This window comes from Phocoena phocoena, chromosome 6 (genome assembly GCF_963924675.1).
Source record: "Phocoena phocoena chromosome 6, mPhoPho1.1, whole genome shotgun sequence".
Classification (NCBI taxonomy): domain Eukaryota; kingdom Metazoa; phylum Chordata; class Mammalia; order Artiodactyla; family Phocoenidae; genus Phocoena; species Phocoena phocoena.
This window is the reverse complement of record NC_089224.1, coordinates 100935653-101007741: the sequence shown is the minus strand read 5'-3', so window position 1 is coordinate 101007741 and position 72089 is coordinate 100935653.

Below are 72089 nucleotides of genomic sequence, written 5' to 3'. Positions count from 1 at the left end.
ACTCTACACAGATAATCCTAAAGATGCTACCAGAAAACTACTAGAGCTAATCAATGAATTTGGCAAAGTAGCAGGATATAAAATTAATGCACAGAAATCTCTGGCATTCCTATACACTAAGGATGAAAAATCTGAAAGTGAAATCAAGAAAACACTCCCATTTACCATTGCAACAAAAAGAATAAAATATCTAGGAATAAACCTACCTAAGGAGAAAAAAGACCTGTCTGCAGAAGATTATAAGACACTGATGAAAGAAATTAAAGATGATACAAATAGATGGAGAGATATACCATGTTCTTGGATTGGAAGAATCAATATTGTGAAAATGACTCTACCACCCAAAGCAATCTACAGATTCAGTGCAATCCCTATCAAACTACCACTGGCACTTTTCACAGAACTAGAACAAAAAATTTCACAATTTGTATGGAAACACAAAAGACCGCGAATAACCAAAGCAATCTTGGGAACGAAAAATGGAGCTGGAGAAATCAGGCTCCTGGACTTCAGCCTATACTACAAAGCTACAGTAATCAAGACAGTATGGTACTGGCACAAAAACAGAAATATAGATCAATGGAACAGGATAGAAAACCCAGAGATAAACCCACGCACATATGGTCACCTTATCTTTGATAAAGGAGTCAAGAATATACAATGGAGAAAAGACAGCCTCTTCAATAAGTGGTGCTGGGAAAACTGGAAAGCTATATGTAAAAGTATGAGATTAGAACACTCCATAGCACCATACACAAAAATAAACTCAAAATGGATTAAAGACCTACCTGTAAGGCCAGACACTATCAAACTCTTAGAGGAAAACATAGGCAGAACACTCTATGACATAAACCACAGCAAGATCCTTTCTGACCCACCTCCTAGAGAAATGGAAATAAAAACAAAAATAAACAAATGGGACATAATGAAACTTCAAAGCTTTTGCACAGCAAAGGAAACCATAAACAAGACCAAAAGACAACACTCAGAATGGGAGAAAATATTTGCAAAGGAAGCAACTGACAAAGGATTAATCTCCAAGATTTACAAGCAGCTCATGCAGCTCAATAATAAAAAAACAAACAAACAAACAACCCAATCCAAAAATGGGCAGAAGACCTAAATAGACATTTCTCCAAAGAAAATATACAGATTGCCAACAAACACATGAAAGAATGCTCAACATCACTGATCATTAGAGAAATGCAAATCAAAACTACATTGAGGTATCACCTCACACCGGTCAGAATGGCCATCATCAGAAAATCTGCAAACAATAAATGTTGGAGAGGGTGTGGAGAAAAGGGAACCCTCTTGCACTGTTGGTGGGAATGTAAATTGATACAGCCACTATGGAGAACAGTATGGAGGTTCCTTAAAAAACTAAAAATAGAACTACCATACGACCCAGCAATCCCACTACTGGACATATACCCTGAGAAAACCATAATTCAAAAAGAGTCATGTACCACAATGTTCATTGCAGCTCTATTTACAATAGCCAGGACATGGAAACAACCTAAGTGTCCATCGACAGATGAATGGATAAACAAGATGTGGCACATATATACGATGGAATATTCCTCAGCCATAAAAAGAAACGTAATTGAGATATTTGTAGTGAGGTGGATGGACCTAGAGTCTGTCATACAGAGTGAAGTAAGTCAGAAAGAGAAAAACAAATACCGTATGCTAACACATATATATGGAATCTAAGGGGGAAAAAATGGTCATGAAGAACCTAGGGGTAAGATGGGAATAAAGACACAGTCCTATTAGAGAATGGACTTGAGGATATGGGGAGGGGGAAGGGTAAGCTGTAACAACGTGAGAGAGTGGCATGGACATATATACACTACCAAACGTAAAATAGATAGCTAGTGGGAAGCAGCCGCACAGCACAGGGAGATCAGCTCCGTGCTTTGTGACCACCTAGAGGGGTGGGATAGGGAGGGTGGGAGGGAGGGAGACGCAAGAGGAAAGAGATATGGGAACATATGTATATGTATAACTGATTCACTTTGTTATAAAGCATAAACTAACACTCCATTATAAAGCAATTATACTCCAATAAAGATGTTAAAAAAAAAAAAATAATAAAAAGCACTTCACACCCTAAAAGATACTCATCATTTATATATGAACCAGCACTTTGGAGTTTCTAGCACTTGGTACCCATTATCCCATTGAGCCACCCAGAAGTCTAGGGAGATGGATTAGGAGAGAGAGACTGAGAGGTTTGGTACCTTCCCCAGCGTCTCTTGGAGTCTGGGAGTTCATTGCTTCATCCGCCAGCCAAGCTGCTACTCTATAATCAAATCACCCTTCAGATTTCTGTTTGCTTGACTTAAAACCCTCATTTCTCATAGGAATATTTTCCCCTGCCTTCAATCATCTCTGATGTGGGGTAGAAATGCAGCTATATTAAAGAATGATTCCATCAAATTCCGGAGCAGAAGCCTAGCGAGACATGAAGTGTTTCTGGTTGAGAGCTCCTCATTCTTCCGAGTTAGTGCCAAGTCCAAGAGGCTTCCTGTACCATCATCGAGGAGAAGAAATCTCCAAAAGAGTCCTCTGAGGTGACCAAGCTCCAGACTGTTCTGATCATTAGAATTACCAGGTAGAACCATTGACTTCTCAGCAAGCAGCTCACGTTCCAGTTAAACAGATGGTGGATATGTTTGGAAATAGATCTTTCCAGGATTTTCCCCGCCACCAGATCCTAAGAGCCAAGCAGACAGCTGAGTCATTATCTCATCAACTTGGCCTGCATAGACTGCCAATCTGGGGAACTCAGAATTAGGATCCAAGTCATGTCTAATAGATCAGAGGGTCAAGAAAAGTCTGGAAGATATAGGGCATCAAAGATAATGAGGTTAGCTATGTCAGGACACTTCAGACTTGGGACAGTGAGAGAGCAAGGATGTGTATTCCTAGTCTGCTATGGGGATTTCACCTTTTGTTCTGTTTTGTTTGCCTGATGGATGGAGAGAAATGGCAGGGTTTGCCTCAGGATCAGCTCATGAGAGCACCATGGAGATTCAGGGAGCTACCCAGTAATATCTCATCCTCTTTTGTTTTTATTTATCTATCATGATCCTGCTTCCCTCTCAAACAGATGCAGCCCAGATTTCTCCCTGACCCACTGCCTTTCATAGAATAGGTTCTTCCGTGGGGTCCCAGCATTTCTAATACCCGATCAGGATCAGTTCTCAGGAGCAGATTTTGTCCAAAAAATCAGAGTAGGAAAAGCTTTTACAAATATTTGGTGTAGGCAGGGCACCCATATCTCAGAGTTACCAGGACAAAGTTTACATCTGTTGTCCTGGTGTGATTATTACTAGCATCCCCTTTCACTCTCAAAAGTGTCCCAGTTAGAATCATAAATTCTGGGTCACTGTATTGATAGGGAAACGTGAGTGCAGAGAAGGTTAAGTGTCTTGCTCAAGTCACAGGGCAGGGTGGTAATGGAGCTGGGGTGGGGACCAGCTCTCCCTCCCAGACCAAGGCTGTCCCCTGCACCCTTCCTTAGGCATTCATTTATTTACGCATCACCTCATTCCAGAGAGGATTTGAGGCAGTCACTCCCCGACAAAGTTTAATACCTTGTCGTTACCATTTACCACCTTCGAATCATAGAAGTTTAGAGCTTCCCCTCATAAAACCAACTTGGAAATGTGGTAAGCTTGTATATCAGCAACATACATTAATTCCGACCTCTCTGGGGATTTAAAAGTTTTTCCGGAGAAGTCATTCTTTATTCTGGAGTTTTACAATGACTTTGGTCAGAAGCAATAATGCTCTTAGCAGGATTCTAGCTGTTGGAAGGTGATTCAGATGGATCTGAAACACCAGTTAGGAGCACAAGATAGGGAATTGGAATTTTCTCAGGTAAATCCCAGCCTTATCATTTATGAGGTGTGTTCCCTGGAGCAAGTTTCATTGCCTTTCTGAGCCTTGACTTTGCTGTCTGCAGAATGGGGTGTCTCATAACAGCTGGGTTCTAGGAGTTAAATATTTTGTAAGATTATCTCTTTTAATCCTTACAACAACCCAGTGAGAGAGACACCATTAGGATCCCAAGTTTATAGACAAGCGAACCAAGGTTCAGACTGGTTAAGTAACTTGCTCAAAGTCACACAGCAAGAAGGTGGCAGAGTCGGGATTAAATCCAGGTAGTTGTGCCTATGGCCATTGATGTTCAGTCTCACCCACAAGGTTATACTGAACTGGTTACTCTGAAATGACACCAGCAACAGTCATGACTAGTGTTTGTTGAACACGTACTATGCACTATGCCTATCACTTTATATGCACTAACCTATGTAATCCTCACACTAAATCTATGAGACATCTGTCTTCTAGGGTATGATAGGTACTCAATACAGAGAAATTCTTTTGATCTTGCCTACATTTTCCATTTATAGGGGGAAACTGAGGCCCAGAGCGGGCAAGTGATCTAATTTCCCCAAATTATACAGTAAGGAATCAAACCGGGGATCAGAAGCCAGTTCTTAGCTCCACCAGGGTGACACTAGGGTGACAGCTGAGAGCTGGTCTCAGTGGGAGATGGGTGGCAGATGGGTCCCAGGAGGTGGCGTGGCCTCCCCTTCCAGCCTTCTTTGGCACCCATCACCCCTCCCAGGGGCCCCCCCTCCCCCTCGTGCCCTCTCTTTTGGCCATTCCTGCCCTTTATAGCTCCCCAGGCAGACCACACACCTCCACATCTCCAGCCTCAGCTCGCTCTGTGCTCTCAGCCTGGAGTGCCGTTTCTGGTTTCGTTCCCATGGGGAACTCTTGTTCTTCCTTCCAGAGTCAACATCTGCAAAACCTTTTCTGACTCATTGCTGCTCCTGCCTTCCCACCCCAGGCAGAATGAATACCTCCTTTGTACAACTCTGCGGTATCAATATCCCACTTAGAGCAAAGTGGTTAAGCCAGGTGTGAGTCTGGTTCTCTCTCACTGGATGAGACATTTAACTGCTCTTTGCCTCAGTTTTCTCATCCATGTAAAGGGGACACTAGCAGTGTCTTCCTTCTTCGGTTTTATGAGGATTTAAGGAAACCCTCTGTTTAAAGTGCCTGGAACATAGTAAATGCACAAGAAGCTGGAGAGGCTGTTGCTAGTTTCCGTGTCCATCTCATCGACCAGACAGTGAACTCATGCTAGGCTAGAGAATAAACCTTTTCCCCCTTTGTCCTCAGTATTTAATATTATGCCAACCTAGCACATGGAAACTCCCTGTGAAGGTGAATATGGATTTGATTTCCACCCAGAAGTGTCTGCCTCTCAGCTGCTAATGGGGCTGGTACAGCATGTCTTTCCCAGGGGAACCGAATAGATAACATTCGTTCATTCATATATTCATCCACTGATTCAGTACCTATTCATTGAGTGTCTACTATTTGCCTGACACTCTTCTAGGCCCTGAGGATACAGTGGTGGCAAACAAGACCACTGAGGTCCTGCTCTTAAGCTTATGGTCTGTTGAGAGAAAGCAGACATAAACATCCTTATATCTGTCAGCCAAACCACCTCCAAAAGTTAATGACTTAAAATGACACCCATTTATTTAGCTCACAGTTCTCTGGGTTGGCTGGGCAGCTCTGGTCTACGCATGCTCAGCTGACCTCTGCCAAGCTTGCTTATACATCTGCGATCAGCTGGCTGGCTGGCTGGCAGCTGGATGAGCCAGTACGGCACCACACGTGTCTGACAATTTGCAGGATGTTCCCTGGGAGTAGAGGTGACTGCTCCAAACGTCTCTCCTCCTCCAGCAGGCTAGCCCGGCTTCTAGGGATCACGTGGTCTCCAAGGCAGCAAGAAAGAGCAAAGCTCCAACGTGCAGACGCTGTTTAAATCTCTGTTGCATCATGTCCGCTGTTGTCCTTTGGCCAAAGAAAGTCTTATGGCCAAACCCAGCATCCATGTGGCAAGGGACTACCAGCGCCTTGGATACAGGGAGGGTACTTTGATCCAGCCTATTCCCTACTCAGTGGCCAGAGTAACTTACAAACCACAAAGCTTATTCGTCACCCTTCCTCTTAAAACCCTTCGGTAGCTCCCTTGTTCTGAGAATAAAAACCAAGAGCCTTACCGTGGCTGCAAGACCCTGCATGACCTTACCCTGCCTGCATCAGCAGGCGTTCTCCCTCCCCAGTCATTCTCTGGCCATCCAGGAACCCTGATGTCCCGCCAGCTCTTAAAACACTGGTTCTCCCTCTGGCCCCCGGGCTTTGCTCATGCTGTTCCGTTAACCTGGAGGACTTTTCCTCCCTCCTCACCTGGCTGACCCCTATTCATCATCCTTCAGGTCCCAGAGCTAATGCCCCCTCTTGGGAAGTCTCCCTGACCCTGACTGGGTCAAGTCCTAGTTCCAGGCTTTCCTAGTCCCATACACTTTTCCTCTGGAACAGATGCTCCAGGTTATCATTATGAATGTGGGTGTTTATTTGGTCATGTCTATCTCCTTCACTAGACTTTAAGCTCCGGGGGTGACATGGTATCTGTTTTGCTTGTCCTGGAATCCCTGGCACCTAGCCCAGGACGCAGCACACAGTAGGTGCTCACTTAATGGCCATTTAATGACGAACACTTAAGCACCTCACACATCGACTCTCTCATCTCTTCTCGCCTCTCCTCCGTGCTTGGGTAGAATTTGTCAGCAAGAGAGCCGAGAATTTGTCCTGAATTTTAAATAACATTTGATTCCAAAACGGGGAGATTTAGCACACAAAGCTCTTTCCTTCATCTTTTTTTTCTCTTTTTTTAAACTAAGGCTGAGATACTGCTCACCCTCTGGGGACACTTCCACCCCCCCGGCGCCCCCCTCCCCCCACCACGCCACCAAATGGGCACTGTGAACTGCGCTCTCGGAAATCTCGTGAAAAGGGCAGGGTATTGGAATTTGAGACAAAGGGAAGAAAAATGAGCTGGCTTGAAAAGTCTGCCGGCATCGTAATGAGCGAGATTATTCTGGGAAATGCAGGAGTCTGCTGTAAAGGCCCTGGTAAGAGGCAGTTTATAACCATCCTCGGGTCAGACACACAGCCCACGCACACACACACACAGACATGGCCACGTGGCCAGCCGGTGGTCAGAGGCCTCACTCCAAGATTGGTAGGAAGTCTCAGCATGGCTGGGGCCTCCTCTGATGGGAGAAGGGGCAAGAGGGCTAATTCTTGAGTTGAGGTTACCTGGAGTCACCTGGTACCACCATATTCAAGAATTGGGCTCTGGTTTTCCTGCAGCTCAAACACTTCCAATCTCTGAGCCTACCTTGTGGGAAACAGCGGGGAGCAGCTCCATGAAACCTGTGTCCACTGGACTCAGCCTGGAGACTTCGGTCTGAGTTTCAGCTCTGCTGCCAACACGCTGTGTGCTCTTGGGCATGCCTTTCTCCCTGCCTCGGTTTCTTCACCTTTAATAATACTTTTATTTTAATCTTCATATTTATTGAATACTAAACTGTATGTCAGTGTTATGGACTGAATGTTTGGGTCCCACCAAATCCACATGTTGAAGCTCTGACCCCCGGTGTAGCTGTATTTGGAGGTGGGGCCTCTAAGGAAGTCATTACAGTTAAGTGAGGTGGGAAGAATGGGGTCCTGATCTGATAGGATAAGTGCTCTTATAAAAAGAGAGGGCAGAGTTCACTCTCTCCCTGTCATGTGAGGATAGAAGGGAGAAGGTGGCCATCTGCAGACCAGGAAGAAAATTCTTACCAGGGCCTGATCCTACTGCTGCCCTGGTATCTGACCTCCAGCTTCCAGAACCATGGGCAATACATTTCTGTTGCTTAAACCCTCTGGTCTGTGGTATCTTGTTCCAGCAGCCTGAGCAGACCCATCCAGCCAGGAGCAAGTGCTTTGAACTTGCTTCATCCTCACGACAACGTTAATGGTAAACATTCTTTTCATTTACAAACACAAACACTGAAGCTCAGAGAGGTTGAAATGGTTGTCCCGGGTGTCATAGCAAGTAAGTGGGAGAGTGCCAAGACTCAAACCCAGGGCTGTATGTCTCCAAAGCCATGGATTGACGGGCAGGCTGTGGGTCCTCTGGTCGGGAGTCCTGACTCATCCTCACGGCTCAGCTTCCTATCCAAACTGAAGCAGAGAAATGGGGACCCTCAGGCACATGCCTGGTTCTCAGTTAGACCCTGGATGGCTGCCTGGATTATTTCCACGGTCTGGAGATCATACTGTCTGTGGATACTTGTCTTATCCCTGTCTTACATATAAGAAAACAGAGGCTCAGAAAAGCAAAGTGAGTTCCTTCAAGGTTTCTTAGGAGAGCCGTGATTCAAACTACGTTGGTCTCATCCCAACACCTGTCCTGTATAATCCACACACTGTGCTGTAGAATTACGTGAGGGTTGAGCTAGGGGTTGTCCAAGGTCCTCCCGGTGACATATATGAGACTGTGAGCACAATGGACTTAACAGTCTAGAACAAGGCTGGACTCTTGGAAATGATGTGGCATCTTCTAGACTCTAGACTAGGGTGAGGCAAGTGAGGCACTCACCCCAGGAGCAAACTTATGGGGACTGCCCACAACTCAGTAATGAAGACAAGTAATGTTTAATTCAATATATTTTTTTAAAAAACCAAAGTTAATGCAAAAACCATCCAGATGGTTGAAGACAGAATCAGACACCATATACTTGTAAAACTCATCTCCCTGCCTCCCTCGGCCCTGCCCTGCACAGGAGGAAGCCTTTTACTTTGAGGTCTGGTTGCTGATCATGGACTCCTATGGTCTGCAGTGGGTGGGGGTTCCCTGCAGCTATGACCAGAGCACGGACAGCCTGGCTGCAGAGGACTGGTCTATGGCTGGGCATTGCATAGACCATCATTAGAGGGCAATGGCAAGGAATGAGAAAACATGGAGCTTGGAGACCAAGTGTCACTCAATTTATACATTTCTTCCTTGGGAAAAATGGATGGATGGGCAAAGATGGCCAGCCTATGGATCTCCTTAGAACATCATGTAAGTGCCCCAGGCCATTAGGGGGAGCCGTACCCCAGTGGTTTTTTTAACTTCTTAGGGATTTCAGTTCACCTGAGAGGGTTGTAAAAATGTTGAATTTGTGACCTAGAAAAAAAAAAACAAAAACCCACGCTTGACACTTGTTCATGCAAACCAAATCTGCATGAAAGTTCCAGAAATTCAAGGATACCCTGGACCCCAGTAATGAAATTCCAATAACCCCCATTGAAGGAGCTTTAGTGACATAGATAAGCACACTGTATTTGGACAGAGAAAATCGGAATTCACCAGTTATAATCCAAGCAAGCCTCTTTACTCCCTGAGCCTGTTTCCTCAGCTGGTAAATGGAGGTGTTAGCAATACACCTAGCTGGTAAAATGTTGTGAGGCTCAAACAAGTGAATGAAAGTGAAAGTGCCTGTAAGCTCTAAAGTGTTTTCTTCCCAGTGGGCTGTCAGTTGGAATGTCATTGTTATCTCTGCTGCTCTTTGAAAACTTGGCTGGCCAGAGAATCTACTGCCCAGGGATGCAGGGGGCAGCTTCTATTCTGATGGGTAAGGGGAGCCGGGCCTTGCTTGGTCCCAGGGCTTGGTCCCCCTTTGCCCGTTCCTGTCCGCCATCACCAAGCACCCAGAGCCCCTTGGTGAGCTCTTTCATGCAGACATGGACCTCTCTCTACAGATTAGTCACAGTAGCGGATAAAGAGGGTTGAGTGACTGAGTGAGGCCACAGATGAGCTCCCATTAGTGTAGGCTGCGAGTCTCTGGTGGAAGGGGCTGGTAAATAGTCGGACTTATCTCTCTCCTCAGCATTTAGCTGATTTCCATAATGAGCTCCATTGAACTGCAAGGCCCCAGAGGTGTCCCCAGGCTTCTGAAACGCACCGTGTTCTGTAAATCTGATTTCTGGAGAGGTGAACACTTGTGTTAACAAAGGGCAAGAACACATCGATGCCAGGCTGTAGCATCTGGGGACACTGAGGCACCTGGAGACTAGGCTGACTCTGGTGGGGACGATGTGGCTGCGGGACTCTGCAGGCCCCCCCCCCGCCCCCACCAGGCACACGGTGAGAGGAGCTGAGCCGAGTGCCTGCAGGTGTTGGTCAGCCAGACGTGGGTCACAGGTCTGACAAGCCTGGACTCTGTCAACTTCTATGATTTTTTTCAAGGGCAATTGACATAAAGAAGACAAAGTGTCCCAATTCCTCCTGCGTCAGAAACTCATGTTATAGCCAACTTAACTACAGTTAAGCAGGATAAGGCTGGCTTACAAACTAAGGGCAAAGACCATTTGTCTTAGTCATTTATCCTTCCTTCCTTCCTTCCTTTCTTCCTTCGTTCCTCCCTTCCTTTCTTCTTTCTATCATTCAACAAATAACTATTTGGGGCCTACAACGTGCCAGACACTGTGATATGTACTAAGGATAGCAGATCTGGGCCCTGGTCTCACGGAATTTACCGTCTGGTGGGAGAGATGGAAATTAATAAAATCATCATATAAACAAAGGTAAAATTGCCACTTTGAGAAGAGCTATAAAGAAGAGATATTTGATAAAATGAGAGCCTCTAATAGGAAAGAAAGGCATAATTAAGGAACACTTCCATGAAGAAGAAATGATTGAGTTTTGAGCTCTGAAGGAGATATTTAAATGGAGAAGGAAGAGGCTTCTGGGAAGAGGCACCAGCTTGAGTAAAGACCCTGTGGCTGGAGGGAGGATGGTTAGTGTATTAGTCAGATAAGGCTAGTGTTTGCTTCAGTAACAAAGAGCCCCCAAATATTACAAGCTGAAAGTAATGAAGATTTATTTCTTACTTGTGCTACATGTCCATCATTAGTTAGCATAGGAGCTCTGTCTCAAATCATGCCCAGGCTGATGGAGCTGCCTTTATTGGGAAGTTTGCAAATTGCTGTGAAGTAGCAGGACCAGAAATACTTGGTAAGTAGCCCTGATGACTCTACAACTGATACAATGAAAGGAAATCAGGTCATTGTGACAGAGTTGCAGGAACAAGGGGAGGTATGATGCGAGCTGATGCTGGAGAGGCAGACAGAGGTGGGATCCTGCAAATTTCACAGGCCATTGTCAGGATTTGGATTATTATACTCAGAGCAATGGGCAGCTGTTGAAATTTTGTGAGCATAGAGATCATAGGAAGAGGAAACTACCATATTCTCATTTTACAGATGATACTGATAGTAACCAATTACTGATATCCACCCCGCACCAGGCACTCATTACTTTCTCTGCAGTATCTGAGATATTTACTATCTTTATCCTTGTTTAACAAGGAGGAGACAGAGACCTAAAGAAGGAAAACAACTTCACTCAAAGTCACAGCTACTAAGGGGTATATGCACTTCCCAATCCATCACCTAGTCTGAGACAAAGTCAGGCAACACTAAGGCTGCTGAGGCTGGAGGTTATTGGAGGAAGAACAGGCCTCCAGACAGAGCACAGTTAGTAGCGGGCGTGGGGGAATGGGAGAGGGAGGTGGCACACAGGGCAGCCATGTGCCCTGCCTGTCTTGGTAACGGCTGTGTCACCAGTTCAAGTACAGTGGATGGTACCGGAAAGACACTTTATACGTATGCAAGGGAAGGATGGAAGGATGCGGGGAGAGAAGAAAGAAAGAATGGATGCTTGGATGGATAAATAGAGGTAGGCAGCATCAGGAAAGCTGAGGAGCAGATGGCACCTCCCCAGTCTCAGGACTGTGTTTCACGGACAGCGTCTCAGTTTTGCAGACAGGACACGGGAGCTGAGAAGAGCAAGAGGCGGTTTGCATGTTAGGGGCAAAAGGGAAACCAGTCTGAACAGGCCTACGATTTGGAGTGTCTCATGTGTGCTAGGTATTTCAAAACATTATCTTGTTTAATCTGTGAGTTAGAGGCCCAGAGGGTAAAAAAAGGCCTGCATTCGCTAGGAATACCAGGATCAGATTTTGTGTCCCCGAGAGTCACTGAATGATCAAATTTTTACACCATTAAAAATCTAAATGCAGGAGAGAGGAAGCTTCAGCTCCATTCTCTGAGGTCATGCTCAGTGCAGCTCATGCAAATGAATCAACAAACAAAGCGCTCATCAAAGAGCCGCCGCTGACGTTTTTGGAAGCCTTGTATCTCTCACATCTTATTTTAGTTGCTATGGGGTTATTGTTCCATAACACCCTTCTGGAATACACACTTTGACATCCTGTGTGATTTCTATCTCTGGCAGAAAAGTAACAACAAAGTGTGTCATAGGCGTGCAGTCTCTTTGTTAATCAACATGTTGCTTTAGGAGAGACGTCCTTCATGCTTCTTGCCCTGGTTTTCACTGCTGCCAGGGAAAAACTCATTCAGATTCCCTGGGCTGTTGTAAAACACAAGAAGGCCGAAAGGGAAAGGAGGAAGGTCTTGGCATTTTCTTTTCTCGTTACCCACTTCACCCAGTGTACTTCTAAGTCTTGCCAAATCTTTCCCAGCAGCACTCAGCCCAGTACTACGGCTCAGCGGATACAACGGCTCGCAGTATCCGGTGGTACCCCAGCTACCAGCATCTCCCTCATCCATAGGTTTATTTGCCTATTTATACATCCAGTCACTCAGTTATACACTTATTAAGTGCCTAGTATGTATCAAGCCCACTGCGAGTGCCAGGTTCCCCTTTACAAATTCCTTCTGTGTTCTGTGTGCAGAGTCATCTTTTTAAACATGCTTTCCATTATGGCTTTGCTGAGCTCAGGACCTGCGGTGACACCTTTCTGCTCGCTGGCGTCCGGGCGCCCCTGCAATTCTATCCCCCATGCCTGCAATCCTGTCTTCGGCTTAGGCTGCTCTCCACTTCTGTGCCTGCCTCGCCCTTCCCGTCTCTGCGTCTTTACCCATGAGACTACCCTCTGTCCAGTTCACCATTTAAATCCGACCAGGCCTTTGAGACCTGAGTCCATTCTTCGTTTTCTTCATAAAACTCTTTCTACCCACCAGACCCGCTCTCCTTCCTGTGACCCCTGATGGCAATGATTTTTGCTTATCACCAGAGATTCAGTTACTTTCTCCTGGAGTGTTAGTCTGATTTATGAACTAGAGGGAAGCACTGTGAGGTGGAAAACTAGACGCTACACTTTTTTTTTTATTTCATTCATTCGTGGTGTAGTGGAAAGAACTCTGCTTTCAGAGCTTGAGAATGTGGGTAGTATTTGGCTTTTTAAAATTTACTAGCTGGGGAAAACTGGGTAAGTTCTCAGAGTCTGGTTTTTTCTTCTGGAAAACCAAAATAGTAATACTCATCTCAAAGCCTGTGGGACTGCCCATGAGTTGGTTCAAAGAATCTGGAACATAGTAGGTGTTTATTTTGTGTCAGCTACTCTGGAATACATCTTTACTATGAGCGTTTACTATGTGCCAGGTTCTGTGTGGCGTCAGCTTCCAATCTCGCCATCAGGAAACCTACGGTCACCTGGGGACGATGACACAGACAAAAAGAAGATCAAATGAGATGTTGAATGGAAAATGCTTAGCACAGTACATGTATCCATTGAGGACTCAGTCAGTGGCATTATGACCTACTGATGTGCATTTATTCCTGTATATCATTGAACATAAAGCACGTGTGAGAAAGTATGGCTTGATGATGAGTCATAAATGGTTGCTTTTTAACCATATCATGGTACTGAGTTGGAGCTGATTTTGAAATGTAAAGCCTGTTACTGCATATTTGCACCTTTGTGCTGTTAATGGACAGAAATGGTGTGGGTGAGAGAACAGGTTGCTGAATAAAAATACGATGCCTCCTAGGAGCAGGGTTTAGATGACAAAGGAATTGAGGGTCACTGACAGGAAGTGCCTGTGGGAATGAGGGAGTCTTGTGCCCTAAGACTGTGTTTGTGGAGAGTTTTTCTCTCCGGGGCATCTTCCAATCAGAATGGGCTTCCAGAGGCAAAGCATTTGAGTGTTCCATAGAATGGGCACCAGAGTCCCGGGTGAAGCCATGCAGTTCCCAGTGACCCACAACTACCCACTGATCATCAGGATAAAACTGAAGCAGTAGACGGATCCAGCTGAGTAATCTGCACTTCTGTGAATTTCCATTTCTCATCTGTAGCGTTGGGGCAAACTCATCCACCCAAATTGTTACACAACTCAAAGAACGCTGAGTAAGTGAAATGGTTTTGTAGACTATTGAGATTATGGGTAAGCTAGCGGTTATTATTTTTTTAAAAGGGATGGGGGAAATAGTTGAAATCATATATCTGATAAGAATTTAATGTTCGGAATATATAAAGAACTCCTAAAACTCAACAACAAAAAGACAAAAGAGGGCTTCCCTGGTGGCGCAGTGGTTGAGAGTCCGCCTGCCGATGCAGGGGACACGGGTTCGTGCCCCGGTCCGGGAAGATCCCACATGCCGCGGAGTGGCTGGGCCCGTGAGCCATGGCCGCTGAGCCTGCGCGTCCGGAGCCTGTGCTCCGCAACAAGAGAGGCCATGAGAGTGAGAGGCCCGCGCACCGCGATGAAGAGGAGCCCCCGCTTGCCGCAACTAGAGGAAGCCCTCGCACAGAAACGAAGACCCAACACAGCCATAAATAAATAAATAAAATATAATAATAATAAAAAAAAAACTACACAGAGAATTGCCCTATGATCTGGCAATTCCACTCCTAGGTATACACTCAAGAGAAGTGAAAACATGATCACACCAAAACCTGTATACCAATATCCACAGCAGCATTATTCATAATAGCCAAAACGGGAAAACAACCCAAATATCCAACAAAGGGGCAATGAATAAACAAAATATGGTTTACACATGTACTATTATTCAGCTGTAAATAGGAATAAAATCTGATAATTGCTACAACATGTATGAACCTTGAAAACATTATGCTAAGTGAAAGAAGCCAGATGGAAAATGATGAATACTGTCTGATTTCACTTCCATGAAATATCCAATATCTACACACAGTAAACACTCAATAAATGGCAGTTATCATTATCAAGAGCCTCACTATTACTATGTAAAATAATTTACAGCCGTCGTCCTAGACTAATAACCATTGAAGTAGGCAGAGCAGATATTAATGATTAGTGAAATGGGAAATTAATGAATTTTAAAGATTAATCAGGACCTGTTATGTTCAAGACAGGAGGAGACACTGTAAAGTTTAAAAAGGAGTGATCCTGCCGGGGCTGGAGGGAAGAGGAACGAAGAGTGACTGCTTAATGGGTACGGTTTTCCTTTTGGGGTGATGAAAAAGTTCTGCAACTAGGGCTTCCCTGGTTGAGAGTGGTTGAGAGTCCGCCTGCCGATGCAGGGGATGCGGGTTCGTGCCCCTGTCCGGGAAGATCCCACATGCCGCGGAGTGGCTGGGCCCGTGAGCCATGGCCGCTGAGCCTGCGCGTTTGGAGCCTGTGCTCCGCAACGGGAGAGACCACAACAGTGAGAGGCCCGCGTACTGCACACACACACAAAAAATGTTCTGCAACTAGATGGTAGTGATGGTTGTACAACATTGCGATTGTACTTAACAACACTGAACCGCACTCTTTAAAAGGGTTAAAATATTAAATTTTCTGTTAAATTTAATTTAAAATATTAAATTTCCTGTTTTGCCACAGTTAACAACACCAATAACGGATCAGGCAGGTTCCATGTTCTCCAAGAGCTCACAAAGGCAGAGGAAGCAATCCACACCAAGGCTGTGAGATTTCAGAAGAGGGATGGACCATTAGTTCCACGTTGTGTCTGAAGGAAAGAGGCGCAGGACTCTGAATAAGCTTCCAGGACTAACAGCGGGTGAGGGAAGGGACTGCAGCTGGGACCAGCATCTCTTAGGCTCGGGCGGCTCCTCTTGCCCATGTGAAAGCGAGTTCTAAGAAATGAGCAACTCCACAAGGAAAAATGCAAGCCTGCCTGCTTCCCCCACTCTGCCGTGGTCCCCGCTTTGTGGGGTAATGGAATTGATGGTGTGTATATGCCTGGCGAGGGAGGTGGTGATGGGTTGCTTGGGTGCAATTGTATATTTTAAAGTTTGTGGAAAGTATACCATGAGCTTTTCTCCCCACCCTCATTTAATATTCCACAAACACTCACCACATAAACAACATGTCTCTTCTCAACCCTTATTATCATTCCCAGAACCACTTGCAGGCTTTCAGAAACCCATTATTATAATTATAATCAAGAATCTTAGGACAGAGCCATTTGTGCCAAAAATACATTTACACTTGGAATTGTTTGCTGAGGAATGAGAGTGAGAGATGTCATTTTACAGCTCTGGAAACTACTGACAGGAACTCCTACGCCATTCAATTTTTTTCCTCCATTTAATTTCTTAATTTAAATTTTTGTTGTCAAATTCCTAATATTTGCTTTTGTCTCTTTGTGGTTGCTTTTTTATTTTTTTACCCCCCTTGGGTCTTATTTTCCAAGGCCTAAAGAACGCACTTGCTATCTTCATCCTCTTGACTTTACAATAAGGAACAGCCACAGGCAAAGGCAAAAGGGGCTGATTTCAAAAGTATCAGCGGGGTCTCCCAGAACCCCATCACCCACCAGAAATAACTGCCTACACCCCTGATTCTTTTATAGTAGAACAAAGCCTTTCATTCCATAATTAGAGATAAATCGATGTAGAATTACTTTAATTTGGTTCCCATTTATTTAGGTTTTTTTTTTTTTTTTTGGTCTGTAGGCATATATAGATGAATCAAACATAGCTCTTGTCCTCAGAAAGAACATGGTTCATTATGGGACACAGACTGTGAATAAATATTCGTGATGGGAGGTAAGATATAATGAGAATTGCAGAAAATGGAAAAAACAAAGCAAAACAAACAAAAAAAATCATGTGTTGTGGAATGAGAGGACAGGATGAGTTCTGAGTCTAGATTTGATGGAAAAGAGAACAAAGAAGTGGACTCTTTTATTATTATGTGTCAACGCATTGTTACTACTTGGTCAGATCTAACATCAGATCAAGGCCTTATATTTACCAACAGGGTCACTGCAGATGAGTTAGATAACCTCTCAGAGTCGGGGACATAATAATATCTACCTCATAGTTATAAATACTGAGAGGTATAGTTATAATTTGCCTAAAGTCTCACCAATTGCACAGCCAGTGGGAGTCCAAAGGTCTTCCGGGTGCGGAGGTCAGTTTCTCCAGGAGGCAGATTCTGAGACAGAGTTTAGCATGTGGGATGTTGTTAGGACATCCTATAAGGCCAGGGAAGGAAGGAGGACTGGGCACAGAGAGAGACTGAGCTATGGAGCAGCCCCAGTGGCAGCCTCAGCTGACCCCTGGCCAGTTCTGCAGCTAAAAGAGCTCTCAGAGTTGTCCCACCTGGACCCAGACAGTTTGGCCTTTATACTCCTGACTCAATCAGTCTTCAGATGTTAGCCTCCCAGGCAGGGCATGGCCTTGGACCAGTGGACTCCACAGCTGGGAAAGTTCCTGCAGGGGCTGTCCCAGCAGCTGAGGCAATAAGTCCTTCCCTGAAGGCACACCCAGGCCATGCATCTCCAAACCCATCACACTGGTGGACCAGCAAATTTACTTTCATAATGTGAGACTTGCTTTTTAGTCTTACTTCCAAAAGTACACTTATTTTCCTAGGACCTCTCTGATTCCCGAACTCCTGGTTTCATATTGGGGTTGCCTTTTCACAGGATTCCCTGAGAAATACACATTCATAAAATATGCAGTAAAGTCAATAGATTTTACGGATGGCCTGGAAGTCTAGTGAAAGGGTCACACTACACAACATGGGTTTTTACCACCTACCAGTACCTTCCCCTCACTCTGCCTCCCCTTCTGTTCTCTGTCTGATGCATAGCAATGCAGCAGGTAACTTTTGTGTCTGGAGCAAGCCTTGCACGTAAAGATTTATCCCAGGGCTTCCCTGGTGGCGCAGTGGTTGAGAGTCCACCTGCCAATGCAGGGGACAGAGGTTCATGCCCCGGGCCGGGAAGATTCCCCATGCCGTGGAGCGGTTAGGCCCGTGAGCCATGGCCGCTGAGCCTGCGCGCCCGGAGCCTGTGCTCCGCAACGGGAGAGGCCACAGCAGTGAGAGGCCCGCGTACTGCAAAAAAAAAAAGATTTATCCCAAATGCAATGCCACCAATACTCCAGAATCTGGGAGGGTAAACTTTTCTCTTCTGCTACACAGGTAAAGCTTTAAGCACACAGTACATATCAGCTATGACCATGATTTATTACTATGAACCTCTGTTTTACAGGGTCGGACTCACCCAGAGATGGGGCATCTCAGCCCCTCTTCCTGTATCTTTTGTCCTCTTGCTTTTTCCCTTCTAGCATCCTGCTAGTCTCCTGTGAATCCATGGTCCCTAGAATCTGTAAATTGAAGCCAGTGTAGTTTGATTTACTGAGATGCGCACTGAAGTTAGATCCGGAACACCTGGGGTTGACCCTCCCTCGGTCCCTCTTATGCTTTTCTTTGATCTCTCGGTAGCTTCCGCTTATTCACTTTGAAAGGGGGATGATAATGCCGCCTTCGCAGTTTTGTTCTGAAGACAAAGTCATCGAAGTGATTCATTCATTCACTGATTCACCCATTCACCCTTTCTTCATTCAACAGTTATCAAACACCTACGGGTGCCAGTACTGAGGATACAGTAGTGACTAGGACATATACATTCGTGTGTCTATGGAGAGTTCATGCTATGGAGGCAGGAAGACAAGCAAATAATTAATTCATGACCACAGGTTGCAAGCAATGCTGTTAACAAAAAAAAAAAAGTGAGCAGGGCACAACAATAGAGAAAAACGTAAGAACGGCATAGATGGTAGGGTCAGAAAAGGGCTGTTTAAGGGGATAATTGTGCTTTTAGGGGGCAATGTGTGCAAAGGCCCTATGGCAGAAGTCTGCATCAGAGGTTCCTCCTTCCTCTGAGAAGGTAAAACACTCGGTAGTTACCTTTATGATGGTGCTTGTCACCTTTCACTGAAATTATCACATGGTAAACCTAATCACTGAACAGACTATTCCCTTCCCTCCTCCAAGGTTAGGAAACCTATTAAAGGCAGCATGTGAGAGCAGAAAAAAACACCATTTCCTAATCAAATAGATCTGGTTCAAAATCATATCAATCGCATCTCAGCCACAGGGGTGATTATAGATAAGGTGCATTGGCATAAGCTGGACATGAATAACACCTACATAATGAATGGCACTTTTGATGAGGGTGGGATCACTTGAGTCTATGGAAAAGCACATAGTAGGTACCCAAGATATGTTGACTGAACGTGTTACTTTTAACCATTGGCTTGTGTTCAAGTTTTCCCCAGCCTACAGCTACATCACAGGTCTAGGTGAGAGTCAAGTGAGATGATGTTTTTGACGATCACAGTGGTGGTCCTTAGTAGGTGCTCAACAGATGCCATTGGGGTGATTTGAGGAGAGGGTGGGGGGAGCAGGAGCCCCAGGGGGGGCTATTGCAGTGGTTGTTGGGAAGTCTGGGGTGGAAGAGACTTTGTGGGAAAACACAAATGCAAGCTGTTCCTGGGTTTTATTAGTCTGTCACCCACGTCTTCCCTCTTGAAACACTCTGCAATCAAAAGAGTTTGGAGTGGACTATTTTCAGCCCTTAGCCTTCACCCTGAGCTGCAGTAAGACGAAAGCTGATTAGGGAAGCTCTGCGGTGTGCACATAAGTCAGAATCACCAATAGCCATCCTCTGCAGAATTAGACTGTTAATTTTTCCCCCCGAAACATTACAATCATGTTTTCATTACCCTAGTGTCACTCTTCTTAGGATTCATTACGGCAAAGACCCTGAAATCTATGACTCCTTTTAGCCAACTTAGAACTTCCTTCCGGACCTGGATCCAAACTTCTCCTTGGCTAAGATGCCTTCTCTAACTAACCCCTCCCTCCCTGGAAAGTTCCCATCACCTTTCTGCTGCCCCAGAACCTCCAACTTACACTTGCATCTTATGCCATGATAACGTGCATTTGACTGAATGTTTTCTCTGTAAGTGAAATTATAATTTTGAATTTGATAGTTTTCAAATTTTAGCGCACATTGGCGTGCACTGGGTGGGGGGTGGTTAGTGATAAAAATGCATATTCCTAGGCACCTAGGCAGAGATTCTGATTTAGTAGGACTAGGGTGCTGCTCTGGAATATGTAATTTTTGCAAACTTCTTGGGAGATTCTGACATATGCTGTCTCCAGACATGCTTTGAATACCATTTTAATGGATGATCCCCTAGCACTAGCCTGCTTCCTATTTGAGAGGTAAGTGTGAACTGGTTCAAGACTGATTCCTGGCAGGCTGATTCCAAGGCCTCTCAGGAAAGGAGTTAGCAAAGTTCCGTGAAAAGCATTTATAGCTCAGTGCCTAATCCATCAATCCAGGTAAACCACAAGAGACTCCCAATCATAACATGAGAGGGGCTGGTGTTCCCTCCAGCCACAAATGCAGAACTGACTAATGTGTCTCGGCCTTAATCATACCAGCATATGGACCTGAACCACAGAGCTTCAAGAACCATTAGGGAAAGCAAATCAAAACCACAATGAGACATCACTGCACGCTAATAGGATGGCTATTCTAAAAAGAAGACAAAACAAAACAAAAGACGACAAGTGTTGGCAAGGCTGTGAAGAATTGCAAATTTTGTACACTGTTGGTGGGGGTGCAAAATGGTGCTACCATTATGGAAAGCAGGTTTCTCGAAGGTTTCTGAAGGTTCCTCGAAAAATTAAAAATAAAACTACCTGTGACACAGCAATCCCACTTGTGGCAATTTATCTAAATGAGTTGAAGTCAGGATCTCAAAGAGATATTAGTACCCCCATGTTCATTTTGGCACTCATCACAATGGTCAAGATACGGAAGCAATGTAAATGTCCGTTCATGGATGAACAGATGAAAGAATGTGATATATACATACAATGGAATATTATTCAGCCTCAAAAAGGGAGCTCCTGCAGCATGTGACAACATGGATGAACTACTACTTCTGTCTCCATGAATTTTTCCCCAGTGAATGTTGTTTCAGTAAATCTGGGAAGTGCTACACGACCACTAGCCTTAGCCTGCATAGCATATATCTTTAAGCTTGACATTCCCTGAGTGATACACATAAAATCACACTTTAAAGATTAACCTTTGTATTATGACCCGTATTCCTTTAGGTCTGGGACCAGTTCTGACCATGCTGTTCCTAGGATTTTCCCCATACCCAAACTCAGTCCTTAACCATTCACTGCATTAGTTTCCTACAGCTATTGGAAGAAATCACCACCAACTTGTATGGTGCAGAACAGCAAACATTTATTATTTTACACTTCTGAAAGTCAGAAGTCTGGACCTTTTGTGCTAAAATCAAGGTGTTGGCAGAGCTGTGTTTTTCCTGCAGGCTCTAAGGGAGAATTTATTTCCTAGTCTTTCAAGTTTCTAGAGGTCGCCTGCGTTCTTTGGCTCATGGCCCCTCCACCATCTTCAAAGAGCATCTCCCTAACCCCTACTCCCATTGTCCCATGTCCTTCTCTAATTCTGATCCTTCTGCCTCCCTCTTATAAAGATCATGGTGGTTACATTGGGTTTATCTGGATAATCTAGAATAACCATTCCATCTCAAGACCCTTAACTTAATCACATCTGCAAAGTCCCTTTTGCCACGTAAAGTAACTTAGTCATAGGTTCTGTGATTCACACGTGAACATCTTTGGGAGACCGTTATTCAGTCTGCCACATTAATCAAATATCTAATGCACTATTGCTATGTGTCAGGTGTCTGGGGATGTGGTAGACAATAAGATAAACATGATCCTTGCCTTGAAGAACTGTATTGTCTAGCTGGGAAGATAGAATAGCAAACAAGTAATGAAAATAAAGGGCGAGGAAGGTTTGAAAGGAAGGATAGATAAGATCTATTTTGGAACATAATAAGTACCAAAAGGACTTTTAAAAAAAATTTTATTTACTTACTTTTGGCTGCATTGGGTCTTTGTTGCTGTGCGCAGGCTTTCTCTAGTTGTGATGAGCGGGGGCTACTCTTCATCATGGAGCACGGGCTCTAGGCACATGGGCTTCCGTAGTTGTGGCACATGGACTCAGTAGTTGTGGAGCACGGGCTTAGTTGTTCCGCGGCATGTGGGATCTTCCCAGACCAGGGCTCGAACCCGTGTCCCCTGCATTGGCAGGTGGATTCTTAACCACTGTGCCACCAGGGAAGTCCCCAAAAGGACTTGTTGATGCTGCCCACTTGCCTAGACTGAATTGTACTGGTCCTGCATTGCCACTCTCTGTGTTTGCTTTCCTGGAGTACTATCCACTAACAGATACGAAAAACTGCTGGTTGACTTGGGTTGCCATCTATTTGCCCGTCTGCCGGTGGGACCTTGTGTCCATCTGTCAGATTGGACAGGCAATACTGAGTTTCCTGTACCTTCATGATAGCAGGGTTTCTTTTCTGGGTCTGCCCTTATCCCACTCCAGGAAACTGGGTCATGTCTCGTCTAGTCCTAAGCCACAGCAGAGCTAAAATGAGATAATTAGTGCAGAATATTTATAAAATGGACACATAATTACGAGACATCCTTGTCATTTCATCTAAGTGTGATTATGTCTCCCTCCTGCTTCCCGCCTCATCATGGCTTCATCTTGGCCACTGTCAAGTCTTAGCTTCTTACCACAATGTTCAAGGTCTTTATGACCTGATACCTGGCTCCCTCTTCAGGTTCACTCCCTGCCACACACACTTCCCAAATAAATGTCCTCACAATGCACTGATGGCGTATTGCACCCTAAAAGGCCATGCTCTTTCCTGCCTCAGTATCTCTGTCCATGCTCTTTCCTCCTATTAGAATAGCATAAGACCCATCCCCAGCTCTCCCAATCTCATCCACCTGAAGGACTCCTATGCATTTTTTAAAAACCCAAATCAGACATTGCTGCTTCCCAGAAGTCTTCCCTGACTCTCCCTGAGAGAGTTTTGTATGCCATCGGGATAGCTGTCTACCCTGAATGTGCTTGTATTTAACTCCTGCCACAGGGTTGGTAACTTAGGTGCTTCTGAGTATCACTCTCCTACTTGACCGCGAACTTCGTGAGAGAAGGAGATTATATCTTATTCATTTCTGCATCTGTCTTTTGGAGGGCTACCATGTCAGGAAGTCCAGTCCCCGGGGGGTGCACCACCACTGTATAAATTATATGAATGATGCCTCAAGTTGTACAACACAGCTGTTCTGCCCACACAGTATTGATTCTCAGCAAGTATTTGTTGGATGGATGAACGGAGGAATGGCTAGAAGCCTAGTTGATAAGCCTCCCATGTGGTCCAAAAAGGCACCTGTCTGTCTGAAGATGATAGGGACATAAACTCTCAGCACCAACATCATCTCCATAATCATTATAAAAAGTCGATACCTTATGGGAGCCCTTCTAAACACTGTGTGCCTTGCCTGTGCCGTTCTGTACCAGTTCCCAAGCAAACACTCTTTGGAGAGGTGTGCCTGTCTCTGCTGACACCATTAGTGCAGACAAATAGGCATCTGAGAGAGTCGTGTTGGCTTCTGCTTCATTAGAAACTCAAGGGGAAGGGGGAGAAAACCATCAGTGTTTGCCACTCAGAGATCACATCAAGAGAGGAAGGAATTTTCATTTTTTTGAGTTAGTGAGAGGTTATTAAAGTCGCGCAAGGTAAATACAAAGTTGGGTGTCTCTGAGATACAGTGTCTCTCCTGACTCAGAGTGACATCCATGGAACACTTCACTCGAATCCTCCTGAACTGGGATAAGCCACCAGCAGCAGAGAATTCTGGAAAACGACTCTCTCTCCTGACTTAGGAGGTTTCAAACAGAGTTATTCATTCATTTAGTCATCTATTAAATATTCATGAGTACCTGTGCAACCAACACTGCACTAGGTGGGTAGGGAATTCAAAGGTGACTACGATCAAATCCCAGAGCTCAAGAAACTTGCGATTTAGTGTAGAAGACAGATAGATACACTATCATTAAGTTACACAATTTCAAGTGCTAGAGGATAACAACTATTTGCCGAGTGCTCAGTCTGGGTGTGGTACAACCTCCTACGCGGTGAGCTCATGAGCCCTTTCTTGTCTTCACAACAATCCTGTGAGATAGGAGCTACGGTTCTTTCAACTTTAAAGGTGAGGACACGGACGCACAAAGAGGCTGAACAGCTTGTCCGAGATCACGCAGCTGCTGAGTAGCAGAGGAGGGATTTGCACCCAGGCCACCTGTCTCCAGAGCCAGTGCCCTTAACCCTCCTGCTGTATTGCTGGATTCATGATTTATGCATTGGCTCTGGGATTCATTCAGTCTAGAGAGTTGGGGACAACTTCTCAAAGGTGGTCGTGACTCTGGAGCCAGGTTTTGAAGGTTAAATCGAGGTGCATGCGTGCATGGGCATGGGACATAGGGAGCCAGCCATGAGTTTAACCAAAGGTACCAGAGCAGGTGTGTGCAGGATGTGTTCACCCAGCAGCTGACAATGCTGCGACCAAAGCAGGAACTGTAACCAAAGCAGCCTTGTCTCTCCACGCTGTCACAGCTGGGGCAGATACTGCCAGTCATATACAACACCCTTTCTGAAACAATGTCTGGGCAAAGGAGAAAAGACGCCAATTATTAATGACCCATTAGGAACATGTGGGGATGAGCTGGGAGTCGGCACTTCCATCCGAGTGCCGTTTGCCCTTCCCAGTCTAGGCTGCCGGATGCTTGAGAGGGATTGGCAAAGGATGAGGCTGGGAAGGCTGGCTGAGCAGACTGTAGCAGGTGCTAAGGGCCATGTTCAGAACTGGGGTTTTTGTTATGTAGGCAATGGGGATTCAGGGAAAGTTTGCAGAAGCTGAAAGGAGGACGGATGTGTGAATGGAGGGATCAGAGATTTCAGTCATTGCCCCTCTACTATCTCCACACTGAATTCTGGCCAGGGGAAAAGTCAATGAGCAAGGGTTCCCAGAGACGATAGTCAGAAAAAAAAGGTGTGGGATCCTCACAGAGAAAGACTCAAACTCACCAAAATGTCCCAGGGTTCATTAATGGTAGATAATCTTGTTTGGGGAAGATCAGTAGAACAATATCCCAGCCAATAATATCTCTCTCCCCCTCTCTCTTAAAGGAAGAGAGAAAAAAGTTGGGAAAAAGGAATGAAGGGATAATAACGTCCTAAAATCAGCTAGGGATTTTTGATTAAGGATCTTTGGGGGTTAGGGGAGTTTGCTTCTTTATCATTGAGGTGAGAATTTGCTTTCTGCCACCTCCAAACCATTGATTCCTCCTTGATCCTGCCAACGTGCTTTACCCGCTTTCATCAGAGTTCCTCCATCATGGAAACAGCACTTGGCTAGAGTCAAGAGGAATACATTCTGGTCTTGATCCTGTTGCTTATTCACTGTGTGACCTTGGAAGAGTCATTCACTTTCTATGAGCCTCAGTTTCTACATCTGTAAAATAAAGGAGTTGGATAATAACACGGAGGTATAGTTGTGGCATATATGTCCCTACTATGCCAAAGAAGCCCATGGCAGATGTTCTTAATCAAGCATGACATTTTTTCACCCAGTGGGCCTGGAACAGACCTCAGAATCCTTCTTAACCCAGTGATGCCAATTAGAGTTAGCAGATGATTCCAATTCTACTTGCAAGTCCTGGAATAGATGATCTCAAAACTCTCTTCCACTTCTGACATTCTCGGATCCTATGAAAGATCTTGCATGGGAGTAGAAGAAGAAAATTCTGGGAAGATATATTGGTGCCAGATATTTTAGGAAGGACTTGAGTGTCAACAGCTTTGACATTACAAGCAGAACAACTATTCAATATGCTCAAAGGGACACAACAAATGACAGCCCAGTGGCTTCATTTTAATCGGCCAGGGCATAAGAGGCCATGTTTCTATTACAAGGAGATCTATAAGAAATCACACCCATTAATGGTTCCCATTAAATTCAGGGCATGTGGGGAAAATTGTAGTTTGATTTAGTTTAACAACACGAAGATATTGACAAGTTAATCACCTAAAAGCGACACCTTTTATGACTGGGCTATTTGATTTTATGTCAACAGGTTTCAATTTCCCACATTTTTATGATGGCATATAGGCTCCCCAGCCTAACGTATGCATTAGCCAGAATAAAGGTTACATAGATTGTTTTCGCATTCAGGATTCAAACCTGATAATAACTGATAAAATAATAATAATAACCCCCCACACCCTGCAATTGTATCTCCCACCCCTCCCAAGTCACCCTCATGCTGAGGGATGATGGGGCTAGGGACAAGCCAGTCAGAGAAGAGAAGGAAAGGAAGGGCATGCGTCGAGCAGTCAGAGGCCTGAGTTCCAATTAAGCAGGGTGACCTTGGTTAAGGTATTTTCCTCTCTGTAAAATGGAGAGCGTGAGACCTCCGTCACAGGGCTCCTGTGAAGGTTCAGTGGCCAGTGGAGACAATGTGCACAGGGTGGTGCTGGCTTACCGAATAAGTCCTGCAAAATTCACGCTCACTCACACCCTGTAAGACAGAGAGCGGAGCAAAAGTGAGAAAGCATCTTCTCAAGTTAAATTTCTTATTTCGAAAAATATATATAAAAGGGCCATTATTTCTTCCTTGGTCCGTAGTTCTAAAGGCCCTGGTGGCTTCCTGCCATATATCAGGAGATAACAGCTGGGCCAGGTCATCTGACCTCTCAGGACTGCTGGAAATTAGCTCCTCAGTGACAGAGACCAGGGCAGTGAAGTTACTTAATGGGCATTGGTTTGGGGCCTGAAAGGAGGGAAGCCAGAGGGGAGACCCAGAGCTATTCCCTTTTATTATCCCTCCAAGTCCTCCGGTACATTTAAGTCCTAATTCACCTTTATGCCTTTTCCTTTTCCTGAAAGGTTTGCGAAGAGTCTTTGAAAGAAAGACTGATCTTACCCAGGCCGAATGTAACTGGTCGCCCCCTACCCCCCCCCCCCACCCCGCATTGTGACGCCATTGTCACAACCCTCTCCCTTCAGAAGCCTTGGTCTCTATCAGGGGCTGAAATCTCCAGCCATTATTGGGATGGTTCCTAGAAGAGAATTTGAGCTGTCCCTTTAAGTCCATTCCTCTGACTCTCAGTTTGGACCTATTTAAATATTCAAGACAATTTCAAGACTTAATAATGATGAATACGATTAAGATTAGAGTTTAATAAGAGTGTTAAGAAAAGATTTTTCATACCGATGGAGGTGGGCTGCTGTGAAAATTGAACTGGCACCAGGCTTCCCAGGCCACACTGACCAGGATGGTTCCTCACCTCTCCCAGCTTGTTAACTCTCTCAGTCCAGAATCCTAGGAGTAACCCCATGCATGAGTTCACATCCCTTGTAGATTAGACCCCCTGCCTCACCGAGTTGACCACTGGTCATCCCTCCCAGGTCACCCTCCCGCTGGGCAACAGTGAGGTCATCCTAATACACAACCTCACCTGGTCACTCCTTCCCATAACGCCCTTTGTTATGGTTTAGGGGGAGGCTTGGATGGAGAGGTTCGGGAAACCTGGACACCACGAATCTCTGTCTTAAACCAGACCCACTGTCCCACTACAAGGGGTCTAGGCGAGATGTAGCACAGTCAGCAATGCTGAATGGGGAAGTAAAATCATCTGAATCCTGGTCCATCACGTGCCCTCTCAGCCCAAACCTGAATCTGGGGATTGTTGTATACCTGGGCCTGGCCATTTGGGAGAAGTAGGAAAAAACAGAAGAAAGCGCTGAGTTCAAGTGAAGAAGGTCTGGGGACTTCCCTGGTGGCGCAGTGGTTAAGAATCTGCCTGCCAATACAGGGAACACCGGTTCGAGCCCTGGTCCGGAAGGATCCCACATGCGGCAGAGCAACTAAGCCCGTGCACCACAACTACTGAGCCTGTGCTCTAGAGCCCGTGAGCCACAACTACGGAGCCCTTGTGCCACAACTACCGAAGCCTGCATGCCTAGAGCCCATGCTCTGCAACAAGAGAAGCCACTGCAGTGTAAAGCACACCCACGGCAACAAAGAGTAACCCCTGCTCACCACAACTAAAGAAAGCCCGCATGTGACAACAAAGACCCAACGTAGCCAAAAGTAAATAAATAAAATAAATAAATTTATTTTAAAAAAATAAAAGAGAAGAAGGTCTAGACCAGGGTGAGGAATTTTTCTTCTCTAAAGGGCCATGGCACATATGATAGGCTTGGCGGGGGGGCACATATGATAGGCTTGGCGGTGGGGCACATAGCCTCTGAGGCAACCAGTCAACTCTGCCCTCATAGCTGGAAAGCCGCTACAGACAATACCTGATCAAATGGGTGTGGCTGTGAGCCAGTAGGACTATTTATGGACTCCTAAATTGAAATTTCGTGTGTCATGAAAAATTATTTTTTTCCCAACCATTTGAAAGTGTAAAAACGATCCTTAGTGGGCTGGATTTGATCTATGGGCTATAGTTTGTGGACCTCTGGTCTAGACTTTTTTTTTTTTTTTTTTGCGGTACGTGGGCCTCTCACTGTTGTGGCCTCTCCTGTTGCGGAGCACAGGCTCCGGACGCGCAGGCTCAGGGGCCATGGCTCACGGGTCCAGCCGCTCCGCGGCATGTGGGGTCCTCCCGGACCGGGGCACGAACCCGTGTCCCCTGCATCGGCAGGCGGACTCCCAACCACTGCGCCACCAGGGAAGCCCCTGGTCTAGACTTTTTGAATGTAGAATGACTCTCACCCACCATGGCCCATTCATTGTCCTGGAATCTGAACCATCTAATTAGAAACTGTTCCTCTCTGTGCTTTGGGGCTGAAGTGGGTGACTGTGACACACTGGGACTTTTGGATCCGGTCTTTTGCTGCTTTTTAGTGAGTTTGTGACCTATTCTTTGTTCCCTTGACATCCACTTAAAAGACAGCAGCCACTTCTTGCTGGATTCTCCCTTTATTTCTTCCTGCATTCGCAATATCCAGCCCACTGCCTCCTAAGCATGGTGTTCCTTGGGGTTCTTCCTCTCTCCAAATCTACACAGACTCCCCAATGTATTATAAATCAACCATAAGTCCTCATTCTGTCTTTCAGGAATCCCCGTAGGGAAGACCCAACTTGTCTCCCCATCCATCTGTCTCACAGCTCCTAAGAACAAATCTTCCATTCCTGTCCAGTCAGTCTTCCTCACTCAGGTCTGTCCACTAATGACCTTCCTCTCCCCTGCACCTTTGCCCACGCAAGTCTCACTGCCTGGAATGTTCTCTCCTTTCTCCTGTCCATCCTTCAAGTCATCTCGCAGAAAATTTCCTGACCTCTGTTTCTCTGCCTTAGTCTCCCTACCCTCTCTATTTTGCTTTTCATGTGCTTTTCTTTGTCAGATGACTATACATTTTGCTTTCACTCACTTACCCAGCAAGCCCCCAGGGCAGCCACTCTCTCCTCCCAATCCCCCCTTTACCCCTTCTAAGTCTCACCCGCAGTCACACTCTGTGCCAAGCATTGTGCTGGAGGGTTTGTCTCTCCAGACAAAATCTGATGTGTTCCTTGCTCTCCTGCGTCCTGAAATGGCCCCGTATCTTGAAGCCCAGCTTAAAGAACAGCCCTGTTCTGCCTATAGGGAAATCAATGGTCGTGTTTTATGCTACATTTGTACCTTCCCTCCTCCCTTGCCCATGGTGCCTAGGGGAGGATTGAACACATAGAAAGCATTCAATAAATACACATTGAATTGGATGGTTTTTCGATGCATACAAATATGTGGCTTTCCACTGAGCTTAGGGAAAAGCTCCCCCTCTTTAAGATTATTGATAATGAGACCTTTCGTGATCTAGCCCTTGCTTACTTCTCTGGCCTCATCTCTCTCACACCTTCCATCTCTCTCCCTCCACTTTATCTAACCTGAACTTCCTCGGGTTCCTTCCACTTGCCATGATCACTCTTTCCTCCAGGACTTTGCATGTTGTTCCTGCTGTCTTGCCCTCTTTCTCCTATTCACCTACCTAATTCTTGCTTTAGGATGTCAATTATAGAGTCTATTTTGTTTATGAAGCCCTCCCTGATCATCAGAAGACTTGACCTCCTTCCAAGTCTCATGTAGGTGTCTGTTTTTGGCACTTCCCTCCTAGTAGTAGCAGTAATAATCACCCTGGGGTTAGGGACCTTGTCTCTGTTCATTCCTGTATCCTAATGTCTGGCATGGGGTCTGGTACATTTGCAGTTAATGCTTAATAAATTGATTTTTTTTTTAACTGAATGAATTTGGAATCTGGGAATAATAGGCTGGAAGATTTTTCTTTGTAACATTCCTTCTGGGACCAGAGGAAAGTGTGTTAAATATGAGTACTATTAATTTGTGTGACGGTGGGTGACACTTAGAAGGCATAAACTGGGGAGACAGAAGGGCTATAAAACTGATGGACACCCAGTGGGGTAAAGAGTTTTGCAAATTAGTCCTGGGAAATATGATGGAGGCTGACATAGAATACAGCGAGATCTGGTTCAGCTTCCTGAAACTCACTTGTGGGAAAGAAGCTGAGACAGGGGACAGGGTCTGGCACAATCTGTACCAGCCACCATACTCTGGCTTGGAATTACCAGGCCCTAGGATGGCAGAGGATGTCAAATGTAATGCCATGATGTAAGAAGAACTTCCTTATTTAGTTGAAGATTGGCTTATGTTAAAAATTCCAGGAGCTTCTTTCACCTCAAGAATCCAAGTTATCACTCATTTTCTGGATAGCGAATGACTATTTCCAGATAGGGCCCATTAGGCAGCATTAAGAAAGAACTGCCCCCTCCCATCGAGGCCAGTTTAGTAGGTGGACTTCTGTACAGTGAGAAAAAGTTGGATTCTGCAGGGGAAAGGGATCTCTAGGCATTACCTACTGCAGTCGTGCCGCTGTTGGTCCTGGGAGGGTGGCCGTCTTTTTAGACAATATTACAGCCACCACCCACTTGGCATCTGCTGTTGTCCTGCGTCGTGTACTTTACATGCATTATCTCAAAACCCTTATGAGGCAGGGACTCTAATCTGCTCCTCTTCACAGATGAGGAAACTAAGGCTCAGAGGGTAAAATTCAGGGTTACACTGCTTGTAGTGGTGGGGCTGGATTTTAACACGGGTCTGATTTTAGAGCCAAGCCCAGCTTACCCCCACAGGGAGAGTCTTAAAGCACTGAGAGCTTATTTACTAAACTCCCAGGTAGGAGGGAGGTAGATAGTCACAGTGATTTGCAGGGCGTGGATGTAGCTGCAGTGGTCGTTTGACTGGGAAATGGTGATCAAATGTCTGTGAAGCCCAGGCAGAGGCAAGGAGCCATTTGAGTTCTGGAGATCAGAGATGTGAAGATGTCTAGCTTTGGGATTCAGGAAAACTGGATCCTACCTACTAATAGGGTCTGAGACCCTGGGCAGATCATAGCTTGTTTCTAGACTTAGGTTACCCACCTGGACTTCAGGATGTGATCCCCAAGGCCCCTTCTTGTTAGGCCTTTGATCCACCATGATGGTGGAAAAGCGGCATTGGCACTGAATCCCTTCATGACTCCTTCCCAGCTTGTTTTAGTGGCCATACCTCCCATGAGTCTTTGAAACAATGACATTGAATGCCATGGTGAGAGGCTATAGGGAAAGATTGGGCCATTTCCTGTAGCTCTAGGGCTGGGTTTCTTACACTTGGAACTATTGACGTTTTGAGCTGAATAATTCTTAATTGTGGGGAGGTTGTCTTGTGCATTGTAAGATGTTTAGTAGCATCCCTGACCTCTATCTACTAGATTCCACTAGCAACCTCTCCTCCCCACAGTGGTGACAACTAAAAAAGTCTCTAGACATTGCCAAGTATCTCCTGGGGGGAGAGGGTCACTTCACACTGGGAATCACTACTGTAGGGGGTCCACAGGTATTCTCTTCAAATTCAGAGATGTTCTGATTCTCAAGATTATTTAGTCATGCTCCCTCACTTTGGCCATGAGGAAGCTGTGAAGCCCAGAGAGGAGATGGGGTTTGCTCAAGTCTCCACCACCTTGGATCCCCATTGCCAACCATTCCCCCATGCCTCTTGAACTTGAACCACACTCCGATGTTCAAATCACCCCCATCCCTTCAGGCCTTCATGTCTTTGCCTGTGCTCCCACCTCCATTTTCTCCTCCTTTTTTTCCCTACAACTAGAGAGTTCTTACAGGAACTTCAAGACACAGCCAATACTGTGTTCTCATACCTCTACTAATGCAGTCGTCTTGGTGCATCAGAATTACTCATTCCCTCTTTCCTCTCGACTGGAGCTCTCAAGGTAGAGGGATCACGTCCGACTCGGATTTGATTGGGCATGGAGGCTGGCATGTAGCAGGCACTCAGTAACTATTCATTGATTAAGTAAATTAAAGGTCATCTAGTTCAGCTGCTTTCAAGATTTTTTTTTTTTGGTAGCTAATGCATCCTTTGTTCAAATGCATCTTGCATGGGAGCATAAATGAACAAAAGAGATAAAAGTAGAGTGCTCTGATTAAAACTGGGAGGTGGGGTCTAGACACTCCACTTTCCTTCCCACCACCACTCCTTTCCCACAACCTCTTTTGCCCTCACCACCATCATGCAGCAGCCTTGAAGGAGCTCCAGGGAGGAGATTTGTTTAAAAATCACTAATCTGGTCCAGCCTCAATTTGATGCTTGAATTCTTGCCAATTCATGATCCTCAAACTTGGCTGTCCGTCAGAATCATCTGGGACAGTGAAAGGTACAGATTTACAGACACTGTGGTTAAAGATTCTGATTTACTAGGTCTGTGATTGACAACACAGCTAGGTTTTGGGAAACTCTACACAAACATCCTACAGTGAGTACTTCCTCTGGTGCTGACCACATTCCCCTCCTGCAGCCCACTCCTTTTGAAACTGCTCGCATAATTAGAAAGTTCTTATTACCCCTAAAGGTGTCTTAAGGTGTAAACATTTTAGCATCCTCCATGGTTCCTTGGGGTTCACACATTGTAGGAAATATTATCTAATTGGATGAACTTTATAAGTAAGTTTTAAAAGGGAAGACAGAGGGAAGGGGAAGATTACATTGATGTTATTTTTTTAACATTTTTTTATTGTGGTGAAATATACACAACATAAAATTTACCCCTTAACCATTTTAGGTGGACAATTCAGTGGCATAAAGTACATTCGCACTGTTGTGCAACCATCGCCACCATCCATCTCTAGAACTCTTTCATCCTTCCAAACTGAAAGTGTGTATCCATCCACTCCTCTCTCTTGCCCCACCCTCCGACCCTTGCCCCTAGCAACTGGCATTCTGTTTTCTGTTTATATGAATTTGAATACTCTAGGTACCTTATATAATTTTTTTAAATTTTTTGAATTTTATTTTATTTATTTTTTTATGCAGCAGGTTCTTATTGGTCACCAATTTTATACACATCAGTGTACACGTGTCAATCCCAATCGCCCAATTCATCACACCACCACCCTCACCCCCCCGCCGCTTTCCCCCCTCGGTGTCCATACGTTTTGTTCTCTACATCTGTGTCTCAATTTCTGCCCTGAAAACCGGTTCATCTGTACCATTTTTCTAGGTTCCACATATATTCGTTAATATACGATATTTGTTTCTCTCTTTCTGACTTACTTCACTCTGTGTGGCAGACTCTAGATCCATCCACGTCTCTACAAATGACCCAATTTCATTCCTTTCTATGGCTGAGTAATATTCCATTGTATATATGTGCCACATCTTCTTTATCCATTCGTCTGTCGATGGGCATTCAGGTTGCTTCCATGATCTGGCTATTGTAAATAGTGCTGCAATGAACATTAGGGTGCATGTGTTTTTTTTTGAATTATGGTTTTCTCTGGGTATAAGCCCAGTAGTGGGATTGCTAGATCATACGGTAATTCTATTTTTAGTTTTTTAAGGAACTCCATACTGTTCTCCATAGTGGCTCTATCAATTTACATTCCCACCAACAGTGCAAGAGGGTTCCCTTTACTCCACACCCTCTCCAACATTTGTTGTTTGTAGATTTTCTGATGATGCCCATTCGAACTGGTGTGAGGTGATACCTCATTGTACTTTTGATTTGCATTTCTCTAATAATTAGTGATGTTGAGCAGCTTTTCATGTGCTTCTTGGCCATCTGTATGTCTTCTTTGGAGAAATGTCTATTTAGGTCTTCTGCCCATTTTTGGATTGGGTTGTTTGTTTATTCAATATTCAGCTGCATGAGCTGTTTATATATTTTGGAGATTAATCATTTGTCCGTTGATTCGTTTGCAAATATTTTCTCCAATTCTGAGGGTTCTCTTTTCGTCTTCTTTATGGATTCCTTTGCTGTGCAAAAGCTTTGAAGTTTCATTAGGTCCCATTTGTTTATTTTTCTTTTTATTTCCGTTACTCTAGGAGGTGGATCAAGAATGATCTTGCTGTGATTTATGTCAGAGAGTGTTCTTCCTATGTTTTCCTCTAAGAGTTTTATAGGGTCCAGTCTTACATTTAGGTCTCTAACCCATTTTGAGTTTATTTTTGTATATGGTGTTAGGGAGTGTTCTAATTTCATTCTTTTACATGTAGCTGTCCAGTTTTCCCAGCACCACTTATTGAAGAGACTGTCTTTTCTCCATTGTATATCCTTGCCTCCTTTGTCATAGATTAGTTGACCATAGCTGCGTGGGTTTATCTCTGGGCTTTCTATCTTGTTCCATTGATCTACGTTTCTGTTTTTGTGCCAGTACCATATTGTCTGGATTACTGTAGCTTTGTAGTATAGTCTGAAGTCAGGGAGTCTGATTCCTCCAGCTCCATTTTTTTCCCCTCAAGACTGCTTGGGCTATTCAAGGTCTTTTGTGTCTCCATACAAATTTTAAGATTTTTTGTTCTAGTTCCATAAAAAATGCCATTGGTAATTTGATAGGGATTGCATTGAATCTGTAGATTGCTTTGGGTCATATAGTCATTTTTTCAAAATGTTGATTCTTCCAATCCAAGAATATGGAATATCTCTCCATCTATTTGTATCATCTTTAATTTCTTTCATCATTGTCTTATAGTTTTCTGCATACAGGGCTTTTGTCTCCCTAGGTAGGTTTATTCCTAGGTATTTTATTCTTTTTGTTGCAATGGTAAATGGGAGTGTTTCCTTAATTGCTCTTTCAGATTTTTCATCCTTAGTGTATAGGAATGCAAGAGATTTCTGTACATTAGTTTTGTATTCTGCAACTTTACCAAACTCATTGATTAGCTCTACTACTTTTCTGGTGGTATCTTTAGGATTCTCTATGTATAGTATCATATCATCTGCAAACAGTGACAGTTTTACTTCTTCTTTTTCAATCTGTATTCCTTTTATTTCTTTTTCTTCTCTGATTGCCATGGCTAGGACTTCCAAAACTATGTTGAATAATAGTGGTGAGACGGACATCCTTGTCTTTTTCCTGATCTTAGAGGAAACGCTTTCAGTTTTTCACCATTGAGAATGATGTTGGCTGTGGGTTTATCATATATTGCCTTTATTATGGTGAGGTAGGTTCCCTCTATGTCCACTTTCAGGAGAGTTTTTATCATAAATGGGTGTTGAATTTTGTCAAAAGATATTTCTGCATCTATTGAGATGATTGTATGGTTTTTCTTCTTCAATTTGTTAATATGGTGTGTCACATTGATTGATTTGCATATATTAAAGAATCCTTCCATCCCTAGGATAAATACCACTTGATCCTTTTAATGTGTTGTTGGCTTCTGTTTGCTAGTATTTTGTTGAGGATTTTTGCATCTATATTCATCAATGATATTGGTCTGCAATTTTCTTTTTTTGTAGTATCTTTGTCTGGTTTTGGTATCAGGGTGATGGTGGCCTCATAGAATGAATTTGGGAGTGTTCCTTCCTCCACAATTTTTTGGAAGAGTTGGAGGAGGATGGGTGTTAATTCTTCTCTAAATGTTTGATAGAATTTGCCTGTGAAGCCATCTGGTCCTGGACTTTTGTTTGTTGGAAGATTTTTAATCACAGTTTCAATTTCATTTCTTGTGATTGGTTTGTTCATATTTTCTATTTCTTCCTGGTTCAGTCTTGGAAGGTTATACCTTTCTAAGAATTTGTCCATTTCTTCCAGGTTGTCCATTTTATTGGCATAGAGTTGCTTGCAGTAGTCTCTTAGGATGCTTTGTATTTCTGTGGTGCCTGTTGTAACTTCTCCTTTTTCATTTCAAATTTTATAGATTTGAGTCCTCTCCCTCTATTTCTTGATGAGTCTGGCTAATGGTTTATCAATTTTGTTTATCTTCTCAAAGAAGCAGCTTTTAGTTTTATTGATCTTCGCTATTGTTTTCTTTGTTTCTATTTCATTTATTTCTTCTCTGATCTTTATGATTTCTTTCCTTCTGCTAACCTTGGGTTTTGTTTGTTCTTCTTTCTCTAGTTCCTTTAGATGTAAGGTTAGATTGTTTAGTTGAGATTTTTCTTCTTTCTTGAGGTAGGCTTGTATAGCTATAAACTTCCCTCTTAGAATTGCTTTTGCTGCATCCCATAGGTTTTGGATCATCGTGTTTTCATTGTCCTTTGTCTCTAGGTTTTTTTTGATTTCCTGTTTGATTTCTTCAGTGATCTCTTGGTTATTTAGTAACGTACTGTTTAGCCTCCATGTGTTTGTGTTTTTTACGTTTTTTTCCCCCTGTAATTCATTTCTAATCTCATAGCGTTGTGGTCAGAAAAGATGCTTGATATAATTTCAATTTTCTTAAATTTACTGAGGCTTGATTTTTTACCCAAGATGTGATCTATCCTGGAGAATGTTCTGTGCACACCTGAGAAGAAAGTGTGATCTGTGGTTTTTGGATGGAATGTCCTATAAAGGTTTTTTAAATCTATCTGGTCTACAGTGTCATTTAAAGTTTCTGTTTCCTTATTTATTTTCATTTTGGATGATCTGTCCATTGGTGTAAGTGAGGTGTTAACATCCCCCAGTATTATTGTGTTACTGTTGATTTCCTCTTTTAGAGCTGTTAGCAGTTGCCTTATGTATTGAGGTGCTCCTATGTTGCGTGCATACATATTTATAATTGTTATATCTTCTTCTTGGATTGATTCCCTGATGATTATGCAGTGTCCTTCCTTGTCTCTTGTAACATTCTTTATTTTAAAGTCGATTTTATGTGATATGAGTATTGCTACTCCAGCTTTCTTTTGATTTCCATTTGCATGGAATATCTTTTTCCATCCCCTCTCTTTCAGTCTGTATGTGTCCCTAGGTTTGAAGTGGGTCTCTTGTTGACAGCATATATGGGTCTTGTTTTTGTGTCCATTCAACAAGCCTGTGTCTTTTGGTCGGAGCATTTAATCCATTCACGTTTAAGGTAATTATCGATATGTATGTTCCTATTCCCATTTTCTTAATTGTTTTGGGTTTGTTTTTGTATGTCCTTTTCTGCTCTTGTGTTTCCCACTTAGAGAAGTTCCTTTAGCATTTGTGGTGCTGAATTCTTTAGCTTTTGCTAGTCTGTAAAGCTTTTGATTTCTCCATTGAATCTGAATGAGATCCTTGCCGCATAGAGTAATCTTGGTTGTAGGTTCTTCCCTTTCATCACTTTAAGTATATCATGCCACTCCCTTCTGGCTTGTAGAGTTTCTGCTAAGAAATCAGCTCTTAACCTTATGGGAGTTCCCTTGTATGTTATTTGTCATTTTTCCCTTGCTGCTTTCAATAATTTTTCTTTGTCTTTAATTTTTGCCAATTTGATTACTATGTGTCTTGGCGTGTTTATCCTTGGGTTTATCCTGTATGGGACTCTCTGCACTTCCTGGACTTGGGTGGCTATTTCCTTTCCCATGTTAGGGAAGTTTTTGACTATAATCTCTTCAAATATTTTCTCTGGTCCTTTCTCTCTCTCCTCCTTCTGGGACCCCTATAAGGCGAATGTTATTGCATTTAATGTTGTCCCAGAGGTCTCTTTAGCTGTCTTCATTTCTTTTCATTCTTTTTTCTTTATTCTGTTCCACAGCAGTGAATTCCACCATTCTGTCTTCCAGGTCACTTATCCGTTTTTCTGCCTCAGTTATTCTGCTATTGATTCCTTCTAGTGTAGTTTTCAGTTCAGTTACTGTATTGTTCATAGCTGCTTGTTCTTTAATTCTTCTAGGACTTTGTTAAACATTTCTTGCATCTTCTCGATCTTTGCCTCCATTCTTTTTCCAAGGTCCTGGATCATCTTCACTATCTTTATTCTGAATTCTTTTTCTGGGTGGTTGCCTATCTCCACTTCATTTAATTGTTTTTCCGGGGTTTTATCTTGTTCCTTCATCTGGTACATAGCCCTCTGTCTTTTCATCTTGTCTATCTTTCTGTGAATGTGGTTTTTGTTCCCCAGGCTGCAGGATTGTAGTTCTTCTTGCTTCTGCTGTCTACCCTCCAGTGGATGAGGCTATCTAAGAGGCTTGTGCAAGTTTCCTGATGAGAAGGACTGGTGTTTGGTAGAGCTGGCTCTTGTTCTGGTGGGCAGAGCTCAATAAAACTTTAATCCACCTGACTGCTGATGGGTGGGGCTGGGTCCCCTCCTTGTTGGTTGTTTGGTCCAAGGCAACCCAACACTGTAGCCTACCTGGGCTCTTTGCTTGGACTAATGGCAGACTCTGGGAGGGCTCATGCCAAGGAGTACTTCCCGGAATTTCTGCTGCCAATGTCCTTGTCCCCACGGTGAGCCACAGTCACCCCCCACCTCTGCAGGAGACCCTCCAGCACTATCAGGTTGGTTCAGTCTCCCCTGGGGTCACTGCTCCTTCCCCTGGGTCCTGATGTGCACACTACTTTGTGTGTGCCCCCCAAGAGTGGGGTCTCTGTTTCCCCCAGCCCTGTAATCAAATCCCACTAGCCTTCAAAGTCTGATTCTCTAGGAATTTCTCCTCCCTTTGCTGGACCCCCAGGTTGGGAAGCCTGATGTGGGTCTCAGAACCTTCACTCCAGTGGGTGGACTTCTGTGGTATAAGTGTTCTCCAGCCTGTGAATCACCCACCCAGCAGTTATGGGATTTGATTTTACTGTGATTGCGCCCCTCCTACCATCTCATTTTGGCTTCTCCTTTGTCTTTGGATGTGGGGTATCTTTTTTGTGAGTTCCAGTGTCCTCCTGTCGATGATTGTCCAGCAGCTATTTGTGATTCTGGTGTTCTTACAAGAGGGAGTGAGAGCACGTCCTTCTACTCCGCCATCTTAGTTCAGGGCCCCCATTGATGTTATTTTCGTGATCGCTTCATATTGTCCCTGGTGCATCTAGGAAATTAAATGGGCTCTCAGCCTTGAGACAGATCTTTGAGCTCTGGAGTCTTTCCATGTAAAGGGGAAAGATCCATATAGAAGGTGGTAGTCTGTCAGCAGCTGCAGCATCCCCCAAGGCTCCATGTCTCTCCCAAAGACTGTGGCTTTGTTTGACAGCTCAATTCGCTCTGGGGGCTGGGAAACCGCTTCACAGGGAAAAGGACCCAGAGAAAAGAGATTCTAGCCATCATGATCTCGTACCCAAGTTAAGATGAGGAGTGAATTTTCATGTAAGAGAAAGGAACCCAGTGATTGGAGTTGGAAGCCAAGTTCTAGTTCAGGTCCCCTCATCAGCTGGCTGTGTGATCCTTGACTTGTCACTTCACCTCTCTGAGTCTCTTTCCTCATCTGTAAACAAGAGATGATACATCTCTTTTAAACCTACAGGGAGCATCAGATGCAATTATGGACATGAGCACATTGGTGTCAACTGTAGTGTAATGCACAGATGTGTGGTAGCTCTTCCATGAGGATTCAGAGGAAAGGCTAATGATCATGATAATTGCAAGAGCTGCCATTTATTGAGCACTTATGTTCCCAATGTTGTACTCATACATTACATAAATTACATATTTTATTAATTCATCCAGCAATTCCATAGGGTTCTTGTCCCCATTTCACAGATAAGAAATAGAGACTTTGAAGGATTAAGTTATTTATCGAAGCTGGTAAGCGACTACCTTTGATTGGACTCTGAGTCTGCCTGACTCTAAAGTTTAGGCTCCTAAGCACTACATGGTACAAAGAGAGGATTCTGAGCAAGAACCATTCTAGTTGGAAGGAGAGTCATGGAGAGAGGAACTGAGGTAGTAAAGTGATGGATTTAGACGGAGAACAAAAGTCACGGGAGAAACTGGAACATGGGAAATAGTGGCAGATGAGGCTGAACAACAGGATGGGGAAAAATATATGGAGTCTTGGACGCTCCATTGAGAAATATGGATTTGACCAAGCAGACAGTGGAGAACCATCAAAAGCTCTGATTGTTACATGAACAGTGGTGGCCCCTCAATGAACAGTGGATGGATAGCTTGAGGGATGGATGGATGAATATGAATTGGAAAGAAGGAAAGAAAGAAGGTAGTTTCTAAGAAGGTCCCCAGCAAGCCTCACTGCCTGGAATTCCTGCCTTTGTGTAATTTCCTTCCCTTGAGCGTAAGCTTCCATATGCCATGAGTGATTTGCTTCTAATGACTAGAACACAACAAAAGTAATAGAATATTCCTCCCAAGATTAGGTTACAAAAGACTTTGATATTTCTCTTGCTCCACTCTCCCTCTCTTGCTCTTTAACTTGCTTTCTCTTATGGAGCTAGTTATTGTGTTGTGAGATGCCCTATGGAGAGGTGAACATGGCAAATAACTGAGGTCAGCCTCTGGCCAACAGCCTGCAAGGGACAGAATCCTGCCAGCCTAGTGTGTGAAAGTGGGAAAGATCTTTCCTCAGTCAAACCTTGAGGTGAAATGACAGGCCTGGCTGAGTAAGAAGACCTGGTAATAGATGAAAGAAAGAAAGGAAGGAAGAAATAAGGAAGAAAAGAAGAAAGAAGGATGAGTGAGGAAGAAGCCATAGACTCTTACCTTCAAGACAGGGAAGGGAAAAAGTATTTCTATGCATGAAGCTTCCAAAGAATAGGACAAGGCAACCACAACTTAAGATGAAACTCCTTGCTAAGAACAATATACACTAGAGGAATCTAGAGAAAGGCATAAGTTATTCAGAGTGTTGGTTACAAATAGAGGCTCCTCGTGTGGCTGACAGAGTCTTGGTGCTCCAGCCAGGTGTCAGGCGTGAGCCTCTGAGGTGGGAGTGCTCCAGCCAGGTGTTAGGCCTGAGCCTCTGAGATGGGAGAGCTGAGTTCAGGACATTGGTCAACCAGAGACCTCCTGGCCCCACATAATATCAATTGGCAAGAGATCTCCATCTCAACAGTAAGACCCAGCTTGTCCAGCAAGTTCCAGTGCTGGACACCCCCTGCCAAACAACTAGCAAGACAGGAACACAATCCCATCCATTAGCAGAGAGGCTGCCTAAAATCATAATAAGTTCACAGACACCGAAAACCAAACAATCAAAGGTGGTCCTTCCCATCAGAAAGACAAGATCCAGCCTCACCCACCAGAACACAGGCACCCCTGTGCCTGTGTAGGCTTCCCCTCCACCAGAAAGCCTACACAACACACTGAACCAATCTTAGCCACCGGGGGCAGACACCAAAAACAACGGTAACTACAAACCTGCAGCTTGCGAAAAGGAGACCCCAAACACAGTAAGTTAAGCAAAATGAGAAGACAGAGAAATACGCAGCAGATGAAGGAGCAAGCTTAAAACCGACCAGGCCAAACAAATGAAGAGGAAATAAGCAGTCTATCTGAAAAAGAATTCAGAGTAATGATAGTAAAGATGATCCAAAATCTTGGAAATAGAATGGAGAAAATACAAGAAACATTTAACAAGGACCTAGAAGAACTAAAGAGCAAACAAACACTGATGAACAACACAATAAATGAAATTAAAAATGTTCTAGAAGGAATCAATAGCAGAATAACTAAGGCAAAAGAATGGTTAAGTGACATGGAAGATAAAATAGTGGAAATACTACCACAGAGCAGAATAAAGGAAAAAGAATGAAAAGAACTGAGGACAGTCTCAGAGACCTCTGGGACAACATTCAATGCATGAACATTCAAATTATAGTGTTCCCAGAAGAAGAAGAGAAAAAGGGACTGAGAAACTATTTGAACAGATTATAGTTGAAACTTCCCTACTAGGGGAAAGGAAATATTCTATAAACTCCAGGAAGCCCAGAGAGTCCCATACAGGACAAATCCAAGGAGAAACATGCTAAGACACATATTAATCAAACTATCAAAAATTAAATACAAAGAAAAGATATTAAAAGCAGCAAGGGAAAAGCAACTACTACCATACAAGGGAATCTCCATAACGTTAACAGCTGATATTTCAGCAGAAACTCTGTAAGCCAGAAGAGTGTGGCAGGACATATATAAAGTGATAAAAGGGGAAAATCTACAGCCAAGATTACTCTACCCAGCAAGGATCTCATTTAGATTCGACGGAGAAATTAAAACCTTTACAGACAAGCAAAAGCTAAGAGAATTCAGCACCACCAAACCATCTTTACAACAAATGCCAAAGGAACTTCTCTAGGTAGGAAACACAAGAGAAGGAGAAGACCTACAATAACAAACCCAAAACAATTAAGAAAATTGTAATAGGAATATACATATTGATGATTACCTTAAATGTAAATGGATTAAATGCTCCAACCAAAAGACATAGACCGGCTGAATGGATACAAAAACAAGACCAATATCTATGTTGTCTACAAGAGACCCACTTCAGACTTAGGGACACATACAGACTGAAAGTGAAGGGATGGAAAAAGATATTCCACGCAAATGGAAATCAAAAGAAAGCTGGAGTAGCAATTCTCATATCAGACAAAATAGATTTTAAAATAAACACTATTACAAGAGACAAAGAAGGACACTACATAATGATCAAGGGATCAATCCAAGAAGAAGGTATAACATTTGTAAATATTTATGCACTCAACATAGGAGCACCACAATACATAAAGCAAATGCTAACAGCCATAAAGGGAGAAATTGAAAGTAACACAATCATAGTAGGGGACTTTAACACCCCACTTTCACTAATGGACAGATCATCCAAAAAGAAAATAAACAAGGAAACACAAGCTTTAAATGATACATTGAACGAGGTGGAATTAATTGATATTCATAGGACATTCCATCCAAAAACAACAGAATACACTTTCTTCTCAAGTGCTCATGGAACATTCTCCAGGATAGATCATACCTTGGGTCACAAATCAAGCCTCGGTAAATTTAAGAAAATTGAAATTGTATCAAGTATCTTTTCTGACTACAACACTATGAGACTAGATACCAATTATCAGAAAAAATCTGTAAAAAAATACAAACACATCGAGGTTAAACAATACACTACTAAATAACCAAGAGATCACTGAAGAAATCAAAGAGGAAATCAAAAAATACCTAGAAACAAAGGACAATGAAAACACAATGACCCAAAATCTATGGGATACAGGAAAAGCAGTTTTAAGAGGGACGTTTAGAGCAATACAATCTTACCTCAAGAAACAAGAATCATCTCAAATAAACACCCTAACCTTACAACTAAAGCAATTAGAGAAAGAAGAACAAAAAACTCCCAAAGTTAGCAGAAGGAAAGAAACCATAAAGATCAGATTAGAAATAAGTGAAAAAGTGATGAAGGAAAGAATAGCAAAGATCAATAAAACTAAAAAGTGGTTCTCTGAGAAGAAAAACAAAATTAATAAACCATTAGCCAGATTCATCAAGAAAAAAAGGAAGAATACTCAAATCAATAGAATTAGAAATGAAAAAGGAGAAGTAACAACTGACACTGCAGAAATACAAAGGATCATGAGAGATTACTACAAGCAGCTCTATGCCAATAAAATGGACAACCACGAAGAAATGGACAAATTCTTAGAAATGCACAATGTTCCAAGACTGAACCAGGAAGAAAGAGAAAATATGAACAGACAAATCCCAAGCACTGAAATTGAAACTGTGATTAAAAATCTTCCAACAAACAAAAGCCCAGGACCAGATGGCTTCACAGGGAAATTATATCAGACATTTAGAGAAGAGCTAATACCTATCTTTCTCAAACTCTTCCAAAATATACCAGAGGGAGGAACATTCCCAAACTCATTCTACGAGGTCATCATCATCCTGATACCAAAACCAGACAAAGATGTCACAGAAAAAGAAAACAATAGGCCAATATCACTGATGAACATAGATGCAAAAATCCTCAACAAAATACTAGCAAACAGAATCCAACAGCACATTAAAAGGATCATACACCATGATCAAATAGGGTTTATCCCAGAAATGCAAGGATTCTTCAATATATGCAAATCGATCAATGTGATAAACCATATTAACAAATTGAAGGAGAAAAAACCATATGATCATCTCAATAGATGCAGAAAAAGCTTTTGACAAAATTCAACACCAATTTATGAAAAAAACCATCCAAAAAGTAGGCATAGAGGGAGCTTACCTCAACGTAATAAAGGCCCTATGTGACAAACCCACAGCCAACATCATTCTCAATGGTGAAAAATCGAAACCATTTCCACTCAGATCAGGAACAAGACAAGGTTGTCAACTCTCACCACTATTATTCAACATAGTTTTGGACGTTTTAGCCACAGCAATCAGAGAAGAAAACCAAATAAAAGAAATCCAAATCGGAAAAGAAGAAGTAAAACTGTCCCTGTTTGCAGATGACATGACATACTATACACAGAGAATCATAAAGATACTGCCAGAAAACTACTAGAGCTAATCAATGAATTTGGTAAAGTAGCAGGATACAAAATTATTGCACAGAAATCTCCGGCATTCCTATACATTAATAATGAAAAATCTGAAAGAGATATTAAGGAAACACACCCATTTAGCATTGTAACAAAAAGAATAAAATACCTAGGAATAAACCTACCTAAGGAGATAAAAGACCGGTATGCAGAAAACTCTAAGACACTGATGAAAGAAATTAAAGATGATACCAACAGATGGAGAGATATACCACGTTCTTGGATTGGAAGAATCAACATTGTAAAAATGATTCTAGTACCCAAAGCAATCTACAGATTCAATGCAATCCCTATGAAACTACCACTGGCATTTTTCACAGAACTAGAACAAAAAATTTCACAATTTGTATGGAAACACAAAAGACCCAGAACAGCCAAAGCAATCTTGAGAAGGAAAAATAGAGCTGGAGGAATCAGTCTCCCGGATTTCAAACCATGCTAAAAAGCTACAGTAATCAGGACAGTATGGTACAGGCACAAAAACAGAAACATAGATCAATGGAACAGGATAGAAAACCCAGAGATAAACCCATGCACATATCGTCACCTAATTACGACAGAGGACACAAGAATATACAATGGAGAAAAGACAGCCTCTTCAATAAGTGGTGCTGGGAAAACTGGACAACTGTATGTAAAAGAATGAAATTAGAACACTCCCTAACACCATACACAAAAATAAACTCAAAATGGATTAAAGACCTAAATGTAAGGCCAGACACTATAAAACTCTCAGGTGAAAACATAGGCCAAATACTCTATGACATAAACCACAGCAAGATCCTTTTTGACCCATCACCAGAGAAATGGAAATAAAAACAAAAATAAACAAATTGGACCTAGTGAAACTTTAAAGCTTTTGCACAGCAAAGGAAACCATAAACAAGACCAAAAGACAACCCTCAGAATGGGAGAAAATATTTGCCAATGAAACAACTGACAAAGGATTAGTCTCCAAAATATACAAGCAGCTCATGCAGCTCAATAACAAAAAAAGAAATAACCCAATCAAAAAATGGGCAGAAGACCTAAGTAGACATTTCTCCAAAGAAGACATACAGATTGCCAACAAACACATGAAAGAATGCTCAATGTCATTAATCATTAGAGAAATGCAAATCCAAACTACAGTGAGGTATCACCTCACACTGGTCAGCATGGCAATCATCAAAAATTCTACAAACAATAAATGCTGGAGAGGGTGTAGAGGAAAAGGACCCCTCTTGCACTGTTGGTGGGAATGTCAATTGATAGAGCCACTATGCAGAACAGTATGGAGGTTCCTTAAAAAACTAAAAGTAGAACTACCATATAACCCAGCAATCCCACTAGTGGGCATATACCCTGAGACCATAATTCAAAAACAGTCATGTGCCACAATGTTCGTTGCAGCTCTATTTGCAATAGCCAGGACATAGAAGCAACCTAAGTGTCCATCAAGAGATGAATGGATAAAGAAGATGTGGCACATATATACAATGGAATATTACTCAGCCATAAAAAGAAACGAAATTGAGATATTTGTAGTGAGGTGGATGGACCTAGAGTCTGTCATACAGAGTGAAGTAAGTCAGAAAGAGAAAAACAAATACCATATGCTAACACATATATATGTGGAATCTAAGAAAAAATAATGGTTCTGAAGAACTTTGGTCAGGACAGGAATAAAGACACAAATGTAGAGAATGGGCTTGAGGACATGGAGATGGGGAAGGATAAGCTGGGACGAAGTCAGAGAGTGGCATGGACATATATACACTACCAAATGTAAAATAGATAGCTAGTGGGAAGCAGCCATGTAGCACAGGGAGATCAGCTCGGTGCTTTGTGACCATGTAGAGGGGTGGGATAGGGAGGGTGGGAGGGAGACGCAAGAGGGAAGGGATATGTGGATATATGTATACATATAGCTGATTCACTTTGTTTTACAGCAGAAACTAACACATGATTGTAAAGCAGTTATACTCCAATAAAGATGTTAAAAAAAAAAGTACAGGCTCCTAAGTCAGATGTGGGTTTGTATCTTGCCCTTATTAGATTTAAGTGTGTGCAGTAGGAAAGAGATGGCTAATTGCCTCCTGGTATATCTGTTCTCTCCTTCCTCTTCCATAATAAAACTCCCAAGTGTTAATTGAATTACTTAGTTATCACTGTGTAATGAATCACCCCAAAACTTAGTGGCTTAAAACAGCAACAATTACTAATTAGTTTTCATGGTTTCCGTTGCATCAGGAATTTGAAGCAGCTTGGCGGTGTGTTTCTGGCTCTGGGTCTATCATATCCATTGGTGCTGTAGTCATCTGAAGGTCTACTCTCTCTGCAGGTCTGATGCTTTTAAGTTAGCGCACTCAAGTGGCTGACAAGTTGAGGTTTAGTTCCTCTACATGTGGACATGTCCCTAGGGCCACTGGAGTGTCTTGATGGCATGGTGGTGAGCTTTTTCTAAAGTACATAATTTAAGAGAGCAAGGTGGAAATTGCAATGCTGCTTATGCCCTAATCTTGGAAGTCACGCACCATTACTTATTTTGTATTCTATTGGTCACACATATGTACCCCGATTCAGTGTAGGAGAAGACTGCACAAGACCATAGTATCAGGAGTTGAAGATCTTTGGAGGCCGTCTTGGAGGCTGGCTCCTAAAGCTGGACACATTCTTCCTCAGAATAAAGACTGCATTTCCCAACATCCTCTGATGTTAGGTGTGGCCGTGTGAGCAAGCGTTTGCCAATGGGAAGAGAGCTGAGGCAGTACCCCCACCTTCTGAGATTTGTCCTTAAGGTGAAGGGCATACCATTCTCCTTCCTTTCACTTCTTCCTGGAGTGTATGAACTGATGGCTGGACCTGAAGTAGCCATTTTGGATTCTGAGGTGGAAGCTGTGTGTTGACAGTGTTTGGAGGACCAAATAGAAAGAGACCTGATGATCACAGGGCCATGAAGGATGCTCTGGGCTGCTTAGATGTGCAAAAGAGAAACAAGCTTCTTTCATATTTAAGTCACTGTTGCTTTAGGTTTTGCATTACACACAGGCAAACCTCCTCTGAACTAATACTGGCAAGTTGCTTACTTTTTGCTAAACTTCAGTTCCCCTCTTTAGAAAATGGAGGCAATTACATAGAGATGTTGTGAGCAGTAAATAATGTTATGAATACAGAGTGCATGGCACAAAACACGGCTCATAGGAAACACTTGATACATTTTTGAGCTGTTATTATTCCCATTTTACAGATATTAAAACTGAGCCAGGTGACAAAGCCAAGGCTAGAACACAGGTCATTCCTCAAATCTGTTCTCCTAATTATTATGATGCAATGAGTTGCTCTTTTGGTGAAAGTGGATAAATGAAAATAAAGCTATAATGGTAGGTGAGTCTGATGTGGGTTTGGAATAGGGAACGTGAGTCTGTGGGCAATGAGAAGCCTTAAAACACTCTTGGGAAGAGAAAGGTAGGATTAGAGCCATAGAAATGAAGTCCTTGTGTCTTCTCTTATTGAGACTGCTTCACCAAGCCCAGCCTCACCTCACAACCCCAGGATGCTCAGACGACTTCTTTTCCTTGTCATTGGGTTCTTGCTTCTGCCTCCCAAATGCCCTTCTAGGGCCAGATGTGGAAGAGGTCTTGAAGCAGTACCTTGGACGTGACTTACTTTTGACTTGATTCTCTGCCAGCGCTCATAACCGTCACTGAAATCAATCTTTTCACCCTTGCTTGGACAATCAGGTGTAAATATACATTTTAATTGTTTAAATAATTAAGTCAGTGATTTGCCACTGATCCGATATGTTTGACAATATTTCGGTGCCATCTGTTTCCTAATTGGACTTAATCTCCAAAAGATGTTACCAAAATAGCCCCCAAATAATTTTTTAAAAATCAAGCTACAAAAACCCTCCACTCGCCTTCACTGCATTCATAAATATACATAAACACACACAACACAGTTTCTCCCAACATTTGTACTGGTTTTAGGCATTGTATACATGTGGCCTGATGGCTTATATCATATATTGAAGGCCTCTAGGTGACATAGGGAAAAGTATATTGGCCCTGAGAGGCAAGTTCAAGAGCTGACTCTCTGTGTGACCTTGGGCTGGTCAATTTCCCTCTCTGGGACTCAGCTCTGAGATGCACATAACCCTTGTCCCCATCTGCTGCTCAAATGTCTTCTGCATTTGAGTACCCTATGAATAGGTACCCTATGAATAGCTGTCCCCATTATATGGACACTATTCATAGGGTAACTTTTATTACTAAAAATGTTATTGAAATATGATCTGGAGACCTGGGTGAAGGCTAACTTTTGCTCTGTGACCTTGGGTGACCCCTTTCCTTTCTGTGAGCCTAAGGTTTATTTTCCTATAAAAGGGAAGTAATAATATCCCATATTGATTATGTAACTTTGCCTTGTTGGTTGAGGCCATGAAAGATAGTGTTTTGGTCAAGAGAATAGGCTGTAAAATCAGAGTGTCTGGGTCGGAGTGCCCACTTCCCACTTACTAGCCATAAGCCCTTGAGAAGTTACTTAATCTCTCCCAATCTCAGTTTCCCAATCTGGAAAATGGGGTTCATGATAAAACCTTCCTGCTGGGAATATTGGAGGTTTAACTAAGAGAATGTTTGAAAAGTCACCAGCTTTCAGCAAACTCTTAATTAAGATTATCATTATTACAAGGTTGTTGTAACAGTTTCATGCGAAAACTTGTTTTGGACTATGAGACATATAACTTCTAAAAAATTTCTCGAAGTATGTGATACTTGTACACCAATTTAGAAACATTGCCCTATGGACTTTAAAATAATTTTATCTACAATTCAGAGGTGAAAAATAAGGCAAAGAAGATTCAAATGATTTATGTAGGGAGTGATTTTAGAAACTGTGTTTTTTCCACAAACCCGGAGAGAGAGCTCTGACAGTCCAAGAAGACTTCATTTCTGTTTGCCCGAAAATCATTGTCACTGAGCTGCCATGTTTTCAGCTTTTATTGAGAGCTTTTTTTTTTTTTTTTTTAATTTTAGGTATTTTTGAGAGTGGTAAATTTTTTCTGTGCAGCCCGACCTTCTGGAAAGAATTAATTAATTGATTCAATAAATATTTTTGAGCCCCTATAGTATACTAGGTACTCTCCTAGGTGCTGAGAACACAGCAGTGGATAAGACAGTCAAAATCTCCTTCTCGGGCTTCCGTGATGGCGCAGTGGTTAAGAGTCCTCCTGCCGATGCAGGGGACACGGGTTCGTGTCCCGGTCCAGGAAGATCCCACATGTCACAGAGCAGCTAGGCCTGTGAGCCATGGCCGCTGGGCCTGCGCGTCTGGAGCCTGTGCTCTGCAACGGGAGAGGCCACAACAGTGAGAGGCCCACGTACGGCAAAAAAAAAAAAAAAATCTCCTTCTCCACTTGAGCACATTCTAATGGGATGCACACACACACACACACACACACACACACACACACACACACACACCCTGTGTAATGTTCTATAGCAGATCAGGGCATGATGGTGGAGGTTACATTTTCAACAGGGTAGTAAGGGAAGGACTTTAGGAAGAGGGGGCTTTGTGAGAAACTTGATTGAAGCAAGGGAATATGCATGTGGATATCAGGGAGAAGGGTGCTCCAGGGTGAGGACACAGCAAATGAAGACCCCAAGGTGCAAATCTGCTTGCTCATTAGAGAGCCCCAAGAAGGCCAGTGCAGCTGGAGCAGAAGGAGGGCAACAGTGGGAGGAAATGAGGTCAGAGCGACAGCCAGGGACTGAGCTTGTGGGCCATGGTGACAACTTAGGACTTTCTTCTACGGGGATGTGAATCCTTTGAGGGGAATCCTTCACATGAGAAGGGCACGACTAGATTTATGATTTGATGTGAAGATTCTGGCTCCTGTTTCAAGACTAGACAGTCAAGGCTGAGAATAGAAGCAGAGAGGCCAGGATGGCATCTGCTGTAGTACAGTCACGTAAGCAAGACGATGGTGTGTGAGGGATGGAGGTGGTGAAAGTGACTACCTTCTGGATTTGTTTTTTTTGTTTTTGTTTTTTGGGTTTTTTTTGCAGTACGTGGGCCTCTCACTGTTGTGGCCTCTCCCGTTGCGGAGCACAGGCTCCGGACGCGCAGGCCCAGCGGCCACGGCTCACGGGCCCAGCCGCTCCGCGGCATGTGGAATCATCCTGGACCGGGGCACAAACCCGCGTCCCCTGCATCAGCAGGCGGACTCTCAACCACTGCGCCACCAGGGAAGCCCTGGATGTGTTTTAAAGGTGGACTCAACAGGATTTGCTACCGGATTGGTGGTGGGCGTTGGGGAAATGAGAGGACTCAAGGGTGATTCCTAGGCTTTTGACCTGCGGAAGGGGGGTTGGGAGGAGGAATGAAGTCCTCATTCCTGAGACGGAGGGTTCTAGGTGAGGAACAGAGCTTTTGTAAAAAAAAATTTTTTAAAGGTTGAAATCTAAGGTTCCATTTGGGGCACACTGAGTACATCTTATATATGCAATGTGGATTCATCAGCACATAGATGATATTAAATAAAGCCAGGGTCCTGGCTCGAACCATCATGTAACATCTATGCTATAATAGAGTGAAGAAAAGGGTTCAAGGCCTTCCACCTGGCGTACTCCAACATGTAATGGTTAGGAAAGGAGTAACCAGTAATGGAGAAGAAAAATCTAGCAGCCAAGTAGACTAGATTCCCAGGGCTGCCGTAACTAAATTCCACCAACTAGGTGGCTTGACACAATAGAAATTTATTCTCGCAAATTTCTGGAGAACAGAAATCTGAAATAAAGTTGTTGGCAGTGCCCCATGCTCCCTCAGAAGCCTCTAGGGGTAAGTTTTTCCTGGCCTCTTCCAGCTTTGGGTCGTGGCTGGCAATCCGTGGTGTTCCTGGGCTTATGGCAGTGTAACTCTGATCTCTGCTTCCATTTCCACATAGCTCCCTTTCCTGTGTCTGCTCTTTGTGTCTCCAAATCTCTCTCTCTTCACAAGGACACCAGTCACTGGATTTAGGGTCCACCCTAATCCAGTATGACCTCATCTTAACTTGACCCTGTTTCCAAATAAGGTCACATTCACAGGTACTGGGATTTAGGGCTTCAACTTATCTTTCCAGGACACAATTCACCTCACAACAGAAGGTAATACAGTCTCTGGTTAACACTTCATTTTGTGTTTTCTGTTATCACTTCCTGACAACCACAGTGAATGTTCAGATTTTAATTCTCCCTTTATTGATCATTTTGAGGAATTCAACACAATAGCACTTTTTTCAAATAGTAATTATGTGGGATGTTAAGAAAGCGTTAACCTGAAAAAAAAAGTTTTCTGTAGTCAAATACATTGGAAGAGTACTGTGTTAAACATACATATTTTTTACATTGCAGGACTTTTCAGTGCCTTTATTAGGTGAATGGGCATTGGGAATCTCCAAGAATGGATGTAGAGCATACAGCATTCCCTTTAGTTCCCAGAAACTTCAGATTACAGAGCATATTATGTTCAGATGGAAAGGGAAAACATGGGTGACTGCAATGTGGGATTCTGTGGGTGTTAAAAAACTGAGAAATCAGAGGAGACAGTCTTACAAATGACATATAAATAACCTCCAGTTCTTTATCCTTTAAAGAAAGCTCCTGTGCACACTGCACCATCTATTCAAAATCAGCAAATTCCATTATGCAGATGAAATCCTTTGGAAACAAATCTGACATGCGGAGAAAGAGAGAGAGAAAAAAAGTTTAATCTACCTCAGACATTTGATTTCATTTTAACCTTCTCAGGAAAATGTTTCCTCTGTAATGTTTCCAATGGATTTGAGCTGATCCTATTATGCTGGATACTCATTCATTCTTTTCCAAATAATATCTGAAATGTTGATCAGCGGAGCCCACTGAGGGCCGAGGACATTATGTATAGTATCCCATTTAATCCTTCCCATATCCTGCAAGGTTTTCCTTCTTTTATAAAGAGGTTTGGAACAACTTTCTTAAGATTGTACAATTAGTAATAGCAGTAATGCTATTCAATCCTAAGTCTGTCTCTTTAAAACCCATGATTCTTCTAAGTGATTCTGAGTGTTTTTTTGCTCATTCATTTGCTTTGGAAGGAGAAAGGGGAGAAGCTAACCTTACAGAGAACATCAAATAAGAGGAAGTAAATTATTAATGATAATAATAGTAGTTAATAATGACTATGTTTTTACTATTTGGCAGATGTTTTCTGGTTGAAATATTGCAAGTCTCCTACCAAACAGACATATCTATGACCGTTTTATAAATAAGGAAATGGGGTGCAGAGTGATTCTAGTAAGTGCTACAGTTGGGATTAGAATCCAAGTCTGACTCCATAGTTCAGAATTTTACCCCATTTATTTTCATTTTTGCTATCTTTAAATGAGGTCCTCCATTTGATGGTGTGGGAAGTAGTGACATAAACAGTGGTGGTTACTTGGAGCACTGGGTTAAGTGCTGAAGCTCTATGTAGGATCAGTGAGAGGACGTGATGTTTAGATTTGGGGATGTCTGCCCTGGGGATGGAGACCACAGGCAGATGTGCTGTCATTGTTATTCTGGCTTAGCTCCTCCACTGTTTTGGGATGCCTGCCTTGTTTTCTCCTTTTCCCTTTTTCTCTAAAGTACAGAATGGGTAGTTTGCAGAGGGAGGCAAACTAAGTTAGAAGCATTATGAGAGTAGTTTTGCTTTAAAGCTGTGTCTAAATGGGAGATCTGGTCAAAGCAGGGCTCGGAGGCAGTTGTAATGCTACCACTGTGACAGTGCCCTGTCTTCTAAGGGCACTTTTTTAAAAAAATTTACTTTTTATTTTATATTTGGGTATAGTTGATTTACACAGTTGTGTTAGTTTCAGGTGTACAGTAAAGTGGTTCAGTTATACATATACAGACATCCATTCTGCAGGAAACTCTACTCAATGTTCTGTAAAGACACTTTCACATGATCTGAGTTAGTTGATCCCCCCAATGGGCTTTCAAGGCAGGCAGGATATGTTAATTATCCCACTTTATAGATGAGGAGACTGAGGCTCAAGGAGGCACAGTAACTTCCTGGTGCCCTCAGAGTTTCTAAGTAGCAGTAACAGTTTTGGACGCAGGCTTTCAGCCTTCAAATCCAGCAGTCCTGCTGCTACACTAAGACCTGTTCTCTTAATTTACTGTAGTTATGATCAGAGTCGGGATAAGACCAAGAGAGAGGTGAGCTAGCCCTGGGACTATAGTTTGGATGGAAAGAATGTTGGGCGTGGTCAGGAAGGAGTGAAGTTTGGTGATGAAACCATTTCAGTAGTTTTTCTTCTTTTCACAGCCACCAACTCTTTCCTATATTGAATAATAATAATATGATAATAATAACCAACAGTATTGGGGTGTTTCCTATGAACCAGGCAGTATGCTCAATGCCTTAACTAGCTGATATAATTTAATCCTAAGAACAACCCAGCAAATTAGGCCCAATTCGTACCCCCTCCCCATTTTACAGATGACAAAACTGAGTCTCAGCGAGCTTTACTATTTGCCCCAGCTGGGATTGGAATGCAGGGGATTCCAGAGGCTGCTCCCTTATCCAGCAATCTCCTCTGCCTGTTAGCTCCACTGTCAGACTGGCTGGGAACCATGGACACACTCTTGGTGTCTATTTCAAGATTCTAAAGCTGTTGTTTGCTTATAAACATCAGATCTGCAGCTGATGTAAAGCACCGCACAGATTCGCAGCACATCACCACGAAGTTGACTGCCCCCGGCCAGCCGAGACCCAGCCAAGCAGTCACGTGCCTGCTTTCATCTGATGCAGGAGGAGACTCAAAGTCTCCCCTTCCAGAATCCTGACTTCAAATACATTCCCCCGCCCCCCGCAACAGGCTCTCTGTCTCTTCTCAAATACTCATATAAATCCTCAAATTTGTTGTTACCCTTCCCTGGATCTATTTGTTTTTCTCCCTGTGTATTGTTTTAAATAGGAAGAAAACTGCTTTCTTAACCCAGTTTAATACCCCATTTAGAGCTGTCTTGCCAATCAGGAAATGAAATACAATCACGTCAGGCAATGTGATTTAAATTCAGCCCTGTCTTCATATTTTGCCATTTGAGTCCTGAAATTTACACAGCCTCATTCTCACTCTAATTGATTCTTCTAACCTGAACATGACTTTTACCATCCTGTGGTTAGAACACTCAACTGGCCTTATTTCTCTGCTGGCAGGGCATATATAACCTTTAAAGGGACCCACGCTGTCACGAAGTTTATGTCTCAAATTTAAGATTTTTTAAATGAAACAAGAGCTGCCGGGAAGTTTAAAGAGCTTAATATGAAGAATAAAACATTCAAACATGAGGGATGCTTTTTTTTCTGAAAACTTTATAAATAAAGACATTAACATTTCTCAGTATCATGGACACACCAAATATAGCCAATATCCTTCAGCATGTGAAATGACCGAAGTAAGACTTTTACTCTATAAATAAAACTTGTAACTACAGACTCTACCCTAACTTGAACGATGCTATCAGTAGACTTGGGGTTGCCAAGGGTGGTCCTTGCTTTATCTGTTAAAGTAAGAAGAAATGGGTTAAGGTGATGGAAGGTCTAAGAGAATGTGGTTAGTATATATAATCTGCCTCAGAAATCACACTGCTTAGACTCATGGAACATTCTGTGCATTACTATATGTCATCATGTATACAAATATGACCAATAATTCCAAAGAGACTTGAATGTCTTGTTGGAATACACATCAGGCTGGGAGATGATTCCTGGACTCCAGATTTAGTTGTGTCACTAAAGGCCACCATTTCCTACATGATGGGCACTTTTAATGTTGAATTAAACCTTCACAAAAATGTATGGATAGTATTATTACCCTCATTTGACAGAAAAGCAAACTGTACCCCTTAATAAAGGAGTTTTTAAAAGACTCATAAGGACATGCAGCAAGTAAATGGGAGAATTGGGATGTGAACACAGGTCTGTCTGATGCCCAAGTCTCTCCTCTTAGCTCTTCTGTATCCTTGGACTAGGTACTTCCCAACTGGGCCTCAGTTTCCCTTCAGTGGAATAAAGAAACTGACCTAGGTAATCTTAATGTTTCTTAAATGGATTTGGATTTGGAAGACCTGCTCTTGAGATCCAGAAACTGCTTTATGGTTTTGTCACCTTGGGCAAATTGTTCAATCCTTTTGAGCCTCAGTTTCTACATCTATGAAATGGGGATAAAAATCCTTAACTAGAGATCAAATTAAATAATGGAAATAAAGGTTTTCTTTCCATTTCACTGTACACAGGCATGGGCTTATTTTTTTTTATTATAAATGATTGCAGTAAGACTTAAACCTGAAAAAAATATCATGTTAATCATGTTGGTAGCTAACTTGAAAATATCTATCTTCTAGCTAGCTAGCTAGCTATCCATCCTTACACTCATATCTAAAACATGAGAGTAAGGCAGAGGAAGGTTACAAAGTGATGAAAAGCAAGGGCTTTAATCACACAGACCTATGTGTTCTATCACAAACTCGTGACATTATCTCAAGTAAGTGGTTAAACCTCTCTAAGGGTTGATGTCGTCGGTGAAAGGGAATCACAGTGGGGCAACTCCATGAGGTTCATGTGAGAATTACATGGGATGAGAATGCCTGTAAGCTGGACACAGGGAGTAGGGGCTCCATTAGCATTGGTGAGTGAGAGAACAATAGTTCCCTAGCACAGGGAATGCCCTGGACTGCCACGCTTCCTTTTGATTCTTTTTATCTTTCAATTCTTTTGATCACTTCCTTTATGAAATTAAATAATCCATTTAACCTCCCAGGGCTCTTTGATCTCCTGACCCTCACAGCCAGCAGCAAAATTAAACCTACATGAATTGAATCTTTCTACAGGGAGGAACCAGGACAGGGGGGCCGGATGGAGCAGAAAACAGGGATGATTTAAATTTCAAATTCAGAGATAATTCTTCACTCATTCATTCTTAGCTTCATCTAATCTTATGCTCTATACCAAGTTCTTCTGGGTTCAAGATCCCATTTCTCCAGAGAACCCTAGGAATAGTAGGATGGTTACTGTGGGTGTTATTTGAGAAGCCAGAAGACTGAGGCTCAGAGGGAGATGAATGACTTGTCTAAGAGCCCTCAGATAATCAGTGTTGGAGCCAGTATGAAATCCAAGCATTCAATATAACAATATAATATGATGTAATATAATATAATATTAATATGATATTATACTAGTGCATATATATGCACATATATATGTATAGATATAAAATAATCTAAGTATTCAAATGTATATATGTATATATGTGTAACATATGTGTACATAATATACACACATATACATTCATATATATATACAGATATATATGTGTGTGTGTATATAAATTTTCACTTTTGGGGCTTCCCTGGTGGCGCAGTGGTTGAGAGTCCGCCTGCCGATGCAGGGGACACAGGTTCGTGCCCTGGTCCGGGAAGATCCCACATGCCACGGAGCGGCTGGGCCCGTGAGCCATGGCCGCTGAACCTGCGCGTCCAGAGCCTGTGCTCCGCAACCGGAAAGGTCACAACAGTGAGAGGCCCGTGTACCGCAAAAAAAAAAAAAAAATTTCACTTTTTCCCTGTTTGCTTGCCACTGAGTGACTGCTCCTCTCACTTTTAAAAGGGAGTTATTCTCCATTGGGATCCACTGTGTAAGAAATGCTCAGAGCTTTTGGAAGAGACACCCTGGAAAAGTGCCTGGAATCTGCAGCACACAGAGATAGACCTCTAAAATATACACAATATCCATCCTTTCCATCTTCATCGTTTCCACCTGTCGTGGTCAGAATAATTGTCTCCCAAAGTGGTCTATGCCCTGGAACCTATGAATATGTTACACCACGTGGCCAAAGGATCTTTGCAGGTGTGATTAAGTTAGGGATCTCGAGACGAGAGGTTATCCTGGGTTACCCATGTGGACTCCATGCAATTACAAGGGTCCTGAGAAGAGGGAGGCAGGAGGGTTGGAGTCCAAGAGAGAGGTAAAGATGCTTCCTTGCTGACTTTGAAAATGGAGCCAAGGAATGCAGGTGGCCTCTAAGAGCTGGAAATGAGAAGAAAATGGATTCCATCCTACAGCCTCCAGAAGGAATGCAGGCTGGTTGATAAGAACCATATCAAACTCTGATCTCCATTGGTAACTAACTAATACACCACCACCATCCCTAGCCTGGGCAACTTCAGTTACCTACAAACTGGTGTCTCTCCTTCTACTTCTCCCACCCTCTCCACCCACAGAATCTGTTCTCTGTGCAGCCACCAAAGGGATCATTTCAAACCTCAACCTTCTAATGTCTCTGTGTGCTTGAAACCCTCAACAGCTTCCTGTCACACTTAGAAGAAAATCCAGAACTCTTATCGTGGCCTCATTTTCCCACCTGAGGCCTGAAGGTTATCGGACTTGCCCACCCAGTCCTGGGAGGTTAGGGGGTAGATCTGAGCTCAGAACTCCAAGATCTGGCCCAAGTTTGCCTGCTCTGAGATTCGTAGACACATTCTCTGATCTGGGACTATCTGGGACTATCTCCCTAAGAGAAACGAAGTGAAGAGCTTTCCCAAAGAAATGTCAGGGCCATGGCCACAGTGTCTGAGGTTTTGAGAAGGAAGGCTGGAAGAAGTTGGAAAACTTCTTTTGGAATGTTCTCCCTCCTGCTCTCAGAATTTCTTGTCCTCGGAAGTCCACAAAATGCTGGAAAGATAAATGAATTGAGGGAATTCTCTAGGAAGGAAACCAAGAATTATTTTAATAAATGACTTGCTCCCTTAATGCATAATAATTTAGTAAATACATAATAACAATAAAATATATACTTATTTCTATAAGGTTATAAACTCCAGTGCCTGCAGGACCAAACTGGAAACATATGAGTGAGAATTCAGGCCAAGTGTTGCTAGATCTTACGATTTTTCAAAAGAAAATAGAAATCTGGAGTTTTATGTGAAAAATGTCCCAGTTTTTAAATACAGGCAATGGGTTATCACAATTGGACAACTGTTTTAACCACGGGAAGACTAAACAGAGCATTTCAGTGGGGGCTGGATGTCGCCAGTGGCTATCTGTCTGAGATGATGCTGCTTCTCACTAAGAACCACATCACCTCTGACATACTGGGGTCCTATGGTCAGGTATGACCTCATTCCACTTAAATATCTTTCCACCCTTTGAACTTTGGTTGGAGAAAAGGGGGTCCAGCAAATAAAAACAAAAGTGAACAAATGGGACCTAATGAAGCTTAAAAGCTTTTGCAAAGCAAAGGAGACAGCAAACGACGAGAAGACAGCCCTCAGAATGGGAGAAAATATTTGCTAACAAATCAACGAACAAAGGATTAATCTCCAAAATGTATAAACAGTTCATGCAGCTCAATATTAAAAAAACAAACAACCCAATCAAAAAATGGACAGAAGACCTAAATAGACATTTCCGCAAAGAAGATACAGATGGCCGAGAAGCACATGAAAAGTTGCTCAACATCACTAATTATTAGAGAAATGCAAATCAAAACTACAGTGAGGTATCACCTCACACCAGTTAGAATGGGCATCATCAGAAAATCTACAAACAACAAATGCTGGAGAGGGTGTGGAGAAAAGGGAACCCTCTTGCACTGTTGGTAGGAATGTAAATTGATACAGCCACTATGGAGAACAGTATGGAGGTTCCTTAAAAGACTAAAAATAGAACTACCATATGACCCAGCAATCCCACTACTGGGCATATACCCACAGAAAACCATAATTCAAAAAGACACATGTACCCCAATGTTCATTGCAGCACTGTTTACTATAGCCAGGTCATGGAAGCAACCTAAATGCCCGTGGACAGATGAATGGATAAAGAAGATGTGGTACATATATACAATGGAATATTACTCAGCCATAAAAAGGAACGAAATTGGGTCACTTGTAGAGACGTGGATGGATCTAGAGTCTGTCATACAGAGTGCAGTACGTCAGAAAGAGAAAAACAAATATTGTATATTAACACATATGTGGAACATATGTGGAACCTAGAAAAATGGTACAGATGAACCAGTTTGCAGGGCAGAAATAGAGACACAGATGTAGAGAACAAACATATGGACACCAAGGGGGAAAAGTGGCAGGGCAGGAGGGTGGGGGGGTGGGATGAATTGGGAGATAGGGCTTGGCATGTATACACTAATATGTATAAAATGGATAACTAATAAGAACCTGCTGTATAAAAAAATAAATTAAATTAAATTCAAAAATTCAAAAAAATGTGTAGCAGAAAAATAAAAATAAATTAATTAATTAAAATAAAAAGGGGGTCCAGCAAATCAATCTAGAGATGGGGGCCAGGGATCTCAGAGAGCGGCATGGAAGGGCCATGTCCCTGAACCACCTCATGTCTGAAGAGCACGTCACACCCAGGCTGGGTGGTGAGAGGAAAATGAAGGTAAGAGCCTTGCTCTGCCCTCAGTTTAGTTCAATTTCTAAAATATCTGATGAACCTACTGATGCCCCAGGATCTTTTTCAAGGTTGCAGCCACAGAGCTAAAAAGACAGGACTGCTGTGTGCCATGAATTCAAGGTGGGCCCATGGGATGGTTGTAAGACACACGGATAAACAGGTAATCTTCATAATTTGGTCCACGTTGAACACAAATTTATGAAAATTGAATACATCTAAGTGTACCTGGCTCTGCCTCAGGGGGCTGGTAATTCAGGTGGGTTTCTTAGAGTAGATGATTTAAGATGAGTCTTAAAATTTTTTTTTATTTAGGCATAACTGACATATAACTTTATATTAGGTGTTTCAGGTGTACAGCATAATGATATGAAATTTGTATGTGTTGCAAAATGATCACCAAAGTAAGTCTAGTTAACATCCATGGCATTAAAAGATGATAGAGAGGTTTTTTGTTTGTTTGTTTGTTTTTGCAAGGTAAAGGTGGATTCGTGTGCTCCTGAAAGAGAGAAACTCTTGAGCAAAGGTATTGCTTAAATATCCTATATAAAAGTCTGGTTAGGAAGAAGAAGGTACATTTGAGGAAAGGAGATGATAAGATAATAAGTTGATATAGAAAAGATAAGATACCAGTCAGAGTATGGCAGAAAAATTACGCAAAAGAGAGGGAAGATGGTGTGCCAGAATGAGGGTCACTGGTCTTCATGCTAGTCCTCTTGGCTTCTCAATGATCTTGCCAAAAGTCTTTGTCTTCTCAGGACAGGACATTTGCCCACCATCCGTGGGGCTCATTGCTCCCTATCAAATGCCTACTGATCTTCTTTCAGGCCACAGAAAGTGTCCTTGTGGCTGGCCTGTGGTAGAGACACTGGAGACCAGGTTAGGGATGGCATCTATATTCAAACCAGCATGAACAAGAAATGTAGGTCACATTTGCCTAGCCTGGCAAGATGGGGACAGTGAGAGGTAACCCAGACCTCACATCCTTTTCCCTGTGACCCACTTGGCCCAAACACTCAGACATCCAAGGTTGGCTATCTTGAAATTCTTGATGATGACCCCCAAAGCATCACGTTCATTGGTTTACCATCGTCCACATGGAAACACTATTCTTTCTGAACCTATCTTTCAAGTTGTATTACTAAATTTTTTTCAAAATGCACCTTAGTGGGGTCCATTTTGACATTCCTTAAAATTGTAACACCTACCTCACCCCCAAATTCCCTACCTTCCTATTCTACACTATTTTAACTAGAGTATGTACTCTAAGACGGCAAGTATTTTGTTGTTTTATTTACTGCTCCATCCCAGCAGCTACAACAAGCATATGGCACATAGTAGGTGTGGGGATGGAGCAGTAATGGCGCATCATTAATTATTTGTTGAAAGAATGAAATGTGATATTTGTTGGGCTTCCATTGTGTGCTTGAGGTCTGTACCTTCATGGAACTTACAACTTGTCTGACGTTTAAATGTCAGACATACTCCAGGGCAGTGAGTGTATCTTAACCATCTTTGTACCCCCAGATATCGGATGATGTATAGCACACAGAAGAAACTCAGAGTTCTTTTCAAATGACTGAATCTGCTCAGCATGGCCACTTATGATCCAGCCAAACTGGGCTTCTCTAAAATCCTTAAGAATTTCCATGCCTCCTGAGACCTTTTGGTTATTCTCTGCCCACTGCCCAAGTTCTAACTCTAATATCACTCATTCGTCTGCACTGATGCATTGATATTAAAATGCAAGCTTGGGAGTCATACGATGTGGCTTCTAAACCTAGTACCATCATTTACTGCCTCTGTGAACCTCGGTCACTTGCTTCACTTCTCTGAACTTGAGTTTCCTCACCTTTCAGCAGAATTGAATGTCAGTGCCTCTCTCATTGGATTGCTGTGAGGATTAAGTAAGGTTAACAGATTATAAAACACTTGGTACACTAAGAAATTCCTAAATATTAACCATTAAATTTTTTGAAAACCCCTCAATTTGCAATCTTATCGTAAGATCCTAGTGCATCTTTTATAGTGTTTGGCCCAGTTTGTCTTGCAGTATAAATGCTTGCACTTCTTTCTAAGTGGTATTCCCTTTGTGGGATGTGTTTCTGGTAGAGGGATAAGGTGGTAAGAGTGAAAGGTGGAGGCTAGGCAGGTAAGGGGTCAGATCTGAACTATGCCATTGGTTAGCTGTGCTAACAGGAGCAGTTCACTTCATTTTCCTGACCTCTGCTTTCTCATCTGATAAATGGGTATGGCAACACTGACAGCATAGAGTTGACGGGAACATGCAACAAGATCCCATTTGGACAGAGTCTGGAACACATTTGGTGGTTAATACCTATGAATGGCCAGCTTTTACAAATTTCTTGCTGAAGAATGAATTATCCATCGAAACCAGTGACCTTGCCCCTTCCCCCCCGGTCTCCTGCCCACTTCCCTCTGGGATCCTGGACCTTTTACTATATGCCCTTTTTGCATTTCATGCAATCTTACTGCAAAGGGAAAGCTGGATAGAAATATCTCCTTGCCTCTTGTGGGTGATTGGTTTACACCCAAATCACAAAATCTGATTATAAGTTTGTAAATGTCTTTGCTTGCAGAGATAGACCGTATTATTAATGGTCATAAAATTAAATTACCCGGTGCATTTCTATTCCGAAAGAAAAACTGATCCACGTTCACCAGTCAGCCTGCATAACATAGATGTATAAACAAAAATGGGGGAAGGGGGAGAACACCCACCATGTTATTTATTCAGTTCCAAAACATTTTCCACACACCATATGGCAGGATAGTGTTTTCTTTCTCAAGCCTTTTTCACAGATGTAATTATAATTCTTTTCACCTTCCCCAGAGAGATCATCTTGAGTATTGTAAAGACTGTGTGAAACTTGAGACCTTACAGGGAACTTTATTCTTGTGACAATCAGCCTCCTCCTCCTTTGCAAAGTTTAGCCACTGGTCCGTGGACAGTTGCTCTACAAAGTATACAACCTGGCAGTTTTCCCTGGGGATCACTAATAATGGGTGAAGGTTAAACATTACCACGATCATTTTCTTATGTGCTTCACCATCTTGCTAGTAGGGGTGCAATTCACCTGGACCAGTGAGTTACACTCTCTGCCTGAAACATGCCCCAGCCCACTCTTTACCTGGCTTCTTTATCGGCTTTAGGATGTTCTCTGATCCCACGAACATACAGACGTTAGCAGTATTTCTACACCACGTTCTTAGCACGAGGGACCTTAGCATCTACCTCTCATTTATGTCACATGGAACCAATCAAGGGATTGAACATAAGGGAGGCATCTGCTAAACACTTGTTAATTTTGATTTTCCTGGTACAAAAGAGTATTTATAGGGGTTGATTCAGATCAACCCAGAAAGCCTGTGCAGCTATGGGCAGGCATTCTTGAGATAGCAAAGACCCTCCCCTCATTGATTAAACACTCACCTATGTTAGGGTTTGTACTGGGTGCTTTGTGTAAATGATCCCATTTATATCTCTAATAACCCTGTGAAGGAAATATTTTCATTGTATTTTTACAGAGATAGAAACTGAGGCTCTGAGTACTCAAGTGCTGTGGTCAAGGTCACATGCATTTTCTCTACCACAATGTTATAACAACAGCCATGGTGACCTAGTATCATACTCTGTACATGCATCACCTCACGTCGACCCCAATACAACTACAGAAAGGTCATTCTCAGTGAGTCATTTTTGCAATGAGGAACTAAGACTCAGGAAGCATAAGGAACTTATACATAAGCGTCACACACCCTCTGAGTTCTAAAACATGAAAACCTAACCTCCATTTATATCCTTGTTTCTATGGGGTAACGTATTCCAAACTCCAAACATCTGAGTTTCAAAGGAACTTTTGGCAACATAACCTGTTTATGTGGTGAAGACTGTCTGTATCTTCCATATTGATAGGGTACGTCTGGCAAGAGCAAAAATCATCTTGTGATTTACCAGATGGCAATTCTGTTCTCCAGCTGGATTGGGAATCCCTGAGGACCCATCCCTTCCTGCGGAATTCCAGCAGTACCACCTCTGTGCTGTGGCTTTTCCACCAGACACAGGTCTTCTTGGGCCCCGAGACTGAGTCCACATTGCTCTCAGCAGAATGAGAAAGAGGTAACCCAGGTCTAAAATGCCCCACACTTGATGTAAATGCACATTCTCTGCCATCAGAATAATCACAGCCCCATGCATCCTCCAAAGTTGCAGATTTACAAACCATTAGTGTTAAAAGGTGGAGAAAGATAGTTCTGTAGAAATCATCCAGGGAAGAGCTATGCTCAGTGGTTTACAGCAGTATTTTTCAATTGTTTTTGACCATAGCTTCCAGAACGATAAACGTTTTTTACTGTGATCAAGTGTAATATGTAAGTGTATATGCATATAATCTAAATATATATTATACATAAAACATATGTATGCGTAGTGGGAATAACTGAAATATAAATTTCCCCAAACAGTACTTACCCTTATTATGTGAGATTCACGCTTAGTTTTCTATTCTAATCCACTCCAATTCATTCCTTTCCACTAAAAAAAAAGGTGCCGGTCACAACCCTCTAAATTTTAAAGCCTGCAGTTTGAAAAACACTATTTTCCTCCAGGTTCTAGTTACAGCTCTGGGGTACTATACCTAACCTTTCTTAACCTCAGTTTCCTCATCTGTACAATGGATATAATACCACTACTTTTCTCATATGATTATTGGAAGGATTAAGTAAGATAATGTTTATCTGTGAATCCTTGGGAAGTGATAACTTTTACAATAAAAATGCTGACTTATGATCTAATCCATATCCATCCTTTTTTTTTTTTTTTTTTTTTTTTTTTTGCGGTACGTGGGCCTCTCACTGTTGTGGCCTCTCCCGTTGCGGAGCACAGGCTCTGGACGCGCAGGCCCAGCGGCCATGGCTCACAGGCCCAGCTGCTCCGCGGCATGTGGGATCTTCCTGGACCGGGCACGAACCCGTGTCCCCTGCATCGGCAGGCGGACTATCAACCACTGCGCCACGAGGGAAGCCCCATATCCTTCCTTTTAAAGATGGGAAACTGAGAGCCACTGAAGGGGAAGAAATTCACCAGAGGTCACTCGAGCCATGAGCAGAGCTTGGGACTGGAATGCAAACTTCTGACACCTGCTATTACCCTAGGCCGCCTGCAACGCGTCCTGCTTTTAGAAACCGCATTAACTTCTCCAGATGACCAGCATGTCTTCAAATGGGTGACTTCTTCTGTACCTTCCCCAGCCTCTTGGGAACCCATTCATACCAGGTTTCCTGCTGAGAGTGTTCAAAAAGCCAGTGCCCCAGGGAGACCACATGTTTTCCACCTGCTGAGTATAACAACTAGCAAATGGCTCTGTAGGTCAGGTAATGAGGCCAAGGGATGTTAAAATGGGAGAAAAAGAACTCCCAGATGGCCCCACGAACTCCTTCTAAGTCCCTCGGAGAGATTGGCCTGGGACGATGTGACAGCAGCGAGTGGTTAAGTTCTGAGCCTGGTCCGTAAGAACTGCAGTGGCATACAGGGTTTTGTAAGGAAGCCAGTAGCCATGAGTAAAGAATGTTTTCAGCATCTTTGCATAGGTGAAGGATGGACATCTAGGCTACCTTTCCAGCCCCATTATTGCCTGTGATTACCCAGCACTTCCCCAGCTCCTTGCCATTGCTTGGGCATTTCTTCCCACCTAGAACACCATTGCTCCTTCTGCCATGTATTCAAATCCTTCTCCTCCTAATGTCTTTCTGTGATGCCTACCCTGACCCCAGCTGGAAGATACTTCACGGCAGCTGGCATCTTTTGGGGGGCATTCATCATACCCTACCTGTGATTAGATAAGTATAATAAGTATATAAAATTGTTCTCTCCTACTAATATGTAAGCTCCTTAAGGGGCAGAATCTCTGAGTTATATTTTGTCTTTCTTGGCATCTAGCAAAGTGCTTTATTTATGCATATGAGGCATTGAAATGTGTGTTTCATTTCATTTCAATGAATAAAAAATGGTTGAATAAATGAGTGAAAAAAATAGATGAGAGTGTGGGTAGGTGAATGCTCTAAGACTGCTTCGTATCACCAGGCTAAATTACTGAGGATGTTTTCATGCATGTACGCATGCATGCACATGAGTGTGTGTGTGTGTGTGTGTGTGTGTGTGTGTGTGTAAGCCAGAGGTTCTCACCCTTGGGTGCTCATGAAAATTCCCTGGGGAGTTTATATAAAGTACTGAGGCCTCACCACCAGAAATTCTGTTTAAACTAGAATGGACTAGGACATGGGGAATGCGTATATTTAACAGGCAGTGGTGATTCTGATATGCAGCCGTGGTTCACAGCCACCACTGTTACTTTTCTGAATAGAAAGACAGTACATGAAAGTGCCGAGGAAAGTAGCTAGTCCAGGGTGGTGCTTTATAAATGTAGATAAATGCTTCCTCTCCTCTATCCTCTTGAGGGTTGGGACTTTATATTACACCTCTTTCTGTTGCTCAGGGAGCTGAGCCCAAGCGACAAGTTAAAGCAGCCGATGATTCAGTGGGGGAGATGATCTAGTATCCAAAGAGCAAGTCCAGAGAATGAATGCTCCATGTCCACGGAACTTGGGTAAAATTCTTGTAGACTATGGCGTTCGGGGAAAACTCTGTGAATAAGGTTAGACTTGAGTTGGGCTTCAGTGCATGGGTAGAATTTAGCAAATTGGTGAAAAGCAACCCTGAAGGACATTCTGGAGAAGGAACATAGCATCATCAAAGACAGGAAAATAGGGGAGGACTCTATGTGCCAGGCGCGGTGCTGAAAATTTTACATACATGCATGACCTTCTTTAAGACGCATAGGAGCTATTGCTGCCCCTACTTTACATGTGACAGAACAAGATTCAGGGAAGGCAAGCAATTAGCTCAAGGTCACATAGATAGGAAGCAGTGCCACTGAGAATGAAACGCAGGTTTGCCTGAGATATTGCAGGGTGAAAAAAGGTTGGGGTGGGCGTCATGTGCAGAACATTTTGTCTGAGTAGGTGGACATGGAGAGGGAAGGAGAGGCAGCTAGATTAGAAAGGCATCTCTGAGCCAGAATGTAGACACCAGTGTACCTCCAGATTTTGAACTTTACCTTGGGGGCCACAGGGAGTTGTAAATTTTGGAGTGACACCACGGACGTGGCTACAAGTACAGATAATTGAGCTAGCAGCGTTGACAGGAGACTTGGGGTAAGTTATTGAATCCATGACGGGTTTAATGGGAACATTGATCTTACCTTTCCTAAATTATGTTGTTGCAGATCAAGCCCAACAATTAGACCCTTTCTAGCAAAAGAGATTTGTAAAGCATCAGCTGAGAACATTTCACAATCTCATTTCAGTGTATTTCTCTAGGGGGTGTTCAACAAGAACGTTTTTACTGAACACCCACTACATGCCAGAGCTTGTGCTGTGAGCTGCAGAGAAGGAATTGAACAAGATTCCCTCCCTTCTCCTCTTCCTACCGTCGTTATGCCCTCAGACACCCAGTCAGAATTGACTCATCAGATGCTTTCCATTATTTCCCAGCCATCTTTTCTCTGAGCTGAAAACACACAGAATTACCTTAACATTCCAACTGGGTCTTATTTTCTAAGCCACTTTCATCTGTTGTCTTGCTTTCCTTTGGACTACATCCAATTTATCACTTTTTTCTTTTCTTTCTGGAAACATCATGCTCAAAATTGAACACAGCCGTCCAATTAAGTCTTAACCACAGCCAACTAGGGCATAGTGATTGTCTAGCTTGTTTTACATGGTGAAATCTTATTAATAGGTAGATGGGGAGGGGGACACTAGGATACTTGTGTAACTTGGATTTTTTTTTTTTTTTGGAAGCATCACATGCAAAGGTGGACAGCAGAAACTAATAAGCCATCAGCTGCATTAGAAATATTCTTACTTAATTTTGGGGAGGCTTGTTTTATTCGGGAGGGTTTTGCAGTCACTTATTTTATTACCTTGACATACATACATTTATTTGTTTATTTGTTTGTTTATTTATGGCTGTGTTGGGTCTTCGTTGCTGCGCACGGGCTTTCTCTAATTGCGGCGAGCAGGGGCTACTCTTCGTTGCGGTGCGCGGGCTTCTCATTGTGGTGGCTTCTGTCGTTGTGGAGCACGGGCTCTAGGCGTGTGGGCTTCAGTAGTTGTGGCTCACGGGCTCTAGAGCACAGGCTCAGCAGTTGTGGTGCGCAGGCTCAGTTGCTCTGCAGCGTGTGGGATCTCCCCAGACCGGGGATCGAACCTGTGTCCCCTGCACTTGCAGGCTGATTCTCAACGACTGTGTCACCAGGGAAGCCCACCCTGACATTATTATACCCCTGGTAACAACTTTTTTTTATAAGTTAAGCTTTTACTTAGGTACAGTGTAAAGCTCTTCTTTAGATGAAAGCTGTTATCTGATTCAGAGCTTAATGTTTAAAAGTTCTCAAGCTGGTGAATCTAAAGACATTCCCTGCATAATTGTGTACTTAGAATTCAGTTGCAGTGTAAAGAGAGAGAGCTTCATGTTCTGTCTGGAATTACGAAAAAAGACAATTTATTTTTAAGTGAACTGGGGGAGAAGGGGGAAAAAAGACTGTGATGGAAGGTGTTTAGCTGAGTTACTGAAATACCATCTGGAGGCTTGGCTGGAAAAGCAGAGAAACCCTAGAAGGAACAAGAAATGGGATGAGGAAGCCGAGAAAGGACCAGCACACTCTGGGAGATGTGGTCTCAACCAGTGATGTGAATTTGTACAGAGCAGAGGGGTGAGCTAATGTGTCCCTTGGATAAAAAGGGAACAATTATTTACTTTTTTAAAAGTGTGGTATAGTATACATAACACAAAATTTACCATTTTAAAGTGTACAGTTCAGTGGTATTAAGTACATTCACATTGTTATGTAACCAACACACCATCCATCTCCAGAACTTTTTTCATCTTCCCAAACTGAAACTCCGCACACATTAAACAATAATTCCTCATTCTCTATCCCCCCTTGTCCCCGGCAACCACCATTCTAAAGAAGGCAGTTGTTTTTTTAATGAGTAGAAAGAGAATGTTCTTTCTGTCAGGGCTCAGCTGATCACACCAATTTTATGAAACATCTTCAAACCATTCCAGTGACACCATGTCCCTCCAGCCTAGGTTCAGTCCTGTCTTTTATGCGGCTATAGTTCTAGAGTCTTATCTTGTCTGTCAACCAGACTGATCTTCAGGAGAGCAGTGAGCCTCAAGGGCACCCTTTACGGTGCTCTGGGCTGGTTGACAGCAGCTAACACTTCTCTGTATTTACTATCTGCCAGGCACCGTGATCGTGATCAATACTTTACATCTTTTTTTTTGCGGTACGTGGGCCTCTCACTGTTGTGGCCTCTCCCGCTGCGGAGCACAGGCTCCGGACACGCAGGCTCAGCGGCCATGGCTCACGGGCCCAGCAGCTCTGCAGCATGTGGGATCTTCCCGGACCGGGGCACGAACCCGTGTCCCCTGCATCGGCAGACGGACTCTCAACCACTGCGCCACCAGGGAAGCCCAATACTTTACATCTTTTATCTTTAGCATCCTCACAGTAATCTTGATAAGGAGGTAATGCTAAACCTGTCTTACAGATGAAGAAACCAAGCATATGACAATTTAAGGCATTTCCTCAAGGTCAAGTGGAAGAATCAGAGTTTCAATATGTCAATATCTCTACCATTTTCCCATGTTTTTCCTTCCCAAAGCTGGACTTTATCCACATCTTCTTCTACAGGAAGATGGGACTTTCAGACACAGGTGCCATCAGATAGTGGAAATCCATTTCCTTTCCATGACTGTTTCCCAGAACCCTAGTTCCCAGGACCATAATAGGTATTCCCTGAAACTGAAAAAATTTCAGGAAGGAGCAGTACTGTTCCTATATGGTCTAATAAGTTTGGAAACATTGAGTTAAACACTGTTAATCAGAATCTTCCTTGCAGCTGTTCTCAGAAGCTGGATTATTCATCCCGTCCGCAAACTTATTTTTCCTCTTTTTAAGACAATCTGGTGAATCCTCTACTTCATAGGAAAACTTTGGCAAATGCCAGAGATGACGTTCAAAATATCTGATGACTGTTACAGCCTGGACATTGGCCAATTAGACTGGATAGCAGCCCAGAGAGAACAGGAGCCAACAACTGGAGTGGGCACACTGATGGGTACTGATGGGAAGTGCCACCTGCAGGGCATCAGGACTCACCTTAACCAGGCGAGGTTCCTGGCAGTTCAGGGAGTGGGGAGCAACGAAGCAGGCCAACTGTCCCAGGGAAAAAAGGAAATTTCCCTTTCTGGAAATGTGTGTTGGGGCTGTCCAGGATGCTTGGGTTGGGAATGAACTTCTGCGTGTCTGATGTAACCCCTTCTAACCTAAAAGTAAGCGGAAGTTGGAATGCCTCAAGTGTCTCAGTGGTGGCTGTCTGCTAGCCCTCATTTTATTTTGAGAGGAGGCAGCATAGGTCACTGGAAAGAGCACTGGACAGAAGCCAGAGGGTCTGGGCTCTGCCTGGGATGCACGGTGACTAGAGGCCGGTTTGGAACCCTTGATGACACTCGGTTGCCTGTCTTGGTAGTGGAGGGGATGGTCTAGGTTATGAAGTTCTCTTCCTGCTCTAACATCTTACAACTCCATCATCCGGGTGGCTCTTAGATTGGCTGCTTCCCATTTTTAGTAATTAACTATACTTCTTCCCCCTCTCAAGTAAACACAATATGTGCTTTTTTCCTTACCTGTCAGATGACGCTGTCACAAAGATAAAGGCCCCTGACTTTTGAATTCCATGTCTGTCTGATTCTCTTCCGCGCTTGACGCACCACCAGGAGTAGAGTGGGGGGATGTATTTTTAATAGTTATTAAAGGGCTCCAAATCTCTGTAATCTTTTATCCTTGATCCTGTTAAATATTCGAAACTCCTTTTTTATTTAAACATGTTTGACTGGTCTAATCATGGGCTGACGTGCTTCCCCAACTCTCTCTGCGTCTTCTGCCGTGAGTCAGGAGATGAGGGATGACGCTCATGGGAGACGTTTAATGCTCATGTCAATTCCATTTCTACTTTGTCCAAATTGAAGCCATCTAACCTGGAAAACCCACCACTGAGATCGATGCTCAGGAAATTATGCCCCCCCAAATCAAAGCTATTTATTTGAAGATATTCATTACCATGTTATTTATAAGGGTACAATATTGGAGATATACTTACTGTAGAACACAAAGAACGTGTTTTAGTAAATAATATTAACAAGCTAATTTTATGCAGTTATTGAAATTTTAGTCCTGAATATGAGATTTTGGGGGAAACTCTATGACTGTATGTACATAAACTCTACAATTGTCTACACAAAGGATTGAAGGGGAATGTGGACAAATAATCATGGTTGATTGATTAGGGTAATGGGATTATGGGATTGTGGATGACATTGTTTTATCAGAATTAATTTTATCATTGATAAATATATTAGATGAACCATAGCAAACAGCAAATGCCCAAATATCAAAGCAATAAGGAGACTTCATTAATGAACAGGTCCTATAGCAGGTGGTGGAATTATTTAAACTAATATAAATTATCTTCTCAGGTATTGCTATAAAATTGAACATGATGTAATTCAGCAAATTAAACACAACGTTTGCTTTTTTTTAAATAGATCTTTATTGGGATATAATTGCTTCACAATACTGTGTTAGTTTCTGTTGTACACCAACATGAATCAGCCATATGCATACCTATGTCCCCATATCCCCTCCCTCTTGAGCCTCCCTCCCATTCTCCCTATCCCACCCCTCTAGGTTATTGCAAAGCACCGAGCTGATCTCCCTGTGCTATGCTGCTGCTTCCCACTATCTAACTATTTTACATTCGGTAGTGTATATATGTTGATGCTACTCTCACTTCACCCCAG